Consider the following 71641-nt stretch of genomic DNA (forward strand, 5'->3'; position numbering starts at 1 on the left):
ACCTTGAAAGTGGTCACGGTCCAATAGGGTGGCCTGCGTGGCTATGCCGTAAAGTCATATGGTAACCACCATGTCATGTGACCTTGACGTCACCTCACGTGATCTTGGCTTTGACAGTGGTCACGACCCACTTGGTGGCCTACGTGATTATGCCCCAAAGTCACAAGGCGACCACCAGGCATAACACAGACGTTTCACCTCTAAATCTCCCTCAAGGTGAAAACCGTGCATACCCGACGGCTCGAACTACCTGCAGTAGTGAAGCTTTCGCTTCAAAAGGATTATTTGGGTTGCTTTATATGTACCAAACATGCCTGCAGAGCATTGCAGTAGGTAGGAGGCGGCTGTGTACAGCTGGAATGAACTTTTTTCTTAAGCAAGAGACGCAGGAAGTTGTCGTTAACTGAACACTGGAGGTCACCCCTTGTGCGAGAGTCACATTAAGATTAGTCGACCACGATCTACAAATGCTTGCTGCTAAGGTTTATCTCTCTCTCTGGGAAAAGAAAAGGTTACTCAAATGTACTTTAAAAGCTCTGAATTCAATCTGACGTGTAACACAAAGTGTGTTTATGCATGGATATTCAAATGAGAAATATGCGACTCGAGACAGGCGGTGAGAAATCACGCCAAAGGCAGGATGCGAAGGAAGCGGTGCGCATACTGCAGGCAACCAAGAACGACGATGGCAGCAAACAAGTGAGAATCAAGTGGTTCCCGGCGCACGCGGGCGAGGCGTCAGACCGCAACGCCAACCACAACGAGACGGCACACGCCGCGAGGCGCGCGCGCTAACGGACCACGCCTCGGTCGACTGGCCGCTGTGGTTCAGCACCAAGGACCGAATGACCGACTACAACGAAACAACCAAGGCGTTCCGCCTAGCTCGCAGAACTCTTCCACCCCCTTTCTCGGGGCTCAGTCGAGAGCAAGCCGTTTTGTTCAGACAGCTACAGACGGGGCTCACTCCCCAGCCCGTCGCTGATGCACAGAATGTATCCCGCGACGCACCCGACAGACAAATGCAGAGTCTGCCGAACGGAGACGGCCGGCTTCGCACACATTCTGTGGAATTGCAACAAGTACCAGGAAGAAGCTAAGTCAGGGAGGATCCTGCCGCGACTGGAATCAGCCGCAGGGAGCGACAATCAAAAGGAACAACTCTGGGCCGTCCAGTAGGTCATCAAGGCGCTGGCCCGGCAGGGAACCAGAGAGCCGGCAACGGCGAGCGGGGACCCAGGCCGCGCGGCCGGTGCTCAGAGGACAACGTAGGCCCCGTCCGGAGCGCGCGCGAGCCCGCGTTCCACTGCTAGCCCCAAATAAACGTTTTAACAATCCAACTTGGTTTAGCTTGGTTGGACAGATGAGACGCTTGTGCTCCAACAGGCCGCGTTTCACTTCGCTTTCGGTTCGACACTAGGGCTTCAAGGTCAGCTAGGGTTCCCGTAAATATTGGCAAAATGGATGATTGGAGAGTTTAACTGTAGGGCAGTATAAATTCTGGGGCTGTATAACGCACCTTGAGAGGTCAATGCTATAGTGGTGCGCTTTCGAATCATTGCTCACGGATGGAAGTTGATGAAGAGGATGACATGCAATGCATAGAAGGAGAGAGTGGCAGTTAAACACGCAGGCTGATTGGCTGCTCCGCAGCTGCTTCGATACCTATGTGAGGCGCCGTTTGGCCGTGTTTATTTCATTTTGAGGTTCATGTTAGCTTCAGAGTAACGCAAAAACAAAGCATTGCCGTCGGACTATTTAAGGCTCAGAAAGTTCGGAAAGGAAGAATGCGGTTGATATGAGAGACGCCTATGCCAGAAGGAGTGTTTAGTATATCATCTTTGCAAGGAAGGCTTTTTCCGTAATTTTTGTTTAGCTAAGCGATGGAATTAGTCGAGACGCGTTGGAATGCGGGTAGAATGAGGGTGTGTGAAATGCAGGGATAATCACTGCGGTCCAGAATGTCTGCCTCCTCCTATCCCTCAGCCGACAATCACGCGTACAGTGATGACTGACGTCACGCATGGCCGCTTATTCATTCATTCATATTCGTGTAGATATCCATATGGTGTCCGACAAGCTAGGCATAGAGAGGAAGGGGACCTGGGAACATATCATAATGAGTTACTTATTGTATCCATCAATATAAAGTGAAGCATTGGATGGTGGTTGTCAAAGTTTATTATTCAACCTAGTGCATTTTTTTTTTTTGCACTTCACTAATATTTATTAGGCCTGACATAAGACCAGGGCTCGTTTTTAAGGTCAGTTAGATTTGCTTATGGCTGTCCTCATTGCTTGTAACCCACGTCTTTCCATTAAGCTTCTTCTTTGAAGCTTAAGACCCATCCCCTCTAAAACATGCTCACATACATTCATTCATTCCCTAAAATTTCTTCCTAAAAGTTGTAAAACAATGTGTCTTAACGTGACTGTGGAAGGAAAACTGACCAAATTGTGTCACTTCGGCAAGGAACAGCAGATGATGCTATCGGGATGCGGCTCTTTCTAAATAGTGTCTCTCTGAAAAATGATTTTGCTCAGTATCATGCACCAATTCACACAACGACTTTATGCCCTTTGTATGTCTGTTAACATACGCGTGAATTTCCCGCTGGAAATATAGCTCGAAAAACGTCTGCTTGTTAGCAGAAAATGGAATTCAGCTCTCAGTTTTGTAGCAGCCGTGCGATTATATGCAGCGATCATGCACGGGCTAATCAGTGGATTATAGTAAAACTTCCAAAAAGATTAATTCCCACAGTCTTTAGGCCGACACTTGGTGTACGAAGTTAACTTTAAGTTTTAGGTGTTTATGACTTATACCTCATGATAATAGTTGATGAGAAAAATCTTGATCCCCGCTTCAGTAAAACCAATTCCATCGAACAGCTTAATATGTACTAGCTGTTAGAATGACGTTATTTATTCGTACAATTTACACCGTTTAGGTCAATTAAGCTTACAGTCGTGCAGCACCAACACCTCCCATTCCCCCCTTTCCCCGTCTCAAAGAATAAAACCTTGCAAAGATAAATCTTGCTCCCCGTTTCAGCGTGATTATTTCCAACAAACACATTAATGTTTACTAGCTGTTGTAATAGTATTATTTCCAATTTATTCATAGAAATGACATCATTTAGAAAAATAAGCATACAGTCTTCAAGCAGTAACGACCCCTCAAATAAATATGACCTTGCAAAGATGTGTTGACAAGGGCTCTTCTTACCTTGTAATGTTTAAAGCTAAATCGCTTAGCTGTAAGGCTGCATTCCAAAGAAGAAACGACCTTCTGGCCAAGGAGTTACCTTTCCCCGTCCTAAAACCACGAAACGTAGCCTTACCCATGTTACCTCCACGATGCGCATTTGATCCATCGTTATAACTTCCCTCCACAACTGGAAAAGAACCGCAGTTAGTTCGTTATTTTATACTTCATGCATGCGCGTTGGAGTACTTTTTCATAGTTTGCGCCCTGTTTCGCTCACAGCAAAAAGAAAAAAAAAAGAAAGCTGTGAAAGATGTTCAAATATTTGCAGTATGTTTCTACATTCGCAAGCATTCAGAATAAATCATAACTATTTTTGGTTTGGTTTGGTTTCGTTTGGTTTGGTTTATGGGGTTTAACGTCCCACACCTATTCAGGTTATGGCAGACGCCGTAGTGGAGGGCTCCGAAGATTCCGACCACCTTGCGTTCTTTAACTTTCACTTAACTCAGCAGTACGGCAGCAGTACCGCAGCAGCTTGCTGTTGTGATGACGTGGCTAGAAGTGACTATGTAGAGCACCGTGGCTTGATTTGGGAAGGTTCGAGAAGCAGCGAGAAAGTGGCATCAAGATGGCCTGTCTTGCTGTAGGCGCCGCAAGGACGGACGTTGTCCAGCCAGGGAAGAGCAGTATTCGATAGGAGCCTTGCTTGAAGTATGGGGGACCGTATACTTCGATTCCAGCGCGCAAGTGGCAAGGAATGTATGCTACTGGGTTCGGTCGACTGAGAGGAAGGCTGTGGAGAACTTGGGAGCGTTGGCGTGGTCTCAGCCTTGGCTGTAGAAAGCGGGCGATACCTGACTCCACGTGGCTCAAGGCTGCCCGCAGGTCCTTATACGGTGTCGAACTTTATGGTGGTAGGACGAGTTCTTGGAGAGAAGGGGGATTGACCATGACCGGCGGTGATTACACTTTCTTAGATTCCATACAGCAGAGCTGAGATTAGAAATTTGGTCAAATCAGGTTCACTGACAGTGAAGGTTGAGGGTGGTACTGGGGCTTACTTATGTTTAAATTTGTGAGCTTAAACAATAACAAAGAAATAAATAAGGAAAACGTACTTTTGAACTGTTCTTGTGCTTCTCGGGCTGCCACACCACGTGCCAACTGCTTACTTGTCCTGCGCCGTGCCGTGGCTCGCAACCGAACATGGCGCGAGGAGCGCTTTTTTGCGATGTTGATTGCCTCGGAGCATAAAAGGAATGTTATGAAGGGTGAAGGGTATATTCAAATAAATGAAAAAAGGTTGGCGGATGAAATGAAGTCTAGAAGTGAACAATGATGCGATCACTGCGCACAAGTAGTAGTAGTAGTAGTAAGTAAGTGGTTCTTTATTATAATAGAATAAAATAAAAATTATAAAGGAAGGAAAAGATTTTTGCCATATCACGATTATGGGGGGGAGAGGCCAGCTACCACCAGGTGCCGGATCCGAGTCGGCTTCAGCGCTGGACATTCCCACAGCAGGTGGTGGATACCGGCTTCTGTATCTCGGGACTTGCAGACGGGGCACCCAGGGTGGGGATACTGGGGGATACAAATCTCGAAATTGAGGCCACTTTCGAGTCACTACAGGTGTTAGGGCCACCCGAACTCGAATCTTTCGAAACGCCACCTCCTCTGCACTGGTTAGACGGTTAGACCGCGGGGGAGGCTTACCGTACACGTATAGGTATGAGAGCACGTGTACGGCGTCTGATGTGCTCCTTTCTTGTTAAAAGGAGGATAGCATATTATTCAATTTTAGGAGGTTTGGCGATGAAGGGGTTGAGATTTCCGGAAAGACGGGTAGCAGAATCCGCATGGCTCTGAGAACTTGGAAGGTCACGCGGAATCCATTCAATCCGGAATTGTCTGCCGTATGCGTGCCGCTCCATCTTCGTAAGTTGCTTACGTTAAACGTGCGAGACGTCAGCAGTGACGTGTGTTAGATGATTATTAACTCGCGTGATGAGCCGGGTGAATTCGGTCTGCTTTGAAATGGATAACGAACCTGGCCTTCCGTAGCAATTATCGGAGGATGAGATACGCAGCGCCAAGCGTCATGAACAGTGGGCGAGAAGATAGTGATGTCATCTGTGTGTAAAACGAGGAATTTTTTTCTGAGACAAAACGGGGAGGCATTCGTGTGCTATGCGATGTCAGTGCACATAAGATCCCCAGGTGGTTCTAATTACTCCGCAGTCCTCCCCTGCAGCACCTCTTCTCTCCGCTTTTACTCCGTGCTAATTAAATTTAATGTAAGATTAATTAAAATGTCAAATTCTAATTAAAAGTTTAAGTAGCTCTTTACCATATTCATGTATTTAGGCAAAGTAATTTAGGTAACCATGTTCATAGTTAACTAAATAAAGCCCTAATTAGCTCTTAATTTAGGTAACCAAACAACTCAACAGCGGACGACATTCTATCAAGGAGGGATTGTGGGGCGGTGCGGGACGTTTTTTGTGCGCCGCTTACCGCAGAAGCCAGTTTTTCTTCTGCAAGGCACTCTTGACGTTGCGCGGAACGAAGCCTTCGTCGCACTCTTGACGTTGCGCGGAACGAAGCCTCGACGAAGACACGCGTTTGTGGCCGTTTAGAGCCTCCCCTTCCCTTTCCTACTTGAGACAGCGGGTTCGGATGGGGCACTTTGTGAATTGGAGTGGGATCCGCGCTTTGTTGCCTTTCCGGGCCGCGAGCAACCAGGGAAACCCGCGGTTGCCGCTGGCGGCTTGATTTAAGATAGACGGGCCGGTCCGAGAGGAATTTGTTTTCAAATACTTCCAGTGCCAGGCATCGAAAAGAAAGGCATGTGCCTTCAGGCGCGCTTCCACTCTCGCTCTAGAATGGCATTCACTCCCACCTTCATCCCTTCCCTTACGGCGCGGTTCAGGTGTCCACCGAGCAAGTGTGACAGATACTGTGCCTTTTCCTGAACCAATTTTTATTATTAATAACACGAACTGCCGGACTACTTGGTTGCGATCCATTTGTATCAGCATCGCGCACTGAACTTTTAACTTTATTTCAAGAAAACTGATACCTGCACTTATATACACACGCCGGGTAAAAAGCCGCCAGGGGAATAATTAAAGAGACGGTGAGAAAGAGCAATCAAGCTGGTTATCACACGTTTTTCTTTCCGGACACGTTGAAATGTTGGCCGGGAAGAAAAACGCGTGATTACCAGCTTGAATGCGCGTCCTCACTGTCCGATTATTCCCCTGGTGGCTTTTTACCCGGCCTGTGTATACAAGTACAGGTTTCAGTTTTCTTGAAATAAAGTTGAAAGCTCAGAGCACTGTATTATCTCCTCTATTTTCTTGATTTTGTGTGCGCCGCTGATACAAATGCAATTCCAGCAAGGAAAGAGCGTGGCACATATTTAGCAACCATACATAGCAGAGGCACTAGCTCTGCATATAGCAGAAATTTCTAGGATTTCTAGACACAAAGTTCTACAGAAACTAACCTAAATATGTCATACATCCTCAACTATGTGAAAATAAAAGTAGCAAAATCTCCCAGTAGCACGAATTTACAAATGAGCTTTCGTTTTGGGGAAGAAAAATAGCCAAAGTTGCTACAGTCCAAGAATCTAGGTCAAGAACTGTGTGTCAGAAAGTGGCCACCATTTCACTGCACCACCAGCTGGAGCCTTTTTCTTAAGTATAATACTTATAAGCTAAATATTATTCGGTGTACATAAATTACTCAATCTTAAGAAAGCAGTCCAGACAGCACTAGACGTTAAATTCCAATACATTTGTTTTTGTCAACTTCGCCCACGTTTTTCGCCCGAAACGACAGCTCTTATTTGTAAATTCGTGTTAATCGAAAATTTTACTACTTTTGTTCTCGAATACATTTGAGGATGTGTGGCATTTTTATCAGAATCACATTGCCAGGTCCTTTGCATTACGTTACCCTAGGTCATGCAGGCATGTTCATACACCTTGGTTAAACCGGGCCTTTGTATGTCGGGTGGTAGCCTGCGGTATCACATCATACCCTTAAAGTCAGAGTTCAAGTGCCCCCCATAACTTATATATTAATGCGTAAGCACTATATGGCTATGTAGGCGAGTTTCGCGTGTGCACTACCGTGCCGATGCCGTAAAAGAGGAACTAGCTGGCATGTTGAAAAAAGAATGGTGCCTGCGGATAGAGCGTCAAGAAAAGGTGTGCAAGTGACAAAATAGTTGATGTGGTTATCAGTTGAATAATTAAAGGCAAATAAATCAATCAGACGTCGAAATAAATGTCGACGTCCAAAGGGAGTCACATGGTACTCGACTTCCGGTGACATAGGCATAATTTTTGTTGGCGGGAAATTTAAATGTTTAAACGTGAACGACTGGGAAAGGCCGTCATTTGTGTGCACAAATGGGTGGGAATGGTTAAAAAGTGTGTAAAGACAGGTAATAAACCAACTGCAGTCTCAAAAATTCCCGAGAGCACTGCAGAATCAACTGTGCAGAAACAAAGGCTGAGCAAGAACGAGAAACACACGGGACGTCCCGTGTCTTTCTCATTTTGTCCACCGTTGTTCGCGCTGTTTCATAATTATGTATGTTTACCAACTAGCCCAAATGGACATTCTGCAAAGCCTGAGTGATGCTGCCCCTTGTCGAACACAACCAGCGTTCTGTTGTTTGCTTGTCAAACGTTTTATTTCCTGTAATGAGAGGACGCGAGCCGGCGCAGATATTGAACGCCAGCCTCAGTTGGTCAGCAGCCCAGCATTCCCGTTGAACGCATCACAATTCACGGGGGTGCCCGCCGGGGTGGCGCAGTGGTTACGGCACTCGACTACTGTTCCCAAGGACGCGGGATCGAATCCCGGCCTCGGTGGCCGCTTTTCGATGGAGGCGAAAAGCAAGGTGCCCGTGTGCTGTGCGATGTGAGTGCGCGTTAAAGGAGCCCAGGTGGTCGAAATTTCCGGAGTCCTCCACTACGGCGTCTCATAGCCCGAGTCGTTTTGGGACGTTAAACCCCACAAACCAACCAACCAACAATTCACCGGCGTTCTATAACGGGTTTACAGAAAAGAGAAGGCGCTGTATCTGTCACTCGCGGAATCCCGCTGACGCATCACGCGGACAACACAGCAACGCTCAGGTTTACGCATTTCTTTGTTCTTCGATTGAGGCGAAACGAAGAGGCGTCCGTGTGCTGTGCGATGTCAGCGCACGTTAAAGATCCCCAGGTGGTCGAAATTACTCTGTAGCCCTCCACTACCAGCTCCTCTTTCTACTTTCACCCCCACCTTGCTCCCTTCCCTTACGGCGCGGTTCAGGTGTCCACGGCAACAAGTGTGACAGATACTTCCCCTGAACCAATCAAAAAAGGTTCGGCAGTGATTTCAGAAATTTTTTTAATGTTGGTTGGTTGGTTGGTTTGTGGGGTTTAACGTCCCAAAGCGACTCAGGCTATGAGAGACGCCGTAGTGGAGGACTCCGGAAATTTAGACCACCTGGGGTTCTTTAACGTGCACTGACATCGCACAGCACACGGACGCCTTGCTTTTCGCCTCCATCGAAAAGCGGCCGCCGAGGCCGGGATTCGATCCCGCGTAAGCATTGTATGCCTATACATGGATATGACCTTGACGGCGCTGTAAAAGAGGAACAGATGGTATATAGCAAAAAGAATGGTACCATCGATAGAGCATCAAGGAAAGGTGTGCAACAAAAATCGTTGATGTGGGTTAATTAGTTAAATAATTACAACCAATTAAGTCAATCAGATGTCGAAATGGCTGGGAGGAGTAATGTCGACGTACAAGGGGGGGGTCACCTGGTACTCGACTTCCGGTGACGTAGAATAAATTCCGGTGGCGGGAAATTTGAAATGTTTGAACGTGAGCGAGCGGGAAAGCCAGCAACACGCCATTACGGCCTGGGCTAAGGAGGTCGTCAAGCTCCATCGAGCGATGGCCACGTCCTCCCAAGAACAAAGAACACTTTAATTTCTCCACAATAGTTTTCTCCTCCTCCTCCGTCATTTGCGTGCACAAATGGGTGGGAATGGTTATAAAGCGTTTAAAGAGAGGTAATCAACCAACTGGTATCTGAAAAATACCGAGAGCCCTGCAAAATCCGAAGTGCACAAATGCGAAAGCCTGCGCGTTGGTGCTGCACACAGTACATCGCGCGTGCCCCTTGTTGAACACAACCAGCGTTCCGTTGAACGCATCAAAGTTCCCCGGCGTTCTATAATTGGTGTAGAGGAAAGTAAAGGCAGTGTCCATCACTCGTGGGCAACACAGCAACACTCAGGCTTACGCATTTCTCCAGTGCAGATTCTGCAATAACTCGGGAAATTTTTAAGGTGAACGCCTTTAATGGCTAATGCTGTTGTGGACAAAACGTGTCCCGCTTTCGCGGGGGCTCTGATAGGCAGAGGCGGGGCGATGTCATAGAGGTCTCGACCAATCACAGCTTGCTACATACAGCATGACAAGCTAAAACATTGCAGTGGCTGTTAATGGCAATCACATTTACCCCCCTCTCAAGAAAATTGGGAGATATACAGCAAATGGCAACAGTTATCTTTTATTATCTGCAGTGCACCGTAGCCATGCCAACTATAGCTGGCTTCACCGGCGGTCGGCCTTGCCTACGCCCCTCCGGCCAGCCAACAGGTGCTTCGGCCTGAGGCTGGGAATGGTACGGTCGCCCTCTCCTTTCCTGGCCTGTCGGTTCATAGATCGCTGGGCTTTCTTGCCCAGCTTCTTCACCTTCTTCCGCATCTGCACATGCAATAGAATATCAGTCAGGTGAACACTTACAAATCACACAGCAGCACTTACAGAAAAAAAATATTCTCTAACTCCTTGACCGGTAGACAGTGATAACATCATAAGAGACACATGACAAAAAAGGGCCAACTACAAAGTTGTGCCCATAGGTGTGGCCTCTTTTAGTAAGGTCCCTCCATACCAAAGCATAGTACAACCTACCTTTGCATCCCGGATGCCTGACTCATCTCTAGGAGTCCTTGAACTGCTGCGCACACGGCCTTCACTGTCTTCCCGCTTCCTCTTCAGAGGACGGGGCGTCCTCACCTCTGAAGCAGCTCTCTTGAAGTGCGTCTGAAAGAGTTGGAGAAAAATTTCCCTCTCAGGATGTGATTATCACATGAACGCCATGAACATCCGAGCTGCGACAAAGAATAGTGTTTTTTTAATTATAAGCTCAAACAAACATCATCATAGTTGCCATCAGTGCAAGATAAAGCATTTCGGGATATTTTCATTTTGTTTTTGCCACATGGGAGATGCCGTATTTATTGCTTCATGAGGGGGGGCTTTCGAGAGTGCCTAACTCCTTTTGCAAGTTTGCAGGGACCTTGCAGTAACACTCTGCTGGCTTCAAAAAAAAAAGAAAAAAGATATGCACAGGTTTATCCTGGTTAAACATAGTTATACGAGCAGAAGGTCTGTTAACGCACTCGAAAAGGCACATGCCTCACCCATGGTGAGACTGAAAGACTAAGCGCCGGCGAAGCAATTACGTGGTACAAAGCAGCGAGGTTCCGAGCGAGCGCAGCACATCTCCACAGTGTATTAAGAGACGCCATACAGGCACATCTATGCTCCAGCGGAAGAAGGTCAAAGCAGCGCCAAACTTGACCGGTTGAAAATGCATTTGAGAGATGCAGCCGCCTGCGATGTGGCAGTGTGCGATGTGGCACCTGTCCCACATGCCTGTCAAGAAAGTGAACTGCCTTCGAACTGCGCATGACTTCTGCAATCTGCGCCGATCACGGAGACCAAGAACTGCGTTGAAATAAGAGAAATAAGAGGGCGCTTCCATTCTAAAATCCACCCCAGTAGTTTTGCTCAAAGCATGATCCCGACTGATGGCCCTTCCCCAGCAGCAGATGTTGGAGGGTTGTGTTGCACACTGATGAGCGAAATTCAGTTCTAATTTCAGTTTCAAACCACCTCTGCCACCATGAAACAAGATGACGTCGCATCCGCATAACATTTTGCATCTCTCACGTTACTAAGGACAGATAATCATAAGATCACAAACACGTTTGTAAATACCTCTTCCTGCGCTTTGGTAGCACCACGGCTTCAAACACACGAGAATTCTAACTTCACACTGCGACCCGCATACAGGCGCTCTAGATAACTCCAAACACACACAAGCAGAGGCAACAGCAAAACTGAAATGCAACCAGCTACAGCTGCTTTGGCTTCATTAGGCTTTGACTGACTGCATAGGTGATGATGCTGACAATGCTAGTGAAGCCAATGATGGTAATGCTGGTGTTTATGATGCACCAACAGATTCTGTTGTGCTGGTTTTGCAAAAACTGTTCTTGTGCGAGCACAGGCAACTTTTTGAGATGTAACAAGTAGTGGTCGCAAAATCAGAAAGTTCAGCCAAAAATCGAGATCCCCTTGGGTAAATCGGGAGGGTTGGCAGGTATGCAACACGAATAAAAAAATAATAAATACTCCTAGCAGAGTTTTCCTGCAAAAATTATGGGTGTGAAATGGTAGCTGTGTGCATCCAACCAATAGCAGCTTTATCTCTTTAAGGCGCTTTGTACACAACTGTGAGCATTTTAAACTCACTGGATGTTCAAAATATGTGACCTAACTAGTGCTATTTTCTTAGGCAAGTTCAGCACCCCAAATGTTTCTCTCAGCGCACATTTTTATGTTTACTAGAGAATGCAGCGATATTTATTTAACCATATGGTGAGTTTGGTGGCCCATCTGCCGTTTCGTTTTTGACTGATTTTTATACCTGCACAAATTCCCAACTTTTCTACCGGAGTTAGCTCAATTGATAGAGACTGCTTTGGTGAGGAGGCAGTCCCAGGATCAAACCCTGGACCACGAATTCTTGATAATTTACCCCCCCCCCCCTCTCCCCCTACACACACATTTTTCATACACAAACATTCCTTATTCCTTTGCCCTGCAAAATTGAAGAAGACAATGATTGCTTGGTACTTTGACATCTGTACTAAACGTTTTTCACATATAGTACTCACCTGGCCCTTGTCAAGCTCCACGCCGAGGTCTGACATCTCTGAGCGTAGCCTGCTGACGCTGCGTTCTCTCTGGAACGGAAACCAAGAAGCCATTTCAATATATCACACACACCTCAGGCGGCCACAGAGATTCCTGACAGCCTACCTTCTTCATTATGGGCCTTGAAACCTTGGGCTTCTTGGTGTTATCAATCTTGGCATTAAGAGCTAGAATGGCCTTCTTCTTGCGAATCCTGTGCAGATCCAAAAATAAAAGCAATCGCAGCTCACTAAACCATGTCACCTCCTCAGTGAAAAACTATATTATGTAGCAGTGCAGGAAGTACCACGAGTGAACTTAATCTTTTACTAGGAGACACTCACTACAACCATCCCTTGTTTGCATCATCAGGTCATGATGTCGGTGAAGCATTTGAATAATTTAAATACAACAAATGGTCCATCGCACATCTAACACTTGCAACCTTTAAATGAACACCGAGGACAACTCCATACAATTTTTGTTCGCAATAAAAGCGAGTTTCTTGGCTCTTGGTGGGTAAGTTGATTTTTTTTCAGAGGCAAAACCACATTTATTGCTTGCCGGACGAAGCTTTCGTACCACTTGATTCAAGCTCACAACATCCATGCAACAAAGAACTGCACGATTCCAGTTTAGATTTCAATGGTAGTGTAACCTATCTGACCGTGAAGCTTGCTCTAAAGCACCTCAGAATACTACCTGGAAAGTAAACACCCCAGGAAAGATTTCTGGTTTTTCAGTACTGTTTTTGAACTCTAAACAGTACCTCTATCAACCTACCAGGCCATCAAAAAGTGTTTTAGAAGACAATTTTTGCTATAAAACATCTCAGAGTGTTAGCTAAACATTAAGAAACACTCCAAAAAATTTTAAGTTATTTGCTAGGCAGTAATTGTAGTTTGAAAGAAATACTCTCGATAGCAGACACCACTAGCTCGGAGCTCCACACTCCTGCAAGTTGCAATTTGCTGCAAGTCGTCACATGCCTGTCAGGCCTCATTCCAGGAGCCAATTTTTCTATTCTCCATCGCGCCAGCATCTGACGGAGTTTAAAAGAGCACAGTTGTAGGCCAGTTGATTAGACATGGCAAGGACTGCCAACTAACATTTATTGTAAGACTGACAACTAACATTTAATGAAGTCATACTTTGCTTATAAGGATAAAATGTGCGTGATTTGCAAACACTTACAAAGTGCGTGGGTGGCAGCAACATGAGCATACAGAGCAATGTTAGTTGTCCCCTTCCCCAGTGCTGTCTCCTTGCCTCTGTCCCGTCTTACGTGATGCGGAGTCTGAGCTTTGCCCGATGGAGGATGGGCCAGTCAGCAGGAGCGCGTTTCTATCACGCGTGACTATACGCAACGGCTTGCATGTAGCTGCGAACGAGAAAGCCACTGCTGCCACAGGCTCTCTTGCTAGTGCATCACGACGGCATGAGTCTGCTTGCAGATGACAATGCACGAGCATAAAAGCAAAAAAAAACAAAAAAATTTCACGTCGCAGAAAACCGCCTGCTGCCAACTGACAACAGATACTACTAGCTTTACTTCATTTACAGTACACCGGGCGTCTCAACTACCACATTATTCATATAAACAGCGCGAACACGGTGTACTGTGGCTTCTTGTTTCTTGTCCCTTGTTTTCGTGTTCGCGCTGTTTATATGAATAATGAATAAGTACCAACTCGCCCAACAAAGTATCTTGGTCAACTACCACAATCTCCAAGAAAGCTTTGCATTCCAACTCCAGACTTGTGGAGCTTGTGGCATGCAGCATTGCACTTTTTGTTTCGAAACCAACCACTGCTCCTGCGGAGACAGCCACCATGGCCAGGCTTTTTTTTTTTTCCGCAGAGTTAAAAAAGAAACAAACACGCTATGTGCAATCACACAGAAGCAGCGAGGCTCTGCCTGAACTAGTCTGCCAGTGTCCGGCACCTCTTTGAACATCGATCTAACTCCGATTTCTTTGGGCTTTCCTGCAAAAACTGATTGACCAGTTTTTCAAGCCCCTCGGTAAATAAAGTGATGCTTTTACTATATTCTTTTTTTCTGACTGCCTTGTTTTCTGGACGCCTTCTGGGCCCCTTGAGAACTCGAAAAATTGGCGACTACATGCAATGAAATCGGCCTTTACACAACAAACCCGCTATGGCAACAATTTCTTAGCTACATTTCATTTCATTTTGCAGGAGTGGGACAACAGTGTTTGTACACGTCACTGGAGCTGCCAATCAAGTGAAAGTGCACAAGTGAGCCCCACTTAGTAGCATTCCTTTCTTAGCCAAACAAACCATAAGATAAAGTATGTACAGTCATGTACATACTGTAAATGTCATGAGCAATATGAGCTATAACAAACTTTTTGCACAACATTGCGATTATTCTCGATATTTCTCTATTAAATATGATGGCAACCTACGAATATCATGCATCTAAAGGAAACCTCTTTAAAAAACTAAATATTCTGTTCTTGTCAAACAAAATTATAGAGTAAATCAATAAATAAATGCTCAAACCCATGCCTATGTAAAAGTGATGTAGTGGTAAAGCGAATTGTTTCCAAAGGAAATGCTTTCGTGGGTTCGGTCCCTAGTCTCCGTTCCTTTTGAAGCATAACCTAGAGGCCACGACCAGCAGCCAGAAGGCCTCCCAAAGAATGGCAGCATCATAACTTTTTTTTCCGGCTTTCATGAAAATGTTTTCCTCACTACTGCCGCCACCAAAAAAAACACATTAATGAAAACCTGGAAGTACCAAAAAGTCGCAGACATTTTCAATTTCGTTACAACCGGGTTTAACTGTATGTGTAGCCAAGATTCATATTTAAAAGCCTGTGCTGCTACTCACAATAACCATCAGAACTGTATTACTAAATGAACAATAGTGACAAACACAGCCATCCCACAAGTCAGAGCATTTTTTTTTAAGGTACCACATAATAAAAAGGGTCAGTCATGCAGTTTCTGGTGTGTGTTCAAGTGAAGTGCAGCAATCCCACAGAAGGAACCACAAATGAGTAGTCATAAAATCGCAACAATATACTTACTGCCGAGCAAGACCTCTGATTTCCTTCATTTCATCATCTTCCTCACTCTCAGGGAAGTCATAAAATCCGGCCTGCTCCCGCAGCTCTTCCTCAGCCTCCAGCTGCTTCAGTTTCTGCAGAGAGAAAAACAAAATTTACCGCAAAAAATACATTCTAAAAGAAAGAGAAAATGTTGCCAAACAAATGCACAGACAATGTGAAATCAGAAAGTTCAGGGATTCGTAAAAGACAGGAGCTAATTTTCAAATCGCCTCCCTCGGGATTTAATCTCAACGGGTGTCGAGCTGGAATTTTTCACGGTTCGACTCAGGTTTGCATTTCAAATTCAGTTCTCAGTTCGGCTCTGCTGTTACGTTCAGTCCTGTTTCAACCCAGTTCGGAGTGGCTCGGTGCCAAAATATTTTGGAAAATGGATGGATTTCCTAATCGACCTTTGGTGTTTTGTTTTTGTTCCTTCTGTGCAGAACTGGTATGAAGAATGTGCTGTGCGATGTCAGTGCATGTTAAAGATCCCCAGGTGGTCGAAATTACCTCACAGCCCTCCACTATGACTTCCCTTTCTGTCTTTCCACTTTCACTCCCACCTTCCTCCCTTCCCTTGCTACGTGGTTCAGAACAAGTGTGACAAATACTGAGCCTTTTCTTTCCTGTGAACCAATTTAATTAATGTTATGGTAGGCTTACTATACTATGTTCCCTGCAAACTTAATATTTTTGCACAATTTCAGCTTTGGAACTAGCTTCTCTCCACATATTTTATCATTAAAAACGAATACTGAATACTACATCTACGTCAGGATAGTCGACACGTTCAAATTGAATAATGTAATCTGGAATTTAGTTGTTAAACAATAAAAAAGCTCAATATATGCCAGGATGCTTGTCGAAACAGGTGCAAGAGAAACTTTTCTTTGCTCAAGGACAGGCACTGGCAATGTGGCAACTAACAAGTTTTTACATCAGCTCTATATGTGGGTGGCTAGGCATAAAATGGGTTGTCTGGAAAAGTGCCTAATAAAGGCGTATAAAACGTACGTAAATACTATAGAATTTTTAGACAGTCTGTATACAGTACCTATATATTTCAACAGCATTCACATAAAATTTAACAAAATTTCTGGTGCATTACATAGCCCCAAATAGTTTCAAACTGTAAATAGAGCTCACAATATTCAACTCATCATTCATGATGTTCAGCTATTCACCCTTTCCCAAAAATTTTATTTCTTTTAGCAAGCTTGTAGCAATGGTGCCATATAAAGCAATACAAAAACATGAATCTATAATCGAACGTAGCCAGTGAAAGGAATCACCTCGCATTATTTCAGCTGTACAGTCTTCATGTTTGAAGTAATGCCTTGAGCGTCAACTACAAAAAACTTCAATGGTTCCATTTGAAATACACACAGGCCTATCACTAGGAACAACATGTCAGAAAGACCTAGAAATAAACCTTTTGCCAATATGGTTCAAGTGTTTCCATACCTCGAAAATTTCTGGGTCGATGTAATCCGCAATGTTGCGCCCCTCCCAGATCTCAGGAATAACATCATACTTTTCGTCTTCCGGAAGATCATAGTTCTCTAAAAGAAAGAACAAGGAACCAGCCACGATTCAGCAAACTTGTGAATTTCACTGCCACGCCCTAAAACACAGAATCTTCAACTCACTCTTCAGGTCCAGAATATAGTCATCCCCAAGTTCGGATTCAATGTCACGCTCCTAGGAAACAGGCAAGATAAAAAAGGGTCAGCAAGGAGAGAAATGTTCACTCAAGAAGCAGAGACATGCAGCACCTTGAGTACCTGCACAGTTGAGCAGACAAACCTACCAGTTTCTTTTTGGCACTGTCAGCCTCCATTTTCTTCTGAAGCGCAGCTTCAGGGATGAAGGGTGGCCTTTCCTGGAGACATAATTATAATTTGTACTCGCACCACATTCCATTCCGCAATTCTAGAAAGCCCACTCATACAAGTTTGCTCTACCCTATCAAGCTCTGGTGACTACACAAATTGAGAACATTCTTACTCTAATGAAGCCAGGCAAACTATCTAATATGTTCCACACTACTTTTGATCAGTAGCTGACCGATTTTTCGGACTCCAATAACTCGGACTTGCGCAATACTTAATACTTTATTCAGGAACCATCACGTGGCCCATAGGAGCGTGTACGTTTTCATGACTGATATTTCGGACACTATAGTGTCAAAAAGTTTGATTTTTCAGACCAAATTTGGCGCAAGCAATACTGCGGAGATAGTTTTTTGGCCGAAGGCTCGTTTTTCGGCATCACTTGGACGCGAGCAGGCATCATTTTCGCAACAATAGGTTTTGTGCGGCCGTGAAAGCTAGGTGAAGCAGTCATTTGGACGGACTAACTTGGCTTTTTGTTCACCATAGCCATTTGAAGCAGTAACAATAAGTGAATGCTTGACCTTTCATCGTGGCAGTCTACAAAAAGTGCACAATCGAATTGAAAATGAAACATGAGCACCATCTGCCGCGGCTCGCTCCGCTGCCGCCCGCCGCCACCCTTTGGGAGAAGGGGGGTTGTCCAGTGCATTCCCGATTCATGAGGGCTCTCATTCCACTCACTTTTTTCCAGTGAGTTCCATCTTGCGGCCTTGGCTATTCGTCAATCATGGAAACTAAATGTTACTGCTTCACGCGGCGTGTGCATTTGTTTGCGGCATGATCGACTGCGTCGCAGTATGTAGTGAAGTGGCATGAACTTGACGAAAGCATTACTGGCCAAGATGTTCTAAGTGGAGGGTTACAGCAGTTAGAGCTATAGCAGGTGCACACATCTGCCGCATCTGCACCAGCCAGCGCGAGCGCCCTGGCGGCCGTGCCCGCCATATTGGATCACGTGAGTGTGTGCACATGGGCAGAAGCCGACGATCACAGTAGCAGATCGCGCTATGCTATAACTCCCTGGTTCGACATATAAATGAAACATGGGGAGCAATGAACTTAGTTTTAAAGCTGTTTTTTTTTTTTAAATTCTCGGATTTTTCGGACTGTTTGATTATTCGGACCATTTCCCAGGTCTTGCCAAGTCCGAAAAAACAGTCGGCCACTGTATTCTGATAGCACGTTTGCAGGCGCACAAATTAGTGTAAAATAAAATTAGGGCTAAATCAGGAGGCCATCGGCAGAGTGACGTGTTCACAAAAGGCGTCCACGCTTAGCCCAAGGAATGAAAGCCCAAATATACCCTTAGTCCGCAGTTCCAGTACAGGAAGACCAAACTGACAGAAAAGCGCAGTTTCCATTTTTTGCACAAGAACTGTAAGGTGCCGTCAAGCTTTTCGCTATATTCCATAACAGCCTTTTGTAAACTTTATTTACAGAATTGCTGCCTGCTGGGAATAAGGAGAGAAAAACGCTCAAGTATTCTGTTTTATCCTAGAGCTAACATCTCTTGATAAGATTTTTTTGCTCAAAAACTTTCTTCACAAACCAGAACAAAATTTATCCAGCATAACACCCACCTTGGAATCTCGGGGAGTGGGAATTGCAACATGCAGGCGATTGAGTATGCCCTCCACTTTCTTGCCGCGCATCTTCACCTCCAAGCGGTGAGCCAAAAGGCGGTCACAGGCCTCGTTCCGCACCTCAACCACACCCTCTTCTGTCACTGTGCTCATCTCCAGCACTGGGATCGACTCCTCGGCAAGCCTGGAAAACAGAGCCTGCAGAGATGGCTCCATCTCAAGTATTCCGGTCTGAAATTGCTTAACCACTTTCCTTTTTTTTTTTCTCATTTTCTGAAAGTTGGATTTTCTTTCCTTACGCACGAGACATTTCTTCAACCCAAGGAAACCACAAACATTAGCCTAATAGCATGTATGTGCAATTTTTCATGCACTATTTTTACTGCATGTGCCTCTTCAGGCATGTACCAGGAAAAAAATAAACAACAATTGTATGTACACAAGGAATGCTTTATTTTACAAAAGTAGCATATATGGTTTAAAAACTTCAGGGATTCACGTGAGCTGCACATTTCCTCACAGGAGGAACTGCAGCCCTACTCTTAAAAAAAAAAAAATGAAGAAGAAAGATGTCTGCCCACTTATTTCTATTTCTAACATCTGAACCTGTTTCTGCAACTAAAGCTGAGCTACCTCACTCTAGGACAACAAACCCAAAGTACCAAAACAAAGCTGAGCTACCGAGTCCTTTAGCAAAACATTCCCCCACATGAAAGACACAAAAGTGGTGCCAGGTTTTTATGGCTAAGCTAAACGAGACACAGGTGCGCTAGCATGTTCAGACCTCATTTAGCTTTTTTATTTTTATTAGGTTTTTTTTATTTAAGTAATTAAGTATCCTTGAGGCATTCAAGCGAGCCAGCCATAGCAGGATGAGATATATATATCAGCTATGTCTACATAACCACAGTGCAAAAGATACCCAAGCTAAGCATCCTTTGGCCGTTCACCGAAGAAAGGTAGGAACAGGAAGCACAATGATGTTGCTACCATAATGCGGGAACATGTGTTGGACAATTAGGCTCAGAGACCACTCAATAACAACACTGTGATAGCAGATGCTTCCCCTAACATCATGCGCAGCGACACTGGCCATCTCGGTGGTGATGCTGCGGCCAAGTAAACATCGAAGCTATCGACACACAAGTGCACAAGATCGCTTCCTTTGACAGCATAGGCAGTGTCGAGTTCAGCTGCGCCACTGATGCCATCGGCAACAAAGGGGCGCGCAAGATCGCTTCCCCTGACAGCATGCTTGATGTAGAGTCCAGCCATACGAGGAAAGACACTCACGTTGTGGGCGACAGAAAAGTGTGTGAATCTCTGAGCATGAGGAAGCTCATCAAGAAGCATAAAGACGGGATGCATCTAAATTATGCGCCTGGTGCATTTCCTTGAGGTTTTTTTCTTTCGCTCGTTTTTCCCACGAAGACGTTTTAAGTGTTTTTACTTGCGTTATCAAAACAGAAGTTTTGACAAATTTGCAATTTTGCAGGGAATATAGCATCTGTTACATTTTAGCTATCAACATGATCTTCCTTTTTGCCAAAAATATAAATGCATGCAATATGTGATACGCCCATTTTTAATGCATTACTTGTTTCGGAAACTTTTATTAAACGGGTCATGCATTCAAAATGCAAAGAAGGCACTTTTCTCCAGCCACTTTAATGAGCTCTAACTCTAGTTCAAATTGATCTAGAACTGTGACTTATACCTTATTACACACCTCAAGCATTCTAATTTGTTTTCATGTTCTAACAATTGTGTTAAGGTTTCCTGTTTAGACGTTAACTTTTGTCCAAACAAAAACCCAGATTCTACTGGTGTTTTTTTTTTTTTGTATTTCAGAAACTACTTGTCCAATAAAAAAAAACAACTGCACTTTTAAAATTAGCATGTCAAGGTATACAAAATGTGAAAATTTGATTATGATCTATTCGTAAATAACGAAGTTGCCTACCAAGTTTAGCATCCCTCTTTAACAAAAGCACCCCAAAACCAGATTGGTCAATTTCACAGTTGATTAAAAAACAAAAACAAGCCAAGCATCTAGTATAGCAAGGGCACTGACCTTGCCTTCAGGAGAAAGGTCAGCAGGTCTGATGATGTCCACTTTATTGACCACCACCAGGAATGGCTGAAAATGAAACCATTATAAAGCCACATTACACAAGGACACAGCTCATAATATTAAAAAGAAAAAGTGCCCAGGAAAGAAAGCTCACTCACCTTGTTCACAAACAGCGGCTTGATATTGAACAGAAGTTTCATCTGAAATAAATAATAAAAATCTTGATTATGGGCACCTCTCGCGTGTGCAGTCTGCACCAGACTTGTCCAAAGCAGCACAAAGCCAAACAAACAAAACAACACTGCCACCATTTGGATGCAAAACTGTGTGATCAAGTTACTGCCCAACTGACCAGTCAGGTACTCGGGCAAAACAAGTCTAAAAGCAGTGACTAACAGCATTTTATTTTTTATTTTTCCAGAAATACTGGACATTGAACAATACAGTGACAAAGACGAAATGATAGCCAAGTCAAGAGCATACTACTTTTGAAACAGAGCAAGTCTTATACACCTAGAGGACTGGCAGCCTGTGGCCTCCTCCACTTCATTATGTATGCATGATACTGTGAGAACTCTTGCCTTGGACATGTTTTGTCAGACTTAAATAAAGAAAGGTCAAGAATATACAACATGGACACAAGAACCCCCCCCCCCACCTGCAGTAAATAAAAAAAAAAAGTGGCAGGCCATGCATGGCCTTTACTTGCACTTACCTTCCTCATTTCATCTGGTTCAACACCTACTCAGAGCGAGACAATCAGCACAGCACCTTAGCCTTCTTCTCTGCTTCAATTATTGCTGAACAAGTAGTCAACGTGGTGCCACATCTCCCAACACTCCATTCTTCCCTCCAATGACCCATCCTCACAGATTCGATGTTGAATGTATTTTACTCGGATGTGCAGAACTGTTGATTATACTGAACTGTCACAACTGAACTGTCACCTTGAAAATATCGTGAAAATTTAGAGCAGCATTATTCACATTCATCAGATTCCCATTATGCGAAACATTCAATATACTGAACTACCCACCGCACCTCTCATAAAGGGGCGCCATGACGTTCTCCAAACCACTAATTCCAGCCGACCTCTAGATTCTTTACACCTTCCCGATGCCCCAAAGCCTAATCATAATGATGAAATCGTAGCACCTAATAATTTAATCCGCTTAAATAATCAGCGTTTTGGCACCGATGTGAACGACACACAATGGTGAAGTTCGTTAACGGATAAGGCATTTCCTTGTCGCTTGGGCGCTGCTTCGCTGATTGGTTGAGCAAGCACTTAGATTTTACAAGTTCATCAAGTTACTATGCAGAAAACAAAGACAAGGTGTTTTAATTCCGCATGTGTTCTTTAAGTGGTTGTAAAGATAGGGACTGTAAACTCGGGTAAATACGGTGTTGTGAACAAGCGCGGTAGAGCGTCTGCTTGCTGTGATGATGGTGGCTTTGCCTTTCGTAACGGGTCGCCACTGCCTTCTTGCACGGTGGAGGCACCAAAAAGCAAGTATGCCAATTTGCTGTCCAGGCTCTACGGTCACAAGTACAAAGGTCACTCCCGCAGGCTCCTCATATCCCAAGGGTGGCCTTTGGCCTGGCACGTTTACTTTCAATGGAACATTTCTCTCATGCAGAAAAACCAGCATGTGGTGCACAAAGTGTCCTGTGGTGAAGCTGGCTTACCTGACCTACGGGCTGCAGTGACTCTCGCACGGCCTGCTTCACTACTGAAGGTGACTCACAAATCAAATGTGCCCCGATTTTAATTGAAGTATTATTGCATTTATAATATGCCGGAGACTGAATTCAACCCCTTATGACTGGCGGTAGCTTCCCTCAGAGCATCGTCTGCTACGGCTTCAAAACAAAGTGAGCTAGGCCTAACGACACCAAGCGAACAATGTGCTGCTAGTATGTCAGTGCGCAACACATTGCTGCAGGAAGCACACGGCTAGTGTGGGAACATCACATTTGCATTTCTGGATACAGGGTTGAGCGAGGAGAAGAGGATAACTACAGAGTATCAATCAAAACTGAACACAGCTAGTTAAGGGGCCTCAGTTCACAAACCAACATTTCGACCTGGAACGAATGCCCAGACGAAACAAGTTCTCTTGTCAAAATGCTGGCCAACGAACTGACCCCCCCCCCCCACCCCTCCCCCTCAATCTTTGTTTGGTTTTCTTTGATATTCACATTTCTGGGTTACAGATAAGCTTATTTGTTGCCATCCTTTATGCATCGAACTGCTCCTTAAAGTCCAATATATTCCAGGATGTGGTGGATTAGGTAGTCAAAAAATTCCTTACTGAAGAAACCGTTAGTAAGCCACGTTCGGCATTTCAGCAAAGAACTTGCAACAGCCAGTCTGTCCAAGTCCCACTGTGCTTGATCATACCCATCCAAGGCCACTTCTACTGAGCACCCTTTATACTGTGTGAACACTTCAAATATATTTTTTTCAACACACCCTAAAAATTTTCCTGGAGCCTGAAGGATCTGAAGGAAACAAGCAGCTTTCCAGGGTTTTTCAAATGACTTTTGCGAAAATACAAAACACAGAGTATTAACACCTCCCTTCCGTTTCCCATCGATATTGTACAAGGCCAATGTTAGGTCAATCCTTGAATATGCCTGCACAATTTGGTATCTTCTAGCGGTGCGAGACAAAGCAAAATTAGAAAGGGTTCAGAATTGAGCTGCTCGGTTTGTGTCAGATATTTATAGAAAAGATATCTCTGCTGAGACTTTGAAAGAAAGGCTGCAATGAGAGCATTTGGAAATCCGTCGACGCAAGTTGCGATTCAAGTTTTTTCACGCGATTTATCATTGTTCTGTTGGCACTGAAAGAGCGAAATATATACTGGCACCTCATTATATTTCTGACCACGTAGGCCACAGTTTTAAAGTATGAGATATTGCCTCAAAAACTGTTAAATCTCGTTACAAGAGACACTCGGTTATAAGAGACATTTGAAAATGGTTTGGTTAGTTTTCCTATGTCTGCCATGTTAACAACACTGCATACAAGAAACATGGTTACAAGAGACACTCGGTTACTAAGGACAACTTTTTCAGGTCCGTGGAGTAAATTCTTCACTATTTAGAAGAGAGACAGCCAAGTGCTCATGCAATGCAGCTGAAGCGTACCAACTCTTACATGATGCACTTCAGATTATCTTAGCTAAATTCTGTTCCATATCAGCGTTCTTTTTGTTATGTATGTCAGGAACTGAGGAGCGCTTCCCCATGATTGGAAAGTCAAAACGGCATCGCATTACTGTTACCTACGAAGCAAATCAAAATGCATGAATGACATCCAGCATTTTTAACTCTTCACTGTTAAAAATTGATCACAAAGTGAAAGCTTAAAATCCTGATGTCTTTCTCTTTGTGAATCATCTGAGGGTGACGAACATGTAAGCATCTAAGGTTGACGAGCATGTAAGCGTGCGTCAAAGGTATTAGAGCAACAGGAAGGCTTGCAAAGTGAAGTGCTTTACCTCCAGAATTTGAGAAGGAATACACTCTGCACTCACAAAAATACATACTACTAGTATGAATAACTTGTTTAAGCTTTCCTGAACAATTTCCTGTTAATGCATGTGAATGCATTTATATACTGATGTGCAGTAAACTGATCAATACAGTGATTTTAGAAATTTTGGTTACAAGAGACCTTGCTTACAAGAGACATGTTTTTCGGCTCCCTTGAGTGTCTCTTGTACAAGGTTTTACTGTATTTTGATTGTCTTTTTTTTCTCAAAACAATACGCGACTGAAACAAACTGCTTTCAGACATTGCTTGTATTATGTCCAATGATGTTGTCTTTTCTGCCTTATGATAACCATTTCAGTTTTGCGGTGCTGTAAAAATTTTCATCTCTTTTATTTTGTCTTTGTTTTGCTGCGATTTTCACTTGTTTCCGTTTGTTTTTTACGTTATGTTTGTTTTTTATGTATACCCCCCCACACACACACACACACACACTGTAATGCGGCTTGGCGCTGTGAGTAAGTAAATAAATAGGAGCCGACAAAAACTCAATCCACTTAGAAAACTATGCATCAGAGCTGCAGCAAATCATCCACAGTCACTACAAAGCACTCCCATAAGAGCCACAGTGGCATCACGCTTACCTGCTCCTCAAGGGTGTGCCCACACTGTTCGGAGAGATCCATGAGATAGAGGACACAGGCACGTATATGGGCAAGAGCTGTGATGGCTTGCATTTCAATGGTGTTGCGGTCTTCCAAGGGGTGGTCAAGGATACCAGGTGTATCAATCACCTGCCATCGGATGTACTTGTAGTCCGTGTGACCCACATACAGCGACTTGGTCGTAAAGGCATAAGGCTGCACCTCTACATCAGCCCGCGTGATCTGTCCAGAAAGCAGGGTGAGACAGGTTAGGGACACCACTGCATGTTCTAATGCAGAGTATGCATAGAAGAAATGCACCTTGTTTACTCTATTGTAAAGGCCTGTTTTGAGAAGGTGCTTTTTTTTTTTGTACGTATGCATATACAGCCTGCATTCACCACAACCACTAAAATCCTTCAACATAAACATCATATACCCGAAGGACAACATCAATAAAGAGTGAACAGGAGCATCGACTGTCGTTCACTAGGAAGCACACCTTGTTGATGAAGCTCGACTTGCCAACATTGGGGAACCCACATATCAGCAGCGTCCTGGTGTTGGGGTCGATGGAAGGGAGACGGGACAGGTGCTGCCGCACCTGCTCCAGGTACTGCAAACTTTGGCTCTGCCGTTTCATGATGGTTGCCATCCTGCATGAAAAAACAAAAAGTGGTTAAAAACGACACCTAAACGCAGACCACATTACAGTGTTGAAAGCATTCGTTTCTCGTCGCACACAAGGCAAGACGCAACTGCGTACCGAGTTGCATGCCACCAACTCTGATAAGAAGGCCTTTTTGCATGAGGGTGCACAGGACATTTGGCACCTTAATTCATTTATCACACAACAAATGCAGGTGTGTACAAGCATTCTTAGGCAACTCCCACAGCACTGTGAGTCTTTGTTGCCCTTCTGGCCATCAATTTTTTGTGTGTGTGTGTGTGTTCCTCCAAGCAGCGTCACCTGGAGAAAAATTGCAGAAATATTGTTAACACAAAGACTTTAATTAAAGCCTGCCGCTCTCGTTGGTTCTGCAGCACAATGGATTAACGCTGGGTTTTTGAATGCCGAAACAACTCTTCTAATCCACTTCGTAAGACTTTGTTTCTCAATACTTTTTGTTTTAAGGCGACAGCCATTAATGCTTCATGCTCACAGATCGTGTCTGTCCGTCCATAATGCTTTCGTTAGGTAGGAGGCGGTAGCTGGCAGCTGACATGGCCGAGCACTAACTGGATGTAGGGCTTCCTGACATTACGTTTGGCAGGAGCTGCCAAGTCGGGCCTATCCTTTCATATGGGAGGGTGATATCAGAATCAGCCTGCCAAGACCCTTGCATTCACATTATCCCTAGGCCATGCAGGCACGTTCATACGGCTCGGTTAAAGCAAGGCATTATATGTTGGCTGGTAGCGTACGCTATAGTGTCATCACAAAGGTGAGAGTGAAAACAAAGAAAAAGGATGCCGTAGTGGAGGGCTTCGGACCACCGCACGATAGAGGCTTTCGCCTCATCGCAGTTCAGTGATCCAAAGTGCCCCCTAGAATTTTTCTTTACAGTTCACAACATTGAAATCAATTACTAACATACTAACATATACACTGGAGTGTGTTCCTTTTTAGGTTCCATTATCCGATGTTTCTGATACTAATTAACAGCAGCAAAATCAGCCATCAATTGAGCCGGAAGGTGACATCAAATGATGCGATATGGTAATGCTTACACTATGTATTCAACTTCACTGGAATGGTTTCCTACCTTCAGTGAGTGAGTGTTACCTTTAGGTTGCTTTCAGAGACACTTCTCGCCTGCAATCCCCATTCAACCTTCTGACAGACCACCAGTGCACAGAAAGAAGTTGCGGGACCCTACCGTTGAGAGATAGGAACTATGAAAGAATGCTTACGCTTGCACTGGCAATTTCCTCACAATTTCTGCACTTCTTTAGCAAGCAATTTCTATTCCTAGCATGCCGTACAGTTCACAGTGAAAAACAGTGTGCTAAGCTTGAGTGCGAAAATCAAACAATGCTATCTTCATTTCAGTGACCACACTGTGATAAACAGAAATGGGACAGTTTATAGAGGCTTATAGTATCTTGTTGCAGCTGCATGGCTGTAATTTCTTTCCCTGTTTAAGAAACAGAAGTGGCTTTAGATTCTAATGACCTTCATATGGTAATACTAGCCAGTCCAATTAGTGTGCACTTACCTGCCCAATGCAGCCCTTTTGAGTTGCTTGCACCTATACAGAGAGTCACCATACTTCAGCAGCCGGACATAGTCTCTGGCAACACTGGAAATAAGAGAACAGTTAAATGTGTCAAAAACATGAATCAGACAGCAATGTGCACTATAGGTCAGTATTAAATTACTTTTGAAGCACATTACTGAACTAAGGTAGGAGGCCACTTTGAAAACTTGTGAAAAAAAAAAAAAAAAATTATTTTTTCAAATTTTATTTTATTAAATTATCAATAAGTTCTGAATGATTAGCAAAACAATTGTTTTTAACTCAATCCATTTGAGAGATAAACCCAAATTTAAAACTCCCTGTGCAACCGAAACAGAAAATGTTAGTTTCAGTTTCCACATATTAAAATTTGTTTCGGTTTTCACGGTCCTGTATTTTTTTCTCCTTCTTAATATTTCAATTTCCAATCGTAATAATTGTTTATAAGCATGTATGTCTACTTTTGCTCGCATTCAACAGCAAAAACGCTCACAAGAGGGAAGCATGACATTTTGCCCATACAGCTTGCAAGTTGATGAACTTGCGGAATTTTTTTCAGATGCTGTAAAGGGGCTGTTGGTGCATGATGTAGCTACACGTCACCAAGTGTAAAGCTTAGTACAAGCTCCAAATTTAGTATGCATCTGGCAGCTGCTGATTGCAGACACTGCATACATTGAATCGGGTAGGCAACAAACGTTTTTAATTTCTATAAGTGTGCTGTGGAGAGGTAACCTATCAAAAATGTTACCGTCCCGGATGGTTCACAACTTACGTCAATCAATATAACTTCTCACAGCAGAAATGCGCACTGCAGACTGCCATAGCCTTGGTCACAGGCTTTCCAATGCGAACCTTGGTTATGTGGAAAAACGAGACCCATGAATGAATTCAGAAATAACAAGACAACTGCACTGCTTGTACTGTCATTAACGGGGTGTTTCTTCGTTGACCAGATTTTATCGCGATGCTTCTCATGGCCAGTAACCGATTTGCTGTTACAGAAATATTGACTTATAGTCTTCTTCTCGCCTTTAAACGCACATTTCGAACACAGCTGAGTACAGAAGATTAGACTGATTTTATGTTTTCTGCTCGTACTGTGAGCTCCACACACACAGGTGGAAATTACATTATTAACTTGTTGCCATATGTTTTCTCCTTGTGCTGTGAGCTCCACACACACACAGGTGGAAATTAAATTATTAACTTGTGCCATGGCAGCTTGCAAAAGGCAACTAGAAACGTAATTACGCATTACAAGCGCTGCTTGACTGAACTACACGCAAACAAGTTGGGCGGAAGGCGCCGCACCAAGCTGGTGAAGCACGCGCCGTTCGCCGCGTATGATCTCAGGGGCAGTACCGGAAGCGGCCGCGGGGCGGCGGCACCGTACGTAAAGTTGCGAGACGATACCTCACAATGGGCTTGAGCACCTTTCCGTTCGCCCCGTAAACGTACACGTGAAAAAGAAATCCAATGGGCAACATACTTGTCAATCAGGTGCAGCGCAATGTTTATCTGACCGAGAGACAGCTTGTAATGGTCCTTGTCATACAGGACGTTCATCAGATCAGCATAAAATGGATGAATATCCTGCAAAAAGCACAGGGAAATGGAATAAAGCCGGACATGGAAAAGATTCGCTGGATGCATTGTTATAATCCCTGCAACCAGTAAGATTACTGACGATTAATAAAACGTATACTTGCCTCAAGTTTCGGAAAGTCTGAAAGCAACTTGCTCAGGCGATCATGGAAGTTTTGCTGAGTAAATTTCACTTTGCGCATGTAGAACTGTCGGATCCGTGATATCTTGTAGTGCCTGTGAACTACCGTGGGTGTCTTCCTTTGCGTCTTAGAGAGAGTTATGTCAATAAAATCCTGGAAGAAAACAGAAACGAGAAATGTAATCACGACGCCGTCCCCGCAACCCCTTTACGTGCTTCATACTTCGACGGAAGTATGCCAGCAACTCGTCGAATAAGCAAAATGCGAACCTAATGCTTACTCACATTTGCGGTTGGAACAACCTCAATCTTCTTGAAGTTAAACTGTGCCATTTTGACGAAAATGCAGTGCCCACGTGCGGTAACACACACACCAACGCAGAAATCTGCACCGAAAGAATAACAACAAAAAAGTTGGCGCCTACGTCATAATAATGGTGATGATGATGACACTGCCTTCGTTACAGTCTATTCAGTCCACTCTGGACTCAACTGGACCTCCGTTTATTCATTTTCAGCCGTGGTTGCTGCAATGAAATGTAGTAAAATTACTTCTTCATTGCACTAACAGAACGTACTAGCTAGCAAATGCACAAAAACTGCAAAACTATCGTCTTATCACGTGACAGAAACTCTGCATCGGATCGCACACGGGATCATGGGATCGCAGGCAAAGGGAAAGGCGGCAACTGCGCTTGTTTACGAAGCGAAAGTAGAGCACTATAGCGAAAGTTCAGAGCACTATAGCGAAAGTTCGTTCTGGAAATGAGGCCAGACTGCCTGACTGCTGCTCAGCTGCCGCGTGACTTGGCCATGTTTGTGGTCGGCTGAGGCCTTGGCTAAAGTAAACTTTACCTTGGCAGTGTCGTTACGTCTTATCGGAGCCGCTGCTCTCAGTGGCCTTGACTGGTGTTAGGCAACTTCTTCGATCGAGCAACTCGTCCTGTTTATGTAGCTTCGGGCGTCTGTCCTGCCGCTGTCATCTTCATCACCGTCAAGATGAGCCTTTCGAAAATCACAGACCATATTGGATACCGAGAAGCAGCTTTTTGTGTTGTGTTTTTAACTGCAGTTCTTTACATGTGAGTATTCACTTCGTTTTAAACTCGCATTGCAGTTGTCTATTGTTGCGCCAATCACCAGCTGCAGGTTCGGTTAAATTAATTAAACAGGAGTACCATAGTGGTATTGACTTGAAACAGTTTTAACAGCCTGCGTTCCGATTGGAAAAAGATTCTAATTGGGCTCGATTCTCGTACAAATTAAGTATGGAAACGGAAATGTTTCCAATTAGTTCCAATAAATTTCAAATGGAAAAAATTCACTAATCTATAATGGACTTCTTCAGCTGGACAATAATGGCTTGTGTACTGATCGAACCGTTGATCGACTGTTGTTTACAGTTCAAATGAACGTCCCTTTAAGAACAAGTTGGAAAAAAAAAAATTCTTATTTACGAATTATTAAGCTGTATTAGGCAAATTATGTAACTCATAATTGTGCAGCTTCTCACCAGCACATAACAATCCTTTTTGACGTTGGCCCCGCCGGGGTGTCGCAACTAGTGGTCAGGGCGCTCGACATAATGTTCCCAATGGTGCGGGATCGAATCGCCTCGGCGGCCACTTTTTGATGGAGGCGAAAAGCAAGGCGCCCGTGTGCTGTGCGATGTTGCACGTTAAAGAACCCCAGGTGGTCGAAATTTCCGGAGTCATCCACTGCGGCGTCTCTCAGAGCCTTGAGTCGCTTTGGGACGTTAAACCCCAAACCACAACCACTTTTGACGTTGCACTTACTTGCTGTATTCTAACAGTCGACCTCACACAAAATGAAGTGAATATGAATAACGATGTGCTATTGTATTAATCTTAATTTTAAGAAATTTATTAGTTTCCAAGACTTCTTGGGTGAGGCATATCAAAAATCCACTTTTGGAATGTGCCAGGAAACATTACCTGCATAAGTATCTTGACAAAGCTAATTAATTTCAGAATTGTGAGACGAATTGTTTCAGTGCTGCACAGGGAGGTTTAGGGCAGGTAATGTCAGTGAAAAGAAAGAGCAACCTTGTCAGTGTAGCTTATAGCATTCACCCTTTTTGTTTTCTTTTCAGTAAACACCTTCAAAGATACAAGAATTACTGGAAAAAACAAAATGTTGCATATGAAGAGTTTGAACTTTTTTGGAAACCCATGGCAAGGCTTCTTAATAAGGTATGCTATCTTTGTACACCTTTCCCCACAAAAAAAGAAGAAAAGAAATTGGGCAATTAAGAGGCTTTGCTCATTCTTTTCGTAATTTGTGTTTTGTCTACCAAGTATCATCTTCATCTGCTATTCTAGTGAAGAATCGAATATTTAGGGAACCAGAACAAAGTTCCTGAGAAAGCTGTATCTTTCCTTTGTAGCCGTACACTTTGGTGGATGTCGATGACCAATTACTCCTTTATTCCTAGTAAGGAATGTAGCGCAGTTTCCCATTTCTGTCAAACTTTGATTCTATGTTTAGGGTCATATGCTTAAGACAGGAAGAGTTTAAAAACAGAAATATTTTGAGTGCCTCCAACAAAGGAGTGCCATTTATGCATGGCACCTGGATTCTGTCCCACCATTTTCTGCCTTCAGAATGGTATTAGTCACTTGACTATTGTAAAGGTACTCACAGTAGGATACAACTCAAGTCTGCAGCAATTGCCACATGCAAGTCCTCCGTGGCAGAAAGCAGTCCACTGTTGAAGCTTTTCTTGTTGCATATATAAAAAGCTAACCAGCTGATTAAGTTATAAGCTGAAGGATTTTGACACTTCCAGATTGTTTGGTATAGTCGTTAAATATTAAAAAATTGATCGAAGTAATACACACGAGTGACATGTGCCGTGGACCATAGTTGCTAACTGCATCTTTTTTAAGTTCTATCCTACTACATTAACACTTTGTGCTCTTAAAGGGTTGTTTCAGCACATTGAAATAAGCTAGCAGTCAATGGTAGAAGGTTGTGTCTTGGCAATCTGTTTTTCCTTTTTTTTTTTTCAGCCAATTCATGAGATTGACATGGATAGAAAAAAAAAATATGGGAAAGTTTTTGGGTAAGTGAGGTTACAGCACGTATTTGCCTACTTCAGTATCTGCAAGAATTAATTACTTTTGCAACACTGCATGCGAACCGTAAAATGCTTCTCTTGGTTAAACTGCTTGCTTATTTGCACTTAATTTGTCGCTTTCAGTGAACGCACGAGCATCGACCGCCGTGTCAATAAGCGCCGTATGACAGAGCACAACGGTGAAAAGAGCGCGAATACATGCGTGCGCGCGGTGAGCACTCCGGTACAGCTGTCCTCTGCCTGGCTGTTCTGGGAACGGGACCTCACCCCTGCTTCTTTCGAGCACCATTATTGTCATCGTCCTTTTTCTTTTCTGAACGCTTCCATCAAGGTATAAATAAGCAGTCAGGTGGCAGCGTTAGCACTGGATGGAATGCGATATATACCCGCTGATTATACAAAAAGCAGGTGGGATGGGATCCGGTTCCCATAAGAGCCTGGCAGAGGATAGCTGCACCGGAGTGCTCATTGCGCGCACGCGCATATTCTCGCTCATTTCGGCGCCGTGTTCCATCGTATGGCACTCGACTCGACGGTCGACGCTCATGCGTTCAGGTTAAAAAGTGAGAGGGTGTAACTATGTGATTCAGTCAGAATTCATTAGAATCTGCATTAACTGCAGCGGCAGTAACTCAGGACAAACAGCTTTTACAAATTTAAAGTGATAGTGGTGCCACAATCAGGCATTCATTTCATGTTTGTTCCACCTTTGAAGTTGCAGTGATTAGGAGATAAGTGAGTGGCTAATTAGAAGATGCTTACTCAATTGCTTTAACAATGTTCAGCACAGAAAACATTGTTTGCACAGATAGCAAACAAAGTTCAACAAGTTTGGTAGTTTGGTTTCTGCCTGCTGGAATAAAAATGTAAATCGTTATGCGGATATGCAGCAGATAGTGCCACAGTATGTGAAGGTTACTTGTTTTGAGTAGCCATTTCTGAGAACCATTTGGATCAAAATTGTCTAATGGCTGGTCACCTGAGGTTCAAACTGATGGTAAACGGTCCATTGCGTTAACGCACACAAAGTTGCTAGTTGAGTCGAGCTTTAAAATTTGTGAGGTAGTCGTACCAATGACCTCTAGTCAATGAAACTAATGGAGTTTTAACTTCCAGGGGCCATGGCGATAAATTCTTAAATTAGATTAAAAGAAAGGAAAGGCACATGTATCTTTCACACTTCTCGGTGCATGCCTGAACCATGCCGTAAGGGAAGGGAGGGAGGGGGTACTTAAAGAAGAAAAAGAAGCGCCATAGTAGACGGCTCCAGAAACGCAAAAGCATCCATGTGCTGTGCAATATCAGCACACGTTAAGGATCGTCAGGTGGTCGAAATTATTCCGATCCATGGATGCCTTTGCATTTCGCCCCCATCAAAACATGGCCGCCACAATCGTAATTGAGCCCGCATACTCCAGTTCAGTAGCCGAGCGTCTTGACCACTGAGCCACCATGAGTGGCATAGGCGAACTTCTTCAAACTTGGGATAGAATTTGACCTCCATGTGCCCACGACCCAAGGGGAACTACTTTAGTCTTGGTGTTTTTGAATTTTGCTTATATTGGGAGAAACTCTGAAATTAGACCAAATTTGCTCTATTGCAAACTATTTCAGCGACCACCGCAGAGTGTTTGCAATAGTCAAAAGGTGTGTTCTTGATGAAGATACTGAAATCGTCGAAGAAGAAAGTGATGAGTATCAATGTTTGGCCAAGAAAAAAAGATGTTGTAATCTAACGCTTATCAATGAATATTACCGTTCGAAGAAGATGTTGTATGAGTGTGTTTAAACATGATGCAAAAAAATGAACAAAGAATGTGACATATTTAGAAAACATGCTTTAATCATTCAAACAGCAGCTTACACCCTTGCATTTCAACGCCTCTCGGCGGTGGGTGCATTTTTTTTTTTGTTGACATCTAGCAGATTCATTCACCTGACCACTGGTATATCTAAACCCTAGAGTGTCCGGAAGAGTAACTGTGCTTGAATCGATATTCGAATGGGTACCACCACATTCGAATATAAAATGTTCAATTATTTTTACAGATTTACCACCCACTGCACATGTGTGATCTTCCTGGTTGAGTTTCTTTTTGCAACTGCTTGTTCTAAGAACACGCTGACCTAGTTTCAAAAAATAGGGCACTGCTTCTTGAGTTATCATACTAGTTAAAACAGAAAGCTGGGCTAGTTGGTGTCTTATGATTAATTAAAAAGATTAGCGCATGTAACAAGGACACAGACATAGAAAAAGACAGTGCTCATCCTGTCTTTTTCTATGTCTGTGTCCATGTGTTAGTCTTTTTATCATAGTAGTACAATTGTTTCTTGATCTACCTTTTCCAGTTTTGTCGTAGTTTTACACTTTGGCTCATTTCTATTGAACTAATCCAGTTTTTACCTTCTGCATTGTGTACCTGTAGTTTAGCTCTTTATTTCATCTTCCTTGTGTCTTGCATACTTTCCATGCTTTTAATGGTGCCTTATTCCTATCGTCCTATACTTCCTCATTTCTGGTTTTGCCGTAGTCGCCTAGTGCTAACCTTCCAACGGTTCTGTGATCTGTTTCTAATCTTGTCTGTACCAGCACCTCGAAAATAAAACTGAGCACGTGAATGAACAAAATTTCATTTCGCGGCGCACCCTGTAAGCGGATATGCATATACATTGCTTGAGTATATGTGGGACGTCCAGATTTTCACCTCATCAGGAGCCCGGACGAAAGAGAGCACATTTTTCTCTGTTTTGTTATAAGCGCGCTAGTCTAGTACTTTTGCTTTTAGGCAAAAGTACTAGACTGGCACCATTAATCTTTCCAAATACCTCTCAGTAACTCATACCTGAAGTTTCATTATCCCAGCGTCTCTTCACGCTTTTGTTCTAACAGACTGTTCATGCTTTTCCGATTATGTCTGTCCATCGTCTACCACATACCCTAGTCATTTGTGTACTGTCTCTCTCTCTTGGTATTTCATGGCCTTCTGTTGTAACACCTGATTGGTTCAATCACAAAAATTATTGCGCCTGACTTAAAACTGTGGTAAAACGAAGCCTAGAGCATCTCCTTCATCTCCACAAGAATTAACCAGAACTTGAAAACCTTGCTGGCTATTTGCTAACAGTACAGTACAGTCCAGATGCGTTAAACCAGGTAGCCACTGCTCTATGACCTTTCCACCTAGTCTGTAAGACAGATTATAACCTATATTACTTTATTGTAGCCTTCTTTCCGTATTTATCATATAAAGCATGACAGCAGCATTGATAGAAGACAAACTTGCCTTCAGCATTTGAGTACTTCAGCAGCTGTCATACTTCTTATTTCTTCCTATGTAATTTTAACATTATTATCTCAGCACATTTCTTGCAAGACATCAGTTATCTTGTGACGAATTCCTTCAGCTTTTACTATGTTTTACAGCACACCCTGTTCACCTTGTTGTATGCACTATTTATATCGAAGACTGCTAAATGCAGAGGTCTGTTTTCCACCCTAGCTATTTCCATGAATTGAGCAATCATGGACAAGTTGTGATCTGAGCTCCTACCGCTTCTAAGTTCTTTCTCAAGTTCTCCGAGTATCTTATTACTTTCTACCCAAAATTTAATTTTGCCACCTGCATTGCCAGCTTGTATATATCAGATGTTATCATAACCGGTCTGAATGATTTTATGTGCATCCTAGTATCTCCTTTCTCTTTGTAAATCAAATTCAGTTTACTTCGTTGTCACCTTTCTGGAATAGTACGCTTATTTGTTTTGACTGTTTCCAATTCTTTTAACTATGCTTCCTTTCTTCTTGGACAAAGTTCAATTATCAGCTTCATTGGAATTTTGTCTGTCCCTGCAGATGTGGATTTTGGAATATTTGCTTCTGCCTTTCTCTGTTTAGATCGGTCAGTTCTTTGTTATGCTCTCCTGTATTGCTTCCTCATTTGTGAAGGTTACCCTGTCTTCGCTCCTAAAAGGCCCATCTATAACTGATGCAATGTAACTCACAGCATTGTGTCCCTATCAACATTTATTCTTGGCATCGTGAATATGTTCCTGCTTTCTTCGAGAACTTGAGCCATCTAGCGATCATTAGACTGCTTCATCTTACTTGTACAAGGACTTGCACTTCCACTTTTGTTGTTTTTTTATAATACTCCTATTTTTGGTCTGTCTCCTCCAGCGCGCTGTTGTGCGCCAAGCGCTGCTTTTCACTAGGTGTTTAAAAGGGGGACACACTGACACGTTCGGCGTTGAGAAGGTCACGCATGTCATATGTCTGGCAGAGACAGATCTTAAGTAGGTCTGTATGATGGAGCTTGCACTGTTCGCACCGCGCTCATGTGCGACTAGCATTCTGGTTCTTGAATATGCGTGTATGCTCTGGTGCACCACGCATGTGCCATTGGAGTGGGGGCCCAGGGCTGCAGTGGATGGTGCTTTGGAAAAAGCCACTGCTCATCATAGACATCTCATTCTGTTATTGATACATTATAAATGCAATAATTTGTCTTTTGAGACTAGTATTGTACAGTTGATTTTTTCGTTGCCTTCAGCAGCGATCGCTTTCAAGCGGACCACATAAGAGCCGGTTCATCGAGCGCCAGCATCCCCACATGACAGCAAGTGTGTCAAATCAAAGGCCGCTTTCAGGCTAACTCACGTCGTTATACAGTTTTACGACATTAGCACTACTGGTGCCCAAGGCTGCACAACCGACCTAGTTCCATGTGCGTAAAGTGGTCGTGGGAGCACCATTATGAGAAGCACCCTTGCAGGGGCACGACGCACAGTTCAATGTACTGAACATTCCCTTTGAGCGAGAGTTCAATAAATGCAAACAACACTGCTACACTTTTGCATGAGATTTTCAAGTGGATATTCTGAGAGTTCAATATAAGCAGTAATTTGATATATCTAGGATTGACTGTATACATTTGTGTGGGCACATAGTCAACCAGGCTCATGCATCTTGTTCGGAAGGTGACGACAATCTTGATTATTTCTCATAGAGCCTTTGAAGGTCCAATGCCTACGCTTATTGTTTCTGATCCTGACTTGGTGAAACTTGTGCTCGTGAAGCATTTCCAAACCCTTCCAGACAGAAGGGCAAGTATGTTTTGTGATTCCAAGCTTCCAAGCACTTTCAGGTGCTGCACACAATTTCTCGAACAAAGTTCACATTGTTCAAGAAATGGCAAAAAAACATGGTCTTTGCATGCTGACGCAAAAAGCATTGCTTAAAAAGAAAGATGGAATGCATCATTTGTTTTTCTTTTGCAAGAAGTTTCTTTGCTGTGTGAAATGGGGAGGGAAAGGGGGGGGGGGGGGGCTTAAACTGTTTTTAGATAGTTCTCTGTTGGCTAAAATTAATATCTGTATGTTGTGAAATCGGAGTCCTTCCTTCTTGGACGGCGTTTCTTCATTTGGGAAAATGCCCTTAATTAGCTTTTCAATAGATTAATTTATTAGCTTCTCTTATGTTAGATACTTGCTTATAGAATTAAAGTTCAATTTTTTTGCATTTCATGGAGGAATTTAATTGTCTGATTTCAGGTACGCTGTTATTTTGTAACGACTAACAAACCATAGTTACATTTTGAAAAATTCTGGTGTGAGGTACGGGATATGCTACACCTTTTTAATGCTTTGATCAATGTTGTCTGCTGTTTCATGGAGACATTTTTATAAAATAAAAATATGCCTCGAATGAACTATAAGCTGAAGTGGGAATCAACTTGTAAGCTTTGGTGTGACAAAGAAATTATGTAAGAAGGTTTATAGTCATGCTTGACTCCTGTCTTTAGAGTGTAATCTCTCCACATTAAATTGAACTGCAAAATGAGATGGAGAATGCCATGAACAAAGTAAAATGAGACTGGTAGAATTACATTTGTGCAGATAAAAAAAAATATAGGAAAACAGGCAAGTATACCTCTGCACTGTTATAAAATTTAGTGTGCCCTATCCAAATTCAAAGAGACTTGAGACAGGAAACCGAGAAGCTGCTTCAAATGCAGCAAGAAAGAAAAAAAAAAGGAATGAACATTTTGCATTTAAATTGACAGCCGAGTTTTCACCTTGTTTTTTCATCTCTCTTCTTTTTAAGGAACTTTTTATTGTGCAGTGGTTTTGAGCAGTGGCTAAATTAACAAGAAATTTCGGTGTCTAAAAATGTACACTTACCACATTTCTTTCGTTGAAGAACTTTGACAGCTGTGCATAATCTCCTTTTCAAGCTTTTGCTTTTTACTCTCTCAGTGCTTATCTCTTGGCTTTTTGATTGCAGCTAATCAAACTGAATGACCCAATTTTGGACAATATGATGAGCCTTGTACCTGCCGATCGTTGGCGAAAAATACGTCCTGCCGCCAGCCCGGCATTTACCACTGGCAGACTTCGTAAGGTAGCTAACTCTTACTAACAGTGGAAGCTATATCAAGCAGTCAGTAAGCTCTAACTTGTGTATGATTTTGCCTCAGATGAATGAGCTCATTCAAGACTGTGCTCGAATTTCGATAAAACATCTTCTGCAGGCTGCTGAAGACAAAAATGAGGTGGATGCCAAAGAGTGAGTGTTGTCACTATTTCTTTATTCAGAATGTTTGTTGTCTCAATATAGTTGTAGTATAAGAAATGTTGCATTGCTGTTGGTTCCGCAGATTTTTTGGGCATTTTACCCTAGACGTCATTGCAAGATGTGCCTTTGGGACAAAACTGGACTCTCACTCGGACCAGACAAACGAGTTTGTTTCCAAAGCACGGTCAGCATTCAGTTTGAAGCCCACATTGCCTGTTCTCTTAACTTGTGAGTTCCTTCTCACTAATGCCTGCATCAGTAGACACAAAACAAATATAACAACTGCATTGTGTTGTTTTCCAGTTTACATCTGTGGACTGTTTCCGGTTATGGGGAAGCTGCTGAGAATTCGTGCCTTTGGCTCTGATGCCTTCGTATTCTTTAAAAATGTCTGCCTAGATATAATCAAAAAAAGGAAGCTATCTTCTGCGGTGAGTGTTAATTCACATTTTTATCAGCAGCTGTCATGCAAACTCACCTGATGATTATTTACGTTTTGTCATTTCATTGCTGTGCTCTCTACATTTAGGTGCATCTTGTTTATACTTGACTCCCGCAAATTACAGGATATATTTTTTCATGCAGATAATTTAACCACACAGCAACCTAATAATGTGGAACTTCGAACGTGCTGTGAAAATCCTTGTATTTCCTATACTGCTGTGTCCAGTTGCTTCAAGCAGTCTGATCCATGGATAACCATTGAGCCGTGACAAATTTTAAACTGTCAGAAAATAGTGTCTGTTGGTGCTATGACACCACAGGTGGAGTTGTGCAGGAAATAAAAACTTAGCGTAAGGGGGATTCAAACCCACGGCAGCGTGAAGAGGTTAAAATTTCCAGCCACTGCTTTAAGCACTTTACCGCCATTGTAGCATCTCCCTATGCATGTAGAACTGCCAACATCTCACGCTGTGCTTTGGATGTCATTATCTTCATCACCTTTCATGCATGCGTGAGACAGCCCGAACTCAAGAGAATGCGGAAATTTCCACATGCAAAGCCTTAGTTTGAGTGCATGGCTTGCTTCTTGCGACTGTTTCCAACAAAAGAGCACATGGGCACTTGACAAGGAAAAAAATTTAATAAATAAATATAAAAACAAAAAAAGGTCACAAGGAAGCTTAGTCTTATTAGCATGTCAAATATTCCAGAATGGCAGGAGATTTGAACCACCACAGCAAGATAACAAAGAGCTTAAATCGTCAGTGATGCGAACTCAGTTTACCAGCACAAAGCATTCCTGAAACTGGATCCGACATGTGAAAGCATTGCCCCTGCATTAACCGCATTGTTTGGCCATGAATTTTTAAATTAAACTGCTCAAAGTGCCTTAATTCTGTGATAGACTTTTAATTTCGGGCATTCAGGATTGCTATGGCCTACCACAATAAATGGTGGATACGTTCTGTTCTGGGCATAATTTTTAAGATATATTTTCTGTCACAGTGACTGCATTTCAGTCAGGTTAAACTAAAAAGGAAAGGCTTATATTGAAATAATGGTATTAAGTAAAGCTATTGAAGTACTTCTCATTACACCACACATTCTTGATCAGGTGTTTCTTTTTCATGTGAAAATATGTTTGTTTGTTTTTATGCACTTATGTAGTAAGGTGTTGTGGTTGCTTTGGAAAAAGGATTATTATTAAGTAAATTTTTGTGGGAAATAAATGACAATATTTCATTTGTGCAGCAAACTGTTTCGATTCCCGACAGCATCTGCTTTTCAGGCAGAATTGAAGTCAAATGTTCCATTGTTCCATGCGTTAGGTTGCTAGTTTTCGTCGCGTGATTCTAAAGGCCTGAATTCTGAAAAGAACAAAAAAAAAGGGATTTTTTTAACTGCACCATTTCGAGTTCCTTTAATAGGGCAGTATGTCACCTTTCTATCATTGCAGAAACATCAAGATTTCTTGCAGTTGATGGTCGATGCTCAAGACGGTGGGCTCCAAGCTGGTCCTGAGGGACCAGAAGATGCTGAAGACAAACTCTTTAATTTGGGAACAAGACAAGCAACCGAACAAAGTACTGATTCGAAAGGTTTGTTTATCCAGCAAGGTTGGGAAAGTACTTTTGAATGCTTATTTTTGTGCAATGGGGGCCTCCAATCAGCCTCGTTTTGTACCAGCTGCTGTCACCCTATCCTTTCAGATTCTTTAGCCTCGCTTCATTACCTTGCTCTGCCATCTTTTCTTATGTTCGCCTTTCCTTGGAATCCACTCCACTCCCCAAGTTGACTGTTGGTTATCTATGTCCTGTTTATATAAAGCACATCTCTTGACTTAAGCTATGATATTGATCTGTGTTTGTTTCATAACAGATGCTGCCCTCTTCCTACCTTTCTATGTTACCTCTGTAATTTTTCTCCCTTGTGGTTTAAAAGGCTTACTTCTCAACCCTTTTAGCGTATCATTCTAAACACTTTCATTGGCACTTGTTAAATGTGAGATAAACTGCTCATTTCAGCCCTGCGGGTTGGAGTAAAAGTTGATGGGCACCTGATGCCTGTAGCAGCCTGTGTTTTTGTGTTTGCTGTCCCTGATTACTCACACTACACAGTGATTACCGAAGATGAAGCCCTGTCGCAGTGCGTCGTGTTCTTCATTGCTGGGCAAGACACAACGTCCTCGGTGATTGCGTACACAGCCTACCTGCTGGCCGTGCACCCACACATTCAGCAGAGACTCCGCGAGGAAGTGGACGACTGTGTTAAAAAACATGTGAGTTTTTGTCAAGCAAAAGAAATGTTGCGGAGACGAATTACAGAATGACTGAGCTTTTTTGGAAGTGAGATCATTGAAGAAAGAAAGAAAACTAGTTAAACCGCTTATGTGATGTATAATTTGTTGCAAATTTTTTCTAAAAATTCTGCCTTCGGCTGCGAGGGGTGTAGGGTAATGCAGAATCACCCTTAAAGGATTTCGAAGCTGGCTTTCTGATATCATATCGTCTCGTTAGGTCGCACAAGCCATTGAAAAATCAGTGCCCGGCCATGCCAGCTGCCAGCTGCCAGCTACCACCTGCCGGCGCCATGCCCATGACGCTTTATTGACTATGACGGGGCTCGATTTTCTGTTTAATGGGGCTTAACGCTATTGCGTTAAAGGTTAGTCGTGCTTTAACTCCACTTAAACGGATAAAGCCTTGCAAAAGCACTGTTTGACATGGTTTTGCTTTGCGGTCTAGCTTTGAGAGACATGCACAGAGTATGGAAAAGTGTTAAACATTTTTAATTGGTTTGTTTTTGGAGAAAGCAAAAGCGCAGTATCTGTCTCGCTTCTCGGTGGACACCTTCACTTACAATTGACGGCATACCATTACAGGTACATACTGTTATCAGTTAGAATCACTATCGCAAAATGGCCTCCAACATAACCAGATGGATGCTAAATGGGATCAAAATTGTGTCACACCATCCTGAACACTGTGCAGAGAAGGGTTTTGCTGTAACTTTGATACAAAATCACATGATGTTTTTGGTATCATTTCTTTTTCACACTTTTTACTCACACTTCCTGCTCAGGAGTCAAGTAAGGTTTTCCCTTTAAAAATGCACAAAATCAAAACAGACAAATAAAAGGGAAAACGAGACACAAGGGCTGACTAATAAAGTTTAGGAAGAAGAACAAAGGTAGAGAGCCAGAGATTAGCAGCGGCAATCATGCAGGAAAACTAGAGAGAGAAAAGGGGGGGGGGGGGGATTTCAATGAATACATTAGATGGAGAAAAATAGAATCAATAGCCTTTTGAGAGTGTTTCTGGACAGAGTTGTGTTTCCTGTTGGGACCTGGATGATTCTAATTTTTCCAAAGCAAGCTGGTTCAGATGAAATGGGCAGCCCAGGTGCATCTGAAAGTAATTCTGCAGATTTTTTGAGAAAGTGTTTAGATCTGAATGTTCGGGTTGTGACATTTCAGACAGAAAAAAAAAAAAAAAAAAAAAAAAAAAAGGTTGTGCATACTGGGTAATTTGTTAACCACTTTTACTCCCTCACCTTCCTTCCTTCCTTCAAGGGTGAAGAGCCCAGTGTTGATGATATTTCCAAGTTGAAATATCTGAACTGTGTCATATCAGAGAGCTTGAGGCTGTACCCACCTGCTGTGTTGTAAGTGTACTATGTTTTATAAAGTTTTCTTGCGCTTAGTGTTGTGAGTGCTGATGGATACAAGCACTGTGAACACATTTTTGTGGCACCAGCGTCTAAGTGGCCATTGTGCACAAAGCAGTAATGGAAAGTGTCCTTTGCGTGGACCCTCTGAGCATTTGAAAGAGGATTTTATGCCAAATCTGTTAGCATTGTTGTTCATGTAGATGGTTTGGGCTTGTACTCTGCATGATTGGAAATTCAGGAAAGTATCTTTTTTTTAGGAGACAGGGGTTTTTTTGAGGTGCATCCAGGAAGAAATCAGGACAATAGTGCTACCCTCCTTTGTGCGTTTGCTCAACAAGTGTAGCAGGAAATGCTCCGCTAAAGTTCGGGATACCTTTCAAATGTGTTTGGGGACCTTTGGCTCTAAGACATGCACTGTGATTGCTTCTTGTTAGCAGTGCACTGAGAGAGTACTGTGAAAGTATATGTAGCAGGTATATTTCCATTACATTGTTGCTACAGTGTATCTGGCTCCCTGTGAAAGCATTTTACATGCTTATTTTGTCTCCAGAGCACCTCTGAGTGCAAACTAAAAGGTAGCAAATGCTTTGAGAGGGAACCAAATATTGTTTGTGGGATGTTAACTTTTATTAGAAAAAAAGGGGGGGGGGGGGGAGAATAAATTTTCTTTTACTGGTCTTAAAGGTCGATTTTGGCTGAAGAGCATGTCAAATGCAATTTAAAAGGCAACACGCCCTCATGGGTAAATGACAAAAGACTCTGCCTGGTGTTAGTGGTCAAAGAGATTATTTGAAGTATTCAAGCAAAAATGGGATTCAGACTGCTGCCATGCAAGTTCATAGAGCACTAACCCATTACACACAGAAAATGCTCTGTTCTGTGCTACAACTTAGGCTCTTACCCATTCTCACAAATATTCTTTTTTCTGGGTAGTGCAGCCAACTTTCTGCATAGTACTGTTGACAGTTCAGAAATACATTTCTAGCAAATCGCGACTATGCCATTAGTTTGCCAGATTTCTTAATGTATCTTCGTCATCATTGTAGCTTTTGTAGTCTGACCTTGTCCCAGCACCTCATTTCAAGCACGCTCGCACGAGTAAATCGGGGTATAGGTTAGAGCTTATTCTCGGGTTCCGCAGAACTCGGTCTAAGAACCCCTGCTAGGCTGACCCCAGGTAAAAACATAAAGCATTCTTAAAATCTGCTATGCACTCTTCTACACTGTTTAATAACTACTCATAGGCAGTGAGCAATAAGCGTCGTTGATAACTCTTGAGAGTGCACATTGGTTGTCACTTTACCAGTCTGCACAAAATAGAATTTGGCTTGAATTTTTTGCTATAAGCAGGTTGAATACTTTGAGCTCATTAAACTTGCTTTGCAAAAATAAGGGTTGTTATTGACGGTTTATATGTGGCTAAGCCACTGAATACAGTGCCACAGCAGCAGCCCATCTGAGTGTCTTATTGTTTTAATATGCATTGTATTCACATTTTAGAACAAGAGGAATTAATTGACTCAGATTTTGAATTACAAGTGCAGTGAAAGTATTTCTTATATTTTTTTGTACATGTTGCTTCAAAAAGCATTGACAGGACAGCCTGTGAAGACTTCACACTGGGTGACTCCGGATTCAAGCTCCCAAAAAAATGTGTCGTGCGGGTCCCAGTTTATGCAATGCATCATGATCCCGACTACTTTGAGGATCCCGAGAAGTTTGACCCTGAAAGGTATATTACTCAGATACAAATACAGGCAACTGTCATACTCTCGGAGCACGCAGTAATCATCTCAACTGCTTTCTTTAGAACTGTCACTATAGCTTTGCTTAGTTTTAAGATGACATTAATCAGATACAAATACATGCAACTGTCATACTCTCGGAGCACGCAGTAGTTATCATCTCAACTGCTCTCTTTAGAACTGTCACTATAGCTTTGCTTATTTTTAAGATGACAAGCGTGATTCTGAAAAGGTATAAAAAAGAAAGAGCACAATTTACCGAAACGGCCTTATATTGTACTGAATCATTGGAGCTATTTATGCGATCTTAATGAGGCTAGACAAAACAAAAGTTTGAGTGTTTATTTTTCAGGGACCCATTGAGTTCGGGCTATTTATATAAATGTCGGCTTTTCTGTAAATAATGTTGTATTGCTTTACTTACATAAGAAATGGGCTGGATGGAGTCATTCTTTCTGTTCGTTTCATGCTGGTGGGTGTGAAGACCACTATGAACGTGCCTGCTTTTGCTTAATTGTTCTCGGCACGTCGCAGCATCCTTTCTTCAAATAACTAGCCTTGCTGTAAATGCTTACCACGACACAGGTTCAGTCAAGAGAACATTGGCCTGATTCGACCCTACTCCTACCTGCCATTTGGAGCTGGGCCGAGGAACTGCATCGGAATGAGGTTTGCTCTGCAGGTTGTGAAGACCTGCATGTTTCATGTCATTCGCAATGTTCAGCTGCAACGGACTCCAAACACACAGGTCAGTAGCATGTTCTGCAGCAGCTGTGTTCTTATATTTGCAAAATTCGCAAATCTGATCTGCTGATTGCTGATTGAGTTCGAGGTTCGCATCAATCGAACTGCAGTTGGCACTCTTTTCTCGTTTTCTTTTGTCTCGGAATCACCACGAGCTCCTTCAAAATAGAGCTAAAACTAAAAAAACGTCTCCCAATTTCTTAAATAGACATTACCTGAGTTGTTTCTTCACTGACTAATGTGCTCTGACCTTGTGCTCACTTTTTTTAAATTAAATTTTCACCGAATTTTGGCTGTATCAAGCTAGCTCATGATTTTTTATCAATTCACTATGCCAATTTTTTGCTGCACATGTTCATTTGCATATTTATAGGTGCCTCTGAAGATGGTCAGAAGCCTTGGTCTCCTGGCTGCTGAAGATATAATCATTGGTGTGCAAAAGAGAGTGTTGTGACCTTGTTAATTGGCACAAGTAACCCATACCATGACATCTGGAATAGTATGGTTCAGATCAGAATGCAAAGTGAAAGTTTTACATATTGTTGATTGATACAATCTGCAACCTGTGTCGGTACTCGTGAACTGATAGCTGCATCGTCATGAAAAATGAATTAGGATGGGAAACCCTCTCCTCTCGTAGAAGGAAATTACGACTTAAACTGTTGTACCAAATTTACCACAACAAAACAGGCATTCGAAAGGAAATATACTTACATAGGCCACATTATGTTTCTGCTCGCACAGATCATTGTTTTAAAATTTTGGAATACAGTGCCAGAACTAACATGTATGCCAGTTCCTTTTTTGTTCGATCCATCAGTGAATGGAATCGGCTTTCAAGTCATCAAGTGTGCTCCATAAATGAAGATGTTTTTTTTCCACTCTGTAACTCCCCTGCTGTAGCGCCCTCGGGCTAAGCGGGGTAATCATTGAATAAAGAAAAACCTCTTTCATAGGGATTGCCTGCTATATTCTTAAGCTGACTACCTCCCTTCTTTTCTTTTTTACCATTGTCTCCCATTTGTCATTAGAGTATGAAACTGGTTTCCTTCCCCATGAAACACTCAAGGCAATCCAAATGGTTTCATAAGCAGTCCAGCTTGCAGCATCGTTTTTGCAGTGCACCTGCTTTAAATTCATTTTCATTGGTCATGCTATTTCATTTTGGGGTACTCTTCCAGGCATCATTATTGCAGAGACCTTTATGAGGCCTCATACTCAGAATCAAAACAAATAATCTCTAATATTTCGTGAACACGAAATAGTCACATGCTTCTTGTTTTAAACATGCGCTTGATGCTTCAACTGTACATAAATATAATGAAGGCTGCTGCAATTCAATGGCAAGTGACACTTGTACCACAGCTACTAAATAGTCTCTTTTGTGATGCTTTGGAGCACTAACCTGCACTTTTCTATGCTGACCATGCCTGCAACTGGGACGCAACTCTATTGAAATTCGGCACTATTTGTTGTTCACTTTTTCTTGGACAGCCCACTACCTCAAGAGGAGAAATCCTGCAGAAGCAATGCTTAGCATTACTCAAAACTACAAATACTTTTTGTCACTACTAAAAGCCATTTTAAGGAGGCACCAGTATTATGTCCAAAGCCTCCATGCTTGATGTGCACTCCACTAACCACTTCGACTAACAATTGGCATCGAGAATTTCATGGTTAAAAAAAGAAAAAGACATGGTGATGACTCAGCAGCATATGTGCTTTGAAACACTGATCATGAAGCAAATAGAGCTGCAGTGCCATATCTGGTTTAGGCAAGTTGTTCTAGATTGAAATAAAGAAAATTTACTTAATCATCAGAGATTCATTCATATGTATTATGAGCAAATATTAGAAACTCTCAGCAATGCGTAGATAACCAAACTCAAACAACTAAGTAATTAAACGTGCTTTTAGTGCTCCTGAATAGTTGCTTCTTTTATTTAAAGCAAACAGTGGGGGAATCCTACAGTCATGGGGATGTTTTCAAGCACAGCTCACTTACTGTGCCTTTTCTAACTTCCGGCAAAATACTGCGTATTCGAATTTAGGTCAGCGACTGCCTCAGTTTGCCATCCAGATGGTCACAACATGCATAATAGAACAGCAAAACCTCGTTACAAGAGACACTCAAGGGACCCGAAAAAGATGTCTCTTGTAAGCAAGGTCTCTTGTAACCAAAAATTCTAAAAGCTTTGTGTTGATCAGTGCACTGTGCATCAGCATATAAATGCATTCACACGCATTAACAGGAAATTGTTCAGGAAAGCTTAAAGAAGTTATTCATACTAGTATGTATTTTTGTGAGTGCAGAGTGTATTCCTTCCCGAATTCTGGAGGTAAAGCACTTCACCTTGCAAGCATTCTTGTTGCTCTAATACCTTTGAAGCACTCCTACATGCTCATCACCCTCAGATGCTGACACTTTTTCTCTGAAATGTTCTCGTAGTCATCTTCTGTAGAACATGTGCCATTTACTTGCGCAAGAATTGCAGTCTGTAAGCTTTTCGAGAGCACGCAAGATCCACATCTGCAGATAGGAATTCCTCAAAAGATTCTGGTACTTAGCAGTCTCTTGGATGCTCGCCCAAGCTTCATCTTCAAAGAAGCTTTCTACAGTAACCATATATGGGCCGTCTTACGCCATGTCACCACATTTAAAGCCTGCTTGTCTGAAACAGTTTTTCACAGCTCCACTTCTCAAGCCATTCCAGACACCTGAAATCACCTGAACAGCAAACTTCGCATCAGTGACTATGGTACAGTCCTGCTGCCTGTCGAGCAACAGGCATTCTACCATCGTCATTTTGTAAACAACTTGATAGAGTGCATAATGCCTTTGTCTGTTTGTTGAAGGTAGGATGTGGAGTTTGGAGGGAAAAATAACTTTGGTGGCTGTGAGCACGAGAACTTTGGTGCTTTTGGTGCTGCAAGAAGCATTGTTCACAAAGAGAAAGACACCAGGATTCTGAGCTTTTATCTTGTGATCAAATTTTAACAGCGAGGAGTTCGGTAATGAAATCTCATTACCGAGGCGAAGTATTTTTAAAATACCGCGAAACATGTGGGGGTGCGAGTTGGGAGGGCGACCCGTAGAAATACATGTAAACACAACTTACCGCAACATTTTTCTCATTTCGCAAAGCATCAGAAGTGGTGGCCGGTCGTTAAACGTTGACCAGCGCATTGAAGAAGTGTGGGATAAAATATGGTGCGTCATTGCGGAGGAAGTCTACTTTTAAAACTCCCCGAATAACCTGTATTATGAATCCAGACACCGCCAAAACGCAAGCTGGGTGTAGCGAATCGCGCAGTTTTGCTTACAGTTTGAGATGCAGCCGCATAGGGTAAATAAGCTTGATAATACTGTCGCTCCAGTGATACGTCCTAGACAGAATTACATTTAAAAAGCAGTTGTCAAACGCCATACAACAATATGGACCGAACGAGATTCGCGCATTGCAACAGACGACAGCGCAGCTGGCGATACCCACTGCGGCCGCCTCCAACTCCGGAGCGTCTGCTAGCGACAGCGTAGGTAGTGCATATGGTCGTCTGCAACTGTGCGCGGTCAATTTATCGTGCTGTGAGCGGTCTCGCAAGTCTTCAGACTTATTACTTGCAAGAGAGTGTAGTGTGCCATGCAATATGACTTCGGGGCGTCGTACAAGACGTTCACCACATGTATTTCTATCGGTCACCCTCTCAACTCGCTCCCCATACGTTTCGCGGTGTTTTAAAAATACTTCGCCTCGGTAATGAGATTTCACACTTTCATGATCTATTCCAGGGCGTCATGGTTGCTCTGTACCGAATAATTACATCACGGATTACCCGTGAAATTATAAAACTGTTTTGGAATATTTCGCTTCCATGTATTCCTATGGGCGCTAAGCCTATTTTTCACCCCCAGTCGGCCCACGCTGGCGATAGAAGCGCCACCGCATCGTGCTTACGTCACAGATCGGTGTTGGTCCAGAGCTGGCAGTTCCTGCCAAACGTAACCTCAGGCAACCCTGCATGCAGTCATTGCGCGACAGCAATAAAAACGGTGGTAGGAACGATAAGAGAAAGAAGGAGAGAATTGATAGAAGAAAAAAGACTTGCACCGCGGCCTTCCTTTTATCGCTTCTCGCTATGGTCGCTGCATCCGACTATGGGGTATTGTATCGCTGGCACGTGTTATTGCCCTCGATATATCGATGTATCACACCAAACTTTGCATTTTAATATTAATTATAGGCAAGCGGCCGCAACTTAGAAACGGAAGTGCTCGGCGTAAGAGCTCAGCCCAAAAAAAATCTTTGCGGACGGCCGGGAAGACAAGCTGGGAAGAATTGGTGAGGTTTAATTCTTGTAAACTTAAATATACAGAGCGAAACGCGTCCCGCGACTACGCCGCCGAAGAGTTTACACATTCGGTCCGGCGCGCGCCTTATCCAAGACGAAACCGCAGGTGAATTAAGCCCTTTTACTCTCGCATAGTCATCTGGTATTACAGCGACAAAGCCGGTGAAGCAGCTGTTATACCCTCATTAAGCCACGTGGCAAACAGCGGTTCAGCCGGGCGAGCGCGCCCATGGAGTTTTAGAGCTTCTCGCTCTAATTAAAGCGCCGCACCTACAATCACGGGCCCTTCGCCGGCCGAAGGTCAAACACTCGCCAAACATTATCTTTGCTGACATGTAGTAATAGAGCTTTTCGTTTTATAAAACCAGCGCAGCCACGCTCCCGAGGCTCGGCAATGGGGTGGACAAACCCATATTTGAGACAGTAAGCCGATGGTGGCATAACAAAAGTGAGGCGCGGCGGGCAATTCGAAGGCCTAGCAGCAGCGAGAGGGGTGCTACGAGTACGCATAAAAGGCCGGAGAACCTTCACAACTTTCAGAATTTCTAAAAGCGTTAGTGCGAATTAAGCTGCCGCCGCCAGCTCATATGGCGACAGTTTTTAAGTTTAAGGAGGTCATCGCTTTGGTTCAGCTTTTGTACATGTCATCAATCCTGTGCTCTGAGAGGGACTCCTGCGGATGTCTTCCGAGATGGGGCTTCGAACCTTAATGACAAGAAGTTTGCTGAGACGAAAGAACGGGCTTGTTGGTTATCCATATTGACAAAACAGCGCAGGCACGACACGGGCGAAGAAGCTCGTGGTGTTGTTTCCTTCCTCGTCTCCGTCTTTCTTGCGCTGTTTTGTCGCGCTTAATTACAAGAACGCGCCGTTTGAGAACGGCGCTGATTATATAACGAAGACCGTGAAAGCAGTTCGTTGGAAGCTCGGTGCCGAAGCAAGGAGAACTCTGCGCGCGCGCCTGCGCTGCTGATGTCACATGCGCTGCATGTGGGGTTTCGAGCGCCTCAAGGCACGACAGCAGGAATTTTTCAAATATATTTTAAGTAAATTGCCAGCTCGCGTTCTTCGTCCTAACCTCTACATAACGCATTTTATGCTCAAGCTAAAACCAAAAGGCTGAAAAGCCATTTTCGGGGCCCTTTGTATTTATCTCCATGTGTGATTTCCTTCCTTTATAACTCACTGTTTCAATGCTTTATTCTGGAGCCTGTAATGTGCTCTAAATAAATAAGAACAGCAAATTTTCTGCATGACAGGGCAGAAATGGTATGTGCTGCACGGTTTTGCTTTCAACAACCGAATGATGGTATGTGTCCTGTTACGTATCAAAAAAAAGTGGAAGTTGTGGAATTGAAAGGCTTCCAGACGTGTTACTCAACGTGGGATGATAGCCTCCAGTCACGAGAGGCGTTTCCAGCAACTGCTCTTTGAACGAGCAGACACGAAAAGGCTCTTTCAGAACACAATTTCGTCTGGAGCAATAAATTATTCAACATCCTTGGGATGCTTAGTTGTTCCCTAATACTGTGAAGCTTGCGGGGAATGGTCTCCCTCGTCCCCTGTAAAGCTATCCCGAGATGGCACGAGCGTCACGGCAGCACGAGCGCCATCTACGGCTTCGTCGCAGTGCACGCGAGAGTTGATGGGGGCTTCGGCATACACATCCGAAGCTTGCGGGAATTTTTCCCGCCTGCTCGTCCCATCGGGACCCCTGCCCAAGCGTGGGCGAACATTCGCCCCTAACCTTTGTGGTGAGTCAGATGACCTATTCACCCGCGTGTTTTGTTGCTAGCTGGCGTTGTTGTTATTACAGCAACAAATGTCTGTTTATTGTCAGCATGTGTTGTTCCTTTGTTCTCAAGAGCACGGCCCGCAGTGGTCGGCGCACGCTCGGTAACGCGCGAAATCACAGCGTGGGTCGGCGGTTTGGACAGCCAGCCGCGATTAAGCGGGAAAAACGCATTTATCCACCTAGTATACACTGTAGAAAAAATCGCACCCTTCTCGCGTTTATAACTCACACCGTTCAAAAAGGGTGCGTTTTGGTACTGTTTCACCCTTTTAATGGCTGCAGCAAGCAGCACAAAACTCATCAAAAGGGTGCATCAGTACCTTAAAGAACCGTTTCTGGAGGGTGTGAGTTGTCGAAACGGAAATGCACCTTTAAGGGTGCAATTTTGTTTACAGAGTAACCCCACAAGCTGGATAAGTGGCATCAATCATCTCTCGGTAAAATGCCTTCAGCAGAAGTGCGCCTTTTTTCTTTATTGTTGTTGCATCCATGTAAAAGAAGCAAGACCTTGCTGCGTTCCGTGCCATTTGAGCACAGAGCTTTCAATGAATGATTAAAAAGGCAGGCTATAGTTTCTCTTTTGGTCCTGTTTAAAGTCTTAGAAGAACGGACATTGCCTTCTAATTGACTTCCAAGCTTTCATATTGGGAAATGCGACCAGTAAACTGTCCCTTCACATCTGTTGTCGCCGCGCTTCTGTATCCCTCCAAGCATTTAAATTTTCACACTTATACGCTAGAGGCAGATTGGGATAGCATGCTATATTGCAATACTTCCGAAGGAACTGTTTAAATAACATTTAGATTTTTTTTTTTTCACACAATGCTTGCAGCCACTAAAGCCTCGCACACGTTTGCATTACTTCTATCGTTTTTAAAGGCTTCTTTCAAGAACGATCTCTTTCTTCCGGCATTCAATATTTACCTGGTGTCCAGCAGCTTTTTTATTTTTGCTGGTCCCGATAAAACTTGTCTGCGCGAGAAATATGCGATTATGAAACGGATATCTGTTATAGCCCAGTCGAAAAAAACTACGGAACTGTGTCAAAAATACTACAAAAAATCCTGTAGTTCTGTCGTAAGCATCAGAGTTTTCTGTAGTTCTGTAGTTTTTCTGTAGTATATTTCTGTTGTCTGTAGTTCTGTAGCACTTTTCTGTTGCAACTACAGAAATTTCTGATGTTACTACAAAATGTTCTGTTGTCACAACAGGTTTCCCGTCAAAAACTGCACAGAAATTCTGTCGTAACAACAGATAATTTTCTGTAGCTTTTTCCGACTGGGAGAGTACATAAAAATTTAATAACTGATTAAAATAATATAAATGGTATAAAAAGGCGAGCATTGGGTATATCGCAGTACGAAGACAAGAATTAAGAGGACGCTATAGAAGTAAACGGGATGGCGCATTTTCATTCCGCGAGTTCTTACGTTTTTGTTTGTTTGTGGAGAAAGTAAGGCACACTATCTGTCTTACTCCACTGCGGACACCTACACTTCTAATTAACGGCGTACAGTTGAAGGTGTATACAGGTGTAACATACGTCATTGGTTCTAATACCTATCGTAAACTACTTAACTAGTAGACGGATGGCAAATGGGAAGCAAATTGATATGACATCGCCCTGAACGCTGCACAAAAATACGTTGCGTCACACTTTATGTTACAAAATTACAACCACATTTCTTCCGACATATTTCCGACTAGGTCCTGAAATCTTCCTTTCAAACTAATGTACTGCGACGACTGTTCGGTCGAACAAGCCATTCACCCTATTGGGCCAGAGACAAATTTTAACAAACATGGGCAGTTTCTTTGAATTAGCGGCACATTTTGAAATAAACAGTGACGAAGGGCTGCGTAGAGAGCTTAAGAATTTTCTAAGTGCAATGATTAAACTAAATCATATCTGTCTATTACTTGTTCACCTTCATTCTGCATGGTTGGCAAAAGGCATTATCGCCATCTGGAGTGTATAGAATGGTGTACCGTGCTTTGGTTCTTTCTTTTGGTTTCGTCGACTGGACCTAAGAAAACCAGTGTGGATAGCGAATTTCACTACCACTTCTTGGTACAGTAAAATCGACTTAATTTTACTCTTTTTCTTTTTTTAACAACAAAAGACTATAAGTGAAGCGGACCGATGAAAGCTTCCCCTGGCGAGCGACAATTTATACGCAGTTATGGATACACAGATGGGAAGAAAAGGTACATGGGCGCCTGTTCGTCAAATAAAACATGTTGTAAGTTAGCGCTTGTGCTGTTTCCTTTCTACGTCCGTGCATCTTTTGTGAGCTCTTGTGTATTCCTGAATATGCACCTAACACGCCCACCTGCGAAAACTTCTCTATTATACACAGTCAAAACTTTTTTCCAAGTTCTTCTGGCTGAATAACCTGCAGTAACCTGAATAAAACCTGGAATAACCTGGAGCGCGCAACTTGAAGGCTCGTCTTAACGTCGCCGACTGATACGGCAAACAGCTTGTCATAGCATCTCAATAGCCAGGACGAAAGCTCCTTACCGAATGTTAGGCACCACACGTCCCCACTGAGAGTACTTTGCGCAAGTGTAGCGAGGCATTTGAAGGACGCTCAGGTACATTACATTACCGCGAACCTGCCGAATAAAAAAGTCTGCCGTCCAGGCTGCGGGCGTGGCGAGAGACTCTCTAGATCGTCATCTGTGCTGAGAGTGACGGAGTGCATGGCGCTACAGAAGAGATGAAGGCTTTTGTTACGAGACCGTGGGGAGGGAACAAAAAGGAGTGCACAAATGTATTGACTCATCCGTTACTACACTGCACCAGAGACGCCGGTAACATAGCGCGCTCCTATATGTATATAACGCTCGCACGTAGCCACCATTTCTGCCCCTCCAGTAGGCATGTGCGTGCTAAACCACGTGTGCTAAACCAAGAGAGGGTATATACGCTTGCTTCATATGTCCAGTGCTGAACGTCTCGTAGCAGGGCTCAACGAATCTGTTGTTCCTCGCGAGGTCTATCTGTTGGTGGACAACCGACAAGTGTGGGGCCTGTGGCAGCAGCGGAAAAGTGCAGGCGCGGTGTACGTCTCAATGTATGGACATGTTTGCCCTATAGCAACACACGTGTAATCCGTTTGCGAACGATGGGCGCCTTGTGTGAAAAGCTCGTCTCTGTTCAAGGCGTCACTTACCGGCGAGACGCTACAGTTTGGTTTTGGGATCTTTACACCCGTTGCTAGTCGACTGTATAGGAGCTCAAGGAACGTTTGAGGCTTAACAAACCAGCGAACGAGCAAACAAATACATAAGTATAATCAGACGCACAGTTACACTAAAGAGCGCTCTGAAACAATTGAACCAATTGTTTCCGAGAATACCTAGGCCAAGCGGTATCGCTTTCCAGCACGAGCGCCATATATGTACTTTATGATAAGTATATGTACAGCTATGGGTGGCCAAAGATCGCTACCAGTCACAGAGAAGCGACCTGCTACTTTCCTGTTGCTACGAATGTTATCTTTCGGTCAAAATATGGACGGTAGACTGATCATTCGAGAGTAATCAGCGCCTTTGTTACTGCTGCCTCTACCACGACACTGCGAAACAAGGCGTGAGTTTACGCTTTTTTTTTTTTTTTCGCGCGATGGTGAGAGCTCTCTTCACATGTTTTGTGTGATAACACCCAAAGGTGTTACACTCATTATTTGCTCATAGCAATAGGAAAGGCAGAAGATTCCACATTGAAAATATTACTTTTAGGGCTCATTTACATCATATGTCCAGGTTAAAGGCACTTGATCAGGCTTATGTTGTTATTATTTCACAGCGTAGAACTGCCTATAAAGCATGTATACCTGCTTATGTGCTTCGTGGGCTACGCGCGAATATCTTTTGTTGCGTCAAATTTAAGCTGGTAAGCGGTCGCGCTTTGTGTAGAAGGAAGGAAACCAGTTGTGCCAATCAGTGGGGGAGAGCGGGGAGGGGCGGGGGGGAATTGTTAATTCTTCATATTTTTCCTAGTTAGGTGTCCTTACTAAAGCCTGTGCTGCACTTATTCAACCACAAATGTGTAGTAAACGGAGGGCTGGTAAATGAACTTGGCGGCCGGTAGCCAACATAGCAAGAGCTTTGCTTGGTCATCGTCCAAACAGAAAGGGAAAAGGAATATTCCTTGAAACTGAAATATTTGACACTGAAGTTAAAGTTTACGGGCTATTGCGGCTCTTGGCTGAACAAAATTTAATGGAATATTGCAATAACAATTTTTTACGAAGGGGCACGCAGGTTGCATTATGTGTACCGGGGACAGCTGCCTGATCGGGCATATGCTGCGAAACTTTCCCTCAAGGCCTATACATCTATCAAAACCCTGTACTACGATTGGTTCACAGCACGGACATTTGCACTGGCTGGGCCGTCATTAAACGGGATGTGCACATAACGCTGAGGAGGGTGGAGCTGGACGGGAAGAGATGGGGGAGTGCTGCGTTGACAAATTGTAGTTGATGCAGTTTTCCCTCAAGCCTTCGCGTTTCTGATGTAGAGTGAGGTGCGCATATCGATAGGTGAACAGTGAACACCCTTTACGTGCTGATGTTCATATCTCTTGCCAATTTAGGCGAGATATTCTACACATTCGCGTACATCAAATAACTTTCGCGAATATTTGTTTTTTTTTTCCAAAATAAAGATTTAAGCTTGCATGCAACGAGGAATATGAGACGAAAGGCTGGCTTGCCTGGTGATGGTCTCAGGCCCCGTCTACAATCGGCAACACTATAGCGCGAATCCCCCCCCCCCCCCTTTTTTTTTTTACATATCTGTTTTCACAACATGCAAACTCAAGAAAAGTGGACAAATATAAACATCTGACTTCTTAATAGTGAAGACAAGGGGGGCTCGCGATCTGTTTGTGATAACCATTGCTTCGTTTTGAGCCGTAAGCGACGTCTTGGCTGCTTCTGTCGCATGCCAACATACTATCTTACCACCATGTAGACCAAGCGCAACCTAAGTAATAACGTTTAGTATGCCGTCGTTAAGTATTGAGGAAGGCTTCAACACACTATCCGAGTGCTTCCCACGCGGCCGAATGCGTACGTGTAGGTAAAACACGACATAACAGGTTAGCTTCGCCAACGTATGCCCATTTTTTTCTCGCTGCCTGCATTGTAACCTGCGCAGAAGGAATTTTGAAGAAATAATGCAATACGTGAGATTAAATACCTCTTCAAAACCTGTTTTCTGGGCGCTGTAGCCGACATGTTCTGCAATGAAAGAAGGCATGCGGCAGCGATTTGGCCGGAAGACATCTTTCATTAGCTGATCAGCTTTTACGGACAGGGAAATGTCCAGAAAACTAACTTTTTGCCCCGCGGGTGCAAGCCTGAGCTGGGTTATGACCCAAAGAAAGCTACTCCACACGGCCCGGCCCAGCCTGCGGTCCGGGCCGGACCCTAACTTTCGGCTAAACCCTAGTCCGTGCAGTAGTTCCCTTCTGCCTCTTGGTAGCCTATGTGAGCAGTTGTTTCAGCTACTTCCGGTTCATAATGTGCATTGTCAAAGATGACCTGCACGTGGACGTGACCATTTACATGGTTATATGCAGTGAGTCTTCTCTGTGACGCTGCCGCAATTTTTAGCCTTTCTCCCCATCCTCTAATAGGTTGACACACAAGGAAGGAACTCTCGAGAATTTTAAACGCCGCAAACGTCGTAAAGTTAAGCTAAGCCAAGAAGAGAGAGGGTGCTAGAAATGGATGTCGCAGTGGAATCCAATCGTTCTTCGATAGTTTCGATGTGCTTGTCCGGGATAGATGTCATTGAGAGTCGAAAGCAGTGGCGCACTGCACATTGCAATATAGAACATGTATTGTTCGCTTGCGTTCATCACCTAGTGTATCTGCGACATTTTTTGACACTTATGAGGCGAAGGCTATAATGAGTCCATTTCCAAAGTACACACGCTAGGTGCAGTCCAGAAGCAACGATGACAGTCGAGCCTGGTTCTTTGTGAATAAAAAGTGCTTACAGTTAAGCTCCTTCAACAATTGCGCGTTAATTTGGTTTGAAAATAAATAAAAATCCAGTCAGTATTCGTCTATTTTGAGCTGACCCACAAATTTATCTATTTATTTATTTCACATATTAATTGTATGATATATCTACATATTTCTTCATGTGCTCTAAGTATGCCACTAGCTCTTTCGAAGATTAGTTAGTTTGTGTTTGTTCCTGCTGAGTCTTCTTTGGGAATATTACAATAGGAATTTTTTAGAATCTTCACGAAGAATACGGCGCGACAGGCGAAGGCAAAGAACAAACGACCAGACCAGCGCCACCAACAACTGAGTTTATTTTGCGTCAAGCTTTCGGCAATGTTTGCTAGCGCGCTCTTTGAAACAACGACCTGTTTGCCCAATGCAAATGAGCCCGAAGCTTGGTGGAATCTGGTAAACAACAAAAGTCCTACACTGGGTGAACCTTTTCTGATGTTTCACTGTAAAAACCGATCGATTTCCTCGGTTGTTCATGGCACAAAGTTTAGAGTTCTCAAAGCGCCGAGAGTACAACCTGAGCATTAATTATGTCTGCTCGCGATACTCTCTTAATATTGTGCGACACCTAGTGAATAAACGGTATTATCGCCACGTGGTTATGAGAAACCGGATCTCTGGTATGAGGATTTTGCTTAAATTTCTGCACCGACGTTTTACACATATAAGAAATTAGACACGGCGGGTCTTATTTTAGCCCCTGAACTTCAGCGCTAAAACTTGGTGAGAACATATGGTGGTATAATTTGCTTAAAGGAACTTGCAGGGAGTTGGAAACAATCTCCCGTTCCTTACAAGTTTTGAATGGGCGCTGTAAAACGGAAACAATTCGATCACTGAACGTGTACTATGCATTAAACAAAAGCCCTTTTTCGTAAACCATAGCCTGACATCTAGGAATTAAAATTCACCTTTAGTTGCGATCTTTTTGGTAAAACTGAGACCCTGGAGGCGGTTTGAGAACACGAGCTACTCTTCGCGACGGCAGCGTCTAACTCGTGCTGTTAAGTATCTTTTAGAATAACCAAGAAATCGTCGACATACCTGTGTATGGAAGCTCGCCTGATACCGGCTTCTACAACCCAGAGAAAGATATTGTACAGTACTAGGCGCTACAGAAGAGTCAGTGCAGATTCCTTTCTTCAGAAAAAAAGAATTCTTCGTACGAAATAGCAGTCGAGTTCAGGTAGATTTCCAACAACTAACTGGAACTGTCAACGCTTACTCCTGCTGCATTCTGAAGGTGGACTGCGCCAGGGGACTGGGTCGTTTCCCTGACAATTCTTGGGAGTCCCTGGTGATGAACTGAATAAGACAGCTCTTCTGTGTGGATGGAGAAGATGGAGAAAGCAGTGTACTTCTAGAGGAGGAAGGGAGGGTGCAAAATATCTAGGTGTTCCTCCAGCATGGGGGGAGGGGGGGGGGGGGGGCGAGAAGTGCGCACAGGGGAAGGGTCATCGCCCATCAGGATACTCAAAGTGTGTCTGAAGGTATCGACTTTCAAGACGGGGCCACGTCCCCCTTTCTGAAACAATGAGACGCAGCGGAAACCCAGGCTTGTAGGTCTTCCCAGTGAAGAATACTTTAAAAGGCCTTCTTTCTTTTCCCTTTTTGCCACCTATTTTATGCCTTACAGATGCAAATCTTTCAGAATTTGAAGAGCTTGTCTTTCTTACTGGGCCTCGGGAATTTCTCAAGCTATATTTGTAGCTTTTCGCCCGAAGTCCATTTCCTGTATATTACTGGAAATAAAGTTTCAATTCATGTGAATTACATCCGAAGCCTTGCCTCGATATTCGCCAGCCGGAATAATAGCATATCCACCCTTTTTAACAATCTGTAGCACAACAGTGGTCATTTTTCAGAGCACTTGAAATCTTCTGAAGGTGACGAGCGTTGAACGCATGCGTTCAACGCTCGTCTTCAAGTATGCCACGCCATAGCTTACGATTCGTTCTTTTTATTGGCTCATGGCAGGCTAGCCACTCTTCTAACCACGGTTAGACGAGCTCGACGTCGTTGACAAAATGTGAAGCTGAACTTCAGTCCTTTTTTTCCAAAATCCGCTCCACATCTCCATTTAATACTAATCTTCAATCACCGTGATCTGTCAACATCATGGTGATCATTTTGATGAGCACATTGCTAGATAAATCCTGTAAAACTCACCGCCAGCCGTTTCATCTCCTGAAAACTCGCTTTCTTTCAAGGGTTCTTTTCTGAACACAACAAAGACGCGAAGCCACTCTTGATACATTCGAGCTTGCATCCAATACTGGAGCATTTTGCAGACGTGCTTGACATGGCCCCAAGATGGCTGTGAATATTGCCGAAGAGAGACTGAACTTCCAAGGGAACTAGTTTTCATTTCGTTTCAAGCAGTACGAAACCACTTGAAACTGGCGTGTAGAAACGGCCATCAGGTTGGCATAAACAGTGCCAGGTTCGATGTGAATGCTTCGAAAAAGTATAAGCAAAGGTCAAACTGTAGAATAAATATGTTCAGCTAGAACTCTTCTCTGTGTTCATTATGAAATTCACAAAGAGTACGCGAGACAGACGAGGGGCAAAGAAGGCACGCAAACGACAGGATTAGCGCCACAATTTCATTCACATCAGTGCCAAATTTGATCTGTGTAATATTTAAAGTGCCTAGATTGCAGCTACCTCGGCTTTAATGCTTTCAGTGATTTTTTTGCACTCATTTTATATTTAAATATTCAGACACCAGCCATTAGAAACAACACACAAGATATTAAATTGTCGCAAAATAGTGCATCCTAAAAGGGCAACATTAATTTTCCCAGGTGTGCGCAGTAGAGAGTTGGAGACAAGAAAAACTATTTTGCACATGCTCTGTCATTGTTACTGCCATATTGAAGAGCTGCGCAAGCATGTACCGCGCGTTTCAATTATGCGTGGTATTTAGGATCACAAATCATCGTGCTATTTATAGAACTAAAATCATAACGAAAAGTGTGGTCAAGTTCTATAAGCTGTAGAATTATCATTTACATTTCTTTATTATGATTAAGAGAAACGTTTTTGAGCAGCGTGTCAAAAAGTGAATGACTAATTTTTCAAGCAGGTGTAATGAAAAAATTATATAGATAATATTTGGTAGTTTGCATAACTTGTAACAACATTCACTTGATTGCAGTCGCAAAAATCATTTTTATTTTATTTAGCCTTGCTTCATTTTAGCTGAGGCACCCTGCATAATCTCTCTCGGCCGGTACCACAACAGGGCACTTGGCGACGGCACCATCCATGGAAGCTGCAAATAGGTAACCCATTTAGGACGGCAAAGTATTTCGCTTCGTCTGAAGTACGCAGAGGCCTTCACGCCGTAATAACCGTGTAAGAGCGCTCTCTAATGAAATTAAAAATGAAATTCTCATGCTCCTGTCGAAAGAAAATCGATGCAAAAGCTGCTTCACACAAAGCATGCTTATTCACTGCGACAGGAACCTAAAGAACAAATTGCCCATTGGCCAATGAAAGCACTGTGCTAAGCAAAAATATAAATAGTAGGCCCATCGCGTCCATACGTAAAACAATTTCTCCGTCGCATTTCAGTCTTATGTGACCTAAGTGCTTGCTCTTTGCCATCAACAATGTCGTTGAAAAAAAAAAATTCCTTCATTCGTTCGATGTCCAAGGAAAGACGAGAAACGCGGGAAGCGAGGCCGAACTTTTATTGAAGGACACATCTGCTTTTAAACTTTGTAAAACTTTTTTTGTATTTCATCGAACATATACAGGTACACAACTGCACACATAAATTACAGTCGTCAAAACCTCTCTCGCAAAATGAGCTTTCGGATATTACATCCAACACATGAGCACAAAGTGGATACGATCAAAGCACATTAGCCCAGCTACCGTCGCTAAATGGCATGTCTGCTGGGCGAGGAATTTTAATTATTTTACGTCTTCACTTCGTTAGGTGCTGCACTTCATTTTTTTTTTTTTTTCTACGAGACTTCGTGACACAACGTAATAAGACAGCCACAACTTTAAAACTCCTCTAAATGGGGAGGAAAATAATATACTAGAGTGAAAAATTGTTATACCATGCCCTTAATCCCTTTGCTGCTCGAATGCGACAACTCTGCGGAGAAATACCGGTTACAGGAAAGAAACACGCAATCACTGCCTCCCTGTATATTCTCCGGCTAAATAATACTTCGGACAGTGACGTGAAACTTATTAGACCTTAGGCGACACACAGGCCGCGTCTTCGCGCAGTTTCTTCCGGCACCGGACAGATGGCGCGTTTTCCTCGCTTGAGACGCGGCATGTTGGAAGGCGAGGCGAGCGATCGTGCGAGCTGCGGAAAAGCTCTGCCGTCCCGGTTCTCGTAACGGGCCGAGGCTGCGAAGGGAGGAGCAGCGGGGCAGGGGCCGGCAGATCGGTGGCTAGTCCGGCGCGCCTCCTCAGACGCGCGATCGCCAGCGTGGGAGTGACGAAGGTGTCCGTCTGCTTTTTGCCGGTCTCGTGTCGCCGCCACTGCTACGCGTGCGATGATAAGCGCAGCGGCAGCTACGTTTCGACGTTGCCGTCGGCGGAGGTGGTGGTGTCAAGCGTGAGCAATCTCTGTGTCTACTCGGTGGGTGTCTACACGTGTCAGTCGGTGCGCGAGTGAAGAGTGTGGGACATCAAATACGCACTGCCCACTTTGGACGCGAAGCGTGCTGCGCTGTCACGTTGCATGTCCCTGGAATAACGGCACATCTCGGAGGTTGTTGCATCGATGGCCGACTCTTGACCCGAGCTGTTGACGCGGAGAGGCAGGCGGAAGGTCGTCATCATGCTGTGCTCTACAGGTGGGTACGCTCCGCGGGAGATCCCGAACCCGCAAACTTTAATCTAAAAAAAAAAGTACATAAATACTCGGAAGAATTCAGGGGGCAGCCTCTACTTACCGAGAGTACTTCTTTGCTGTCAACTTGCAAGTTGGCACGGCACTTGACAGCTCTTAACCACTGAATTTGTGCCCTGGCGATTGGATGCTTCGCCGCGTCACGGAAATCATTTAAAGACGCGCCTGACGATCGATGGCCGCGCACCTGGGTCATATGACCTTACGTTTCGAGCAAAGTTGTTGCGTTGATGTGTTTAAGCAAAGTGGAAGTTTGGTCTAATTGTTAAGGCATTTACAAGGAGAAGAGAGGGACACAGGACAAGCGCTAACTTGCAACGAAAAAAAAAAAAAAGGGTAGCGGAGGCAGAGCGACATCCTCGAAGATACAAATGAATATGCGCAGCTATATATCCACTTATTTTAGGAGTCGGCTAGAAGTAACGAAAAACAAAGATAACTGGGTAGCTAAAAAAAAACCAGCTTCTAAAAAAAAAAAAAAAAAAAAAGCAACAGACCCTACCACGTCTTCAGACAGCAACACCGGAGGGATTAGTCATTATTTAAGAACCTATATTACTTTTTGCACCAAAGCAACCGATGTCTCAATGACGCGCTTATCCTTCCCCACTTGTGAGAAACATTACGCCTCAAGGAGCTCCCTAGTAAGCTGCCCTTTAGAGCGGTTAATGTATTTGCTCGGGCGTTGAAGAAATGAAGGAAGAGGGGGAGGGGGGGGGGGGGAAAGCTCGTAATTAGCTGTAACTCTCACGAAACACTCCGACGCCAAAAGCTGCATAGCTCGGAGCACGGCCGGTCTGGAGTGCGCGCGTCCGCACTCCAGCTCCAGCCTGGCCGTGATCGAATACACCGCATCTGAAGTTTTGCGTGCTCAGAAAGGCACGAGCGAGTGGAAAAGGGTTCCTCTCATATCTTTACCTCTGCATGGGTTTACCCACATTGCCATCGCCAACTCCATCTGTCAAGCTTTTCATGCCGCATGCCTAGGCGGTGTTTTTTCTTGGAAATCAAGTTCGCCACATCACGTCACAGGGAATTATGCGAAGTCACTTATTTAAAGCCGTTTTCCTCAGCACGTCGGATGACATAGCCGCTGTGTATATTATTTGAAAAAAAAAAAAAAAAAACATGCTACTATTGGTCGCAGTAAAAATTTATCTTCTGACTCTTCCTGTCTGTGTTCGCGTTTGTCCTGTACCAGACGGCGATATTATCGCCTAGAAAATGCGATATAAAAACATTCTTGCCCCTCGATTTAAATTTCGGGGCGTCCTAGCCGAAGAGGCCGGGTTGTCATCGTTTTGAAAGAAATCAGTGCCCACAGATGCAGCTTTGCATGCCTAATCCACCGGCTTATAACAGTTCCATTTTAGGTGAGAGTGGTCAGTTTGTTATTTGAACGTGGTACCCTGCCTATGCATTCCGAGTTATAATTTGCCCTCATTACCCCTTTAACGTGTTATGCAATTATGCACATGCTGCAGCAGGAGCTCCTTATAAAATGCATCCGCACAGTGAAGCTGAATATCGAGACACCATGGGGCCGTATTTCATAAGCTTCCATTTTGAATCTCATTTGATCGAACGTCAGCCCGACGGCAGCATCAGACAAAAGCCGTGAGCGGCCAGACGCAGAAATCACGACGATCACAAGGCACCGTCGGGGATAGCCGTGATCACTCACTTACGCGCCTTCTAACCGCTGACTGTGTCATGCAGCCAATGCTCAGTGCAGTGTGTGTGTTTTTGGTTTGGTTTGGTTTGAGGGGTTTAACGTCCCAAAGCAACTCAGGCTATGAGAAACGAGCTCTGGAAATTTCTACTACCTGAAGTTTTTGAACGTGCACTGTCATCTCACAGAACACGGGAGCCTCGTTTTTCGCCTAGATCGAAAAGCGGCCGCCGCGGCCGGGATTCGATCCCGCATGCTTGGGTACAGAGGTCGAGTGCACCAACTACTGCACCACCGCGGCTTGTGACTTATGATTCACAGAAATTAGATACACAAAACATAGCATCCGTGGTGCGAACAGTGGCAGTAAAAGCAAGGCGTGAGCCGCACGAGGAAAGTATAATCCAAGGCGGAATGGCCCGCCAAAATAATCAGCAGTTCTATTTTGCGTGCTGCTCCCGAGCTGCCAAGGTCGCGAGAGCAGAGCCCTGCCACGGCGGCTGCATTTCGAAGGAGGCGAAATGCGAATGCGCTCGTGTGCTATGCTATGCCATGCACGTTAAAAAAAAAAAAAAGGCGAAAGTCGTCGCGCGACGCATCTGGTAATTCGGGGCCTTAAACCTCGCACATAGTTTCACACAGGCTGAAGTATTTACAGTGGAGAGGGAAAAAAAATGGCCTAGGTTTTTAGAACATAACACCACAAAGTTTAAGCAGGTCGTGTCGTAAGCACGAAGCCTTGAGTATACAGCGCTTATGGTTTCTGTTCTCTTTTTCTGCGTGTTGCACATTTGCAGCACCGATAAATTGAGGCAGCGACGCTCATGGAGACGCATGGAATTGTGCGAGCGCGCGCGCGTTTGTGTGTGTGTGTGTGTGTGTGTGTGTGTGTGTGTGTGTGTGTGTGTGTGTGTGTGTGTGTGTGTGTGTGTGTGTGTGTGTGTGTGTGTGTGTGTGTGTGTGTGTGTGTGTGTGTGTGTGTGTGTGTGTGTGTGTGTGTGTGTGTGTGTGTGTGTGTGTGTGTGTGTGTGTGTGTGTGTGTGTGTGTGTGTGTGTGTGTGTGTGTGTGTACTGGGGCGTGGGGTGTCAATGTCAATGTTATTTCGAAATGTAACTTGTGTAAAATAAACTCACTCTTGTATAATCCCCCTCTTTCTACCCCCCCCCCCCCCCCCCCCCCCCCATTTCTTTTTACGCATCTGTGTTGCATAGCTGCGCGCGTAGTGGTGCGTTTCATATATCTTGCGGTGAGAACAGCTGAACTCACAACTCACGAACTCCTTTAATGTCGACTCGTGCATGAATTTTCGTGAATTCTGGAAATTCAGTCTTCTTTTACGGCGACATCAAATGAGCCCTTGTTCTACGTGTTTTTCGTTGTGAGTAGTGGCAGGCAGTAGTATAAGCGTCACCTGGAAGTGGTTGCCATGAAAACCATTCGGGGGGCCGATTACTGAGGAAGGAGGAGAATTTGTCGAATGGTTATTAAGGCGGAAACTTGGGCGCACTGAAAAGAATTCTAAATCATATTTTCTAGCGCTTATTGAGGCACAAGGAACAAAAAGAACACATATGAACAAGAGAGACGCTATAATGCGTAACCGGGGTTGGACGACAAAAGGCAACCAGGAGCGACAAGGAGCGAAGTACTTCGCTGAAAGCCCTTGTCCCATCTTTTTTCTAGCACAAAATAGTATCAAAGACACAATGGAACATTTGACGTCACACATGACGCAAAGCTAAGGACAGTGGTGAACGCAAGAATGATAGCACCGTTATCTCGGGAGACCCGAGTCACCTACTTCAATTCAGGCTCTGCTGAGAACTGGCGTAAGAAGTGGCCATCGAGAAGGCGCGTGCGAAAGCTGAATTCACAGCACAGCAGCGAATGATGTCTTGAGTAGTGAGAAAGTGATAAAAGTAATCAGTTGATACCCTTTTCTCCTTGGTGCTTATCGGTTACATCTTTGGAGTACTATTGTTGAAGACGCTAGATTGATATTATTTGCCAGCTCTCCGTAACTCTCGGTAGAGTGCGTCTGGTAAGATCCTCTGAACGAGCTGAAAAAGTTGTTGCGCTGTCATCTTTACCACTGCTGGAATCATGGCACCAAGTGGAACTCATGAAATATTCATAGGGCACGCTAGATCGAGGCCTGCGTAGAAGCTTGTGCAGGCTTCGTTATCGAGAGTGCCAGTGCACACAGATGCCGAAATGCGAATGATGAGCGATGTGAAAAGGAACTGCGCCTATTCTTGGAAACATCCCAACAGACGCTCACTGATTTGGTAATGCCTGGATGTTGACGCGCGCATTATTTCTTCGGACGCCCTCGCGATTGAAGATGCGGATCGCATAACAAAGCGCGCATCGAAGCAGAATGTAAAGCGTGCGAATGGAGACGCGGAGAGATAAGCAGAACTACCAGCAACCCGAAAGCGGTCGGTCAACACATAGTGACGCGGTTGCCATTAGCAGTTCTTGCATTTTTGTGCCTTTTGAAAGGATAAAGGGCTTTTCAGAGAGGCCGAAAATGTAGCAGGTTCCAAAGAACGTACGCTACATATCGTTTTCCTTTTTTTTTTTTAGTCTACATGTTTCAAATCGAACAGCCGATCTGTTTACACAATCTTATTGTATTCAAAGTATTACGGTCCAGAGACGAAAGAGAAAGGAACCGAAAACACCGTCTCGCAGCCCTAAATATCTAATATCCGCTTACTGCCCTTTATTATTTTTTTTTTACGTCCCCATAAGGGAAGAAAGTACTGAGCTTCTCCACTGAATTTGAAACTTTTCCGCATTTTTCTTCCATGTATACTCAACAAGATTAGGTTACCGCATGTTCTTACTTTTTTTTATCTCTTCACTTTATTTTTTTCCATGCCCTTCCCTTTTCGCTTCTCTCTATCAAAACCTACGTGTCCTACATTAAAGAACGTCCTGTGTTTCGCGCGCCTGAGACGAATTCAAGTTAACTGCGCAATAATTTTGAAGAGGGTTTATGATTCTAACGGATAAAGTGGGACTTGCAATATCCGTAAAATGTCTAGGAAATAATATCTTGCATGCTCTTGAACGGCTTCGGGACCTTAATTTTACGAGCACGGTCAGCGGAGGGAGCTGACCGGGCTTGTAAAATTAAGGCCCTTTTCTTTTTTTCCCAGAACTAGAATTAGTGTAGAAGTGTTTTGCCCATCCTTTTCTTCCTGGTGAATGCGAATGCTTTTCATTGTTGCTGTTGTTCCCGAGCTGCACCAAAAAGTCTGCAACGCTAAGAGCATTGAAGAATCACTACTTTGAGTGTTATTCGCGGCGTGTTGAGCGGCCTAGATCGAATGGTCACATATCTCGTCGCCTTGCTCTCCCGCATGTGCTACATTTAATGCTCAAGGTTTGGAGATCTCCAAGACTAAAAAAGAAAAAAAAATTAACAAGTTCACAGAACGCTTGCAAACAGGAGGAGAGTGACGACAGCCGTACCACCATGCCGAACTTTCCCCATGAGTCGCTAACTGTTTCACGCTTTTCTGCATGGCGATTGTTTACTTGATGGCTGCACCGATGCAAACACTGCGCAGGGTGTGCGCCGCCCTATGCAAGATTTACCACTTGAAACCGGGGCAAAGAACGGCCGCTATCAGAAATCCGCTTCTTCCAACCGAGACAACCTGTTCCGACAAGGAAATCCGGTGCATGACGCCTGACCGGGGGAGGGGGAGCCCGCGTATGCTTCTTGGAACTTTTCAATCGGCGGTGCTGACTGGGAGGGGGACAGGATCTGTGTATTATGAAAGTGGATGTGAGTGAGGGGGTCTCTGACCTTTTGACGCAACTCGTCGCTCTGTTATCGCGGTGAAACATAAGGCGCTTCGGCGAGACTACGAAGACGTGGTTCAGATTTCGCGGCACGGCCCTAAATCTTGAAAACGGCGATTGAATTTCGATGCGGTGGCAGTTCTGCGAGTAAACAGAACGAAAAGCTAGACAATTTTGAATGCTATTCTTTTTTTTGTTTAGCTTATGCGAAGAAATAATGTTCAGCTGTACGTTACATATCCGTCCTCAATGTATCTGTACGCGGCCATTTTATGATCCAGCTCAACCACCTGATCGCTTGTGATGATGATCACAATGATGGCGGATGAGCAAATGGAACTGAATTAGAAGATTACTACGTTTTAGCTGCCATATATTTCTTGTCGAGCGTTATTTTTTATTTTATTTTTTTTTTTTGTAAAACACATTAATACGATCGTCTCTGCAACTATCTTTGATATTTTGTTTCTAGTTCTCCCGCTAAGGTGATGAAGAGGTAGCGCAAAGAAAAAAAAAACCAAAATTTTGCCACGACCACAAATTTGCGAAAGACCGTGTCGTTCCTGTTCAGTCCTTCCATGAGAACAATGTTTTGCACAGAGGACGCAAATTCCAGTTTCAAGCGTGTAGACAAAACGTCTAAATAATGTGCAAGGCGAAGATCATACAACACAAATTATATACACGGAAGACGTATATGATCATGAAATACTGTAAAGATATACAGGCTCTTCTTTTTGTGTGCTCGTTAACTGGTTGCGTTCGCTTCTCCGGAATGACCTAATATCCGTGGATTAGCTTACCTTTCCTCCTTAACTGTGGGCACAGTGGGGCACGCAAGCGAAAGCGCTGAGCCCGCGGACACTGTGATTGAACAAGGCAGGATGAGGTTGGTGCTGCCATGGCAACGGCGTATTCAATTATGTTTCGCCCACTGATCGCAGCAGTGGTCAATTAAGACGGCGTCTTTTACGAGCGTAAGGGGCAACAGCCGCAAAAGTGTGCCGTTCAATCACATTAGGAAAGGCTGTTTCGTCCACAAAGTCTTTGGTGCACAAATTGCGTCGTGTGCAGTTTGGTGATGAGCTTTGACAACTCCTGTGGTTCAAATAATAGGTCACAAGATTTCGAACGGTCAGTTTCTTTTATCCGTTTCGTCTTCATTAGTATCTCCTGTCGATGCCTGCCAACAACCTCTCTGGGAATTTCCTCGAAGTCATGAAGAATATCTTTAAAAAGAATTGGAAATGTACTGGAGTGGGCGAGCACAGTTCGTAATTGCGCGTATCAGGTTCCCGCTTCCAGTTTCATGATATACGAATGTGGGGACTCAGTGAGCTGCAGGTTGGGCGATTCCAATTTCAGAACATTTAGTTTCGATAGCACGGTTCCCTTAGCACACACAGAAATATCAATACTCTGTGTTCCTTGTTGCTGTTGTTGTTTTTTCGCATTTTATCGCTGCAAAAACTTGATCGCTGCCGGAAGGATCGAACTGGCACACTCGTGCCCTGCAGCGCAAAGTCATGGTAACTGAGCCACTGCGACGCGTAATGATAACATCGTGTTATCAGACTTAAATAAATTTTAATGTGAAAATTGGTATCTATTCTTGATAACGTGGTGAAATTGAGTTGGTTGGTGATACGCATCAGTCTTCTACACGTTACAGAAGAAGAAAAAAAAAAGTAACCGTTTACAGTTGCCTTTGCTCCATCTGAAATGTTACTGATAACAACGGTACAGCCCCAGAAAAAAGTGACTGAATTAAGCAGAACAGAAATCGATTACTATTGAGTTACTTAGAACTCTATTGTCATGATGCAAACTCGCTCAAACTGCAATGAACTAGTGCGTCTTGGCTGAATTGTTTTTTCTCTCTCTCTTTTTTTTTTTTTTTTAGCTATGAACTAGTGCGTCTTGGCTGAATTGTTTTTTCTCTTTTTTTTTTTAGCTCATTGTGAATTTCCAATAGCAGGTGTTTTTCAAAGTGGCCATAGCTGATTTTTCAATGTTTCTTCCTGAAGCCATCAGCCGCTGCTCTGAACGCTCTACAAAAGTAAGCGCTGGAGGGCAGGGCGGTGTTATACCGTATAGAACACCTGCGCACCCGCTAGTAATTGCGAAATGATTTAATTCCAGTTTATACGCCCTCTGTGAACCGTCGGGATTAGATTTTAGCGTTGTAGGTAAGGCCGCTTGAAAGCTGAAAAATTGTCCATATATTTCTTGGGAACATCAGACGCGGCTTACTATAATAAACGTTTTTTTTTTTTTTTTTTTTCAATATTTGTAATTTCAGGTATGCAATCGTGTCTCGTTAGTATGGCCCCCATTAATGGACGAATTTTATTGTGGAAAGCACTTCCGGGGACCGAACTTTATCATTGCATTGCCACGATCGTTAATATAGAAACTCGCTATCCGCACAGTAGACAAGGAGGAATGAGCACAGAACCCTTTGAGGCGCATGTACTTTTATCGAGTTGATACCAACAGTAGTACCTCTATTACTCCCACCAGGTGTTTCATTTTTAGTATTTTGAGTGCAGGAAGAACGCAGTCAAATGTTGCATGTTACTGACATGAATTTCTCTTCTGGTTTCATGCTTTTACATTGCGACGTTGTATAATCAGTGCAGCTGACCTTTTGCTGTTACTCGAACGGCTGTGGAAGAAATTTTTGAGTGAGTGAGTGAGTGAGTGAGTGAGTGAGTGAGTGAGTGAGTGAGTGAGTGAGTGAGTGAGTGAGTGAGTGAGTGAGTGAGTGAGTGAGTGAGTGAGTGAGTTAGTGAGTGAGTGAGTGAGTGAGAGTGAGTGAGAGTGAGTGAAAGTGAGAGAGAGTAGTGAGTGAGAGTAAGTGAGTGAGTCAGTGAGTCAGTGAAAGTGAGAGTGAGTGAGAGTAGTGAGTGAGTGAGTGCGTGAGTCGAGTCGAGTACGCACGCGCAACAAGCTACAGACGCGAACACATGAACCCCCGCTACGATGTAATTTGCTACCTCTGAAAGAATGAAAGTGAACGGACATCACAAGGGAGAAAAGTGGGATGGCTGTTTGTTTTAGCCTTAAATAACGAGAAGACGCGATCTCGCGAGTAGGACGGCGGTTATCGCACATTACGTGGCCAAAAACAGCCATTTCTCCTTAAGCTAAGTCGACATCGTATTCCTATAACAAAACAATGTATGCGCGGCTGTTTCGTGATACTATTTTCTTTTCTGAGTAATTTAATTTTTTTTTTTTTACTAGTGCACAAAAAGACATATCAGGATGGGCGCCTTTGCCGCCATGTCTTTATGTGCTGTTGTCCAAAAACGTAACGCTGAATTAATTTTTTTTTTTTTCAGGGAGATCAATAGATGTTTCGAACTTGCACCTGCATAATAGTTTTACTGATTCACCCGTGATGATGTACGTCGCTGTTTGGTTACATCTGAAGTAACACGAGAATAGCACCTCGCTATGCATAGCGCCCATCAGGTTTTCTGTAAATTGATCGGTGCCTATTACTTTTGGCGCTGAAATTAGCTGTGGAGATCGCCGCGCCCAGCGCAGCGTTTGAGTCATTCAAGTGGTATGCCTGAACCCTGGAGATATCGTACTCCTGGGACTTCCCGAAGCGGGACCGCTCTCAGCCATCGATGCTCGCCAGCAGCGTCGACGGTGCCGAGCGTGCGTAGAATGTTAAACAAGTCAATGCGTCGTTTTTCCTTTGACTGGGACTTTACAACTAGCTTGCCTTTGGCCCGGCGCGTCGTGCCTGAGATGGA

The 71641-nt window shown here is 43.7% G+C and overlaps 3 protein-coding genes across 3 annotated transcripts in view; 2 read left to right on the forward strand and 1 right to left on the reverse strand.

Annotated features, from left to right (window-relative positions):
• Positions 1 to 9790: 9790 nt before the first annotated feature.
• Non1 (nucleolar GTP-binding protein 1) lies at positions 9791 to 29472 on the reverse strand. The gene is made up of 17 exons (XM_084606550.1): positions 29315 to 29472; positions 29013 to 29183; positions 28793 to 28896; positions 27280 to 27363; positions 25563 to 25716; positions 25061 to 25303; positions 21073 to 21114; positions 20915 to 20980; positions 18838 to 19038; positions 17173 to 17244; positions 17012 to 17063; positions 16827 to 16924; positions 15342 to 15454; positions 12413 to 12500; positions 12268 to 12336; positions 10214 to 10345; positions 9791 to 10003 (listed from the first exon to the last, which is right to left on the reverse strand). Exons 1-17 carry the CDS (start codon positions 29360 to 29362, stop codon positions 9851 to 9853), a joined length of 1890 nt encoding a protein of 629 aa, XP_084462676.1. The 5' UTR covers positions 29363 to 29472; the 3' UTR covers positions 9791 to 9850.
• Positions 29473 to 29664: 192 nt separating this feature from the next.
• LOC146185654 (cytochrome P450 3A41-like) lies at positions 29665 to 46264 on the forward strand. Its single transcript, XM_084606551.1, has 14 exons — positions 29665 to 30111; positions 31143 to 31242; positions 32062 to 32114; positions 37136 to 37232; positions 38413 to 38529; positions 38606 to 38694; positions 38786 to 38931; positions 39007 to 39134; positions 40604 to 40745; positions 41265 to 41425; positions 42719 to 42810; positions 44405 to 44548; positions 45147 to 45309; positions 45679 to 46264. The coding sequence occupies exons 1-14, from the start codon at positions 30029 to 30031 to the stop codon at positions 45757 to 45759; spliced, it is 1596 nt and encodes a 531-aa protein (XP_084462677.1). The 5' UTR covers positions 29665 to 30028; the 3' UTR covers positions 45760 to 46264.
• A 15569-nt stretch (positions 46265 to 61833) lies between these two features.
• The window catches only part of LOC146185655 (uncharacterized), a 131492-nt gene continuing 121684 nt past the window's right edge, over positions 61834 to 71641 (forward strand). Inside the window, exon 1 of the mRNA XM_084606553.1 lies at positions 61834 to 62323. Within this exon, the coding sequence (XP_084462679.1) occupies positions 62308 to 62323 (16 nt within the window). The 5' untranslated portion in view covers positions 61834 to 62307. The remainder of the gene's footprint in view (positions 62324 to 71641) is intronic.

Source organism: Amblyomma maculatum, chromosome 6 (genome assembly GCF_055883805.1).
Source record: "Amblyomma maculatum isolate TAMU_Amacu chromosome 6, ASM5588380v1, whole genome shotgun sequence".
In the NCBI taxonomy this organism is placed as follows: Eukaryota; Metazoa; Arthropoda; class Arachnida; order Ixodida; family Ixodidae; genus Amblyomma; species Amblyomma maculatum.

Coding starts and splice junctions, on each gene's coding strand:
- LOC146185654 (XM_084606551.1), top strand. CDS start 30,029: ATGAGCCTTTCGAAAATCACAGACCATATTGGATACCGAGAAGCAGCT. Junction 41,426..42,718: donor ACGACTGTGTTAAAAAACAT/GTGAGTTTTTGT, acceptor CCTTCCTTCAAG/GGTGAAGAGCCCAGTGTTGA. Junction 45,310..45,678: donor AACGGACTCCAAACACACAG/GTCAGTAGCATG, acceptor GCATATTTATAG/GTGCCTCTGAAGATGGTCAG.
- Non1 (XM_084606550.1), bottom strand. CDS start 29,362: ATGGCACAGTTTAACTTCAAGAAGATTGAGGTTGTTCCAACCGCAAAT. Junction 10,346..12,267: donor TGGAGCTTGACAAGGGCCAG/GTGAGTACTATA, acceptor CAACTCTTTCAG/ACGCACTTCAAGAGAGCTGC. Junction 10,004..10,213: donor CAGGCATCCGGGATGCAAAG/GTAGGTTGTACT, acceptor TTGCATGTGCAG/ATGCGGAAGAAGGTGAAGAA.